The sequence below is a fragment of the Lycium barbarum genome, chromosome 12 (assembly GCF_019175385.1).
Source record: "Lycium barbarum isolate Lr01 chromosome 12, ASM1917538v2, whole genome shotgun sequence".
NCBI lineage: Eukaryota > Viridiplantae > Streptophyta > Magnoliopsida > Solanales > Solanaceae > Lycium > Lycium barbarum.
The window spans coordinates 13,833,280-13,888,805 of record NC_083348.1 but is presented as its reverse complement, the minus strand read 5'-3'; the positions used below and the strand labels follow the sequence as shown (position 1 = coordinate 13,888,805).

General features: G+C 38.4%; 1 protein-coding gene across 1 annotated transcript; it reads left to right on the top strand.

Annotated features, from left to right (window-relative positions):
* The first annotated feature begins 2,643 nt into the window (after nt 1-2,643).
* On the top strand, nt 2,644-49,184 carry LOC132624133 (uncharacterized). Its single transcript, XM_060338958.1, has 10 exons — nt 2,644-3,035; nt 3,488-3,537; nt 6,937-8,974; nt 9,116-9,357; nt 9,438-9,641; nt 9,829-9,915; nt 31,264-31,315; nt 31,424-31,480; nt 32,340-32,560; nt 49,074-49,184. Exons 4-10 carry the CDS (start codon nt 9,139-9,141, stop codon nt 49,182-49,184), a joined length of 951 nt encoding a protein of 316 aa, XP_060194941.1. The 5' UTR covers nt 2,644-3,035; nt 3,488-3,537; nt 6,937-8,974; nt 9,116-9,138.
* Nucleotides 49,185-55,526: the final 6,342 nt, after the last annotated feature.

Genomic DNA, 55,526 nt, shown 5'->3' with positions numbered 1-55,526 from the left:
TGTAGTTCAACTCAATCAGAGGGAAAGGATATCTCTTATGTAGGAATGCCTTTAATGTGTCCTGGTGTGTGTCCGACCGGTTGCGGATTAAGAAAGAAAATAAGCAATAAATAATCTTGTGTGGCTGAGCATGGTGAGGAGTAATCTTCCAAGTCCTGGCCGGAGAGCTTGACTCTCATGGGCACCTTATCTCGACTGGCTGTGTAAGATAAAGTTTCACGTTTGCTCCGTAATCTGTCTGGATTTGATTTGGTCAACCTGCTATGACTGGCGGCTATAAATCTACTTCCATCTGCTGAGTGACGTTGATTTTTGAATGACTACTATTGCAGGCTCATGACCAGATTTATATCGTCTTGTCTTTTGAGCGAATACAACGGTCTCTTGATCGGTTTTCCATCGCTTTTGTCTTTTGAGGGCAAAGAATATGGTCTCATGACCGGTTTACATCGGTTCGCTGTCTTATCACACCATAATTTATATGCATGGCCTTCCTGGCAATTGAAATAAATGCCCTCTCAGCAGTAGGAAAATAAATGTGCAATGGCCTTCTTGGCAGTTTGTATGAATGGCCCTCTCGACAGCAGGAAAATAAACGTGCAATGGCCCTCTTGGGAGTTTGTATGAATGGCCCTCTCGGCTGCAGGAAAATAAACGTGCAATGGCCCTCTTTGCAGTTTGTGTGAATGGCCCTCTCGGCAGCAGGAAAATAAACGTGCAATGACCCTCTTGGCAGTTTGTATGAATGAACCTCTCGACAGCAGGAAAATAAACACGCAATGGCCCTCTTGATAGTTTTTATGAATGACCTCTCGGCAGGAGGAAAATAAACATGCAATGGCCCTCTCGGCAGTTTGTATGAATGATATAAATGACAGATATGGCCCCTTTAGCTAAATCGTCTTTCTTTCGTCCATTGTTCTGGCTGTGACCCTCTTGCTCGGATATGCCGTATTGTTTTACTATACCTTTCGGCAAATCATTTTATCATTATGGTCTTTTTGTTCTTTGTGGGCCCTCATGGCCAGGTATTTGGCCTCATGGCGTTTTCGTCTTTCTGTAGCCCTTGTGGCTAGATATTTGTCCTTTTGGCATTTAAATCCTCTTGTAGCCCTTGTGGCTGGGTATTCGCCCTTACGACGTTTAAATCCTTTTGTAGCCCTTTTGACTAGATATTCGTTCTTATGGCATTTTCGCTCATTTTGTAGCCTTCATGGCCAGATATTCGCCCTTATGGTGGTTTGATCTTTTTATAGCCCTTTTACCTTTTTCCCTTGGTGGGAGTTAAAATCTTTCATAACCCTTGTAGCTGGGTTATATATATTTCGGAAGCCGGATCTCAGCAGCGGTCTGGACCCTTCTCTAACGAAGTGTTTCCTGCACATGGAGCGAAGTTAGAAAAAAGGATCATCTTCCGATGTCCTGGGGACCTGCATTAGAAATGGGTTAGTTTTTCCTATCTTTAGTTGATCTGTGTTGCCGGCATTGTCACATCTTCTGCTTTCTGGACGCGAAACCCCTTTAGCTCCGATATTCGAAAGATAAACCTATTTTCATTATGCAGAGAAATGATTTTTTGCAATGTTACTACAAAGATATCTATATATTTATATTATTTTGTTTTTTGAAAAATGACAATATTTTAATTGTCATGACATGTGTTTTGAACGAGGGAGCCCTCTTCTTCCGTGACTGGGGTTTTTATTTTCTTATGCGGAATTGTTAGACCTTCTCTCAAAAATTCTGCCCTAGTTTAAATCTTGATCCATCCATTCTTATGCTGAATCTTTCGGGAAATTTTGAGGTCTTCTCAAAATTTTTGCCCCATTCAGAGTTCTGGGTTAGCTGAATATCCTGTAGTGGCTTGTCGGCACGGATTTTTGAGATCCTTTCAAAAATTCTGTCCCAGTTGGGCATACAGCAGTCTCTGCTCCTTTGTGAAGTCCTATCTCTGAGGCTCGCTGGGGGTTTTTCTTGGTTTTTTCTTTGATGCGACCGAAGCTCGAAGAGCGCCTACATATCCCGTCGCAATAGGAATTCAGGTCAAACGTAGTTCAACAAAAAAATGGATTTTTGTTTTTTTTACTAATAAAGCGACCGGGTCCCAAATGGACTGCCTATGTATCCCACTGTGGGGAAATCAGGTCATTGCGTAGTTCATGTTACAAAGGTGTTTTGTTTTAGCCTATCTATTACAAAACGATTACAAGCAAAGGAAACGACTAATACAAGCAAATAGAATAACAATTACAAGCAAATAGTACTATTACGAACTGAGAAGCTCCTTCTTCATGCATAGTAGAGCTTGATTGCATTTGAGTTGATCGGTTTCGGCTACTCTTAGCCATCCATTTCTGCTAGTACTACCGCTCCTCCAGAGAGTACTTTGCGGATTACGTAAGGCCCTTGCCAGTTGGGAGCAAACTTCCCTTTATATTCCTCTTGATGTGGAAAAATCCTTTTGAGCACCAACTGCCGATCTAGAAGAGTCTGGTTCTGAATCGTTTGTTAAAGGCTCTTGCCACACTACTGGAAACTGGGGCTAGGCAACTCCTTCCTCTACAATGATTATACAACCGTTGCTATAACCGAGGTACTGCAACGGTTATACCCGTTGCACAAGGACCAGAATGCTATTGTTACACTTTAGCGTCTAAACCGTTCCAATTGTATTGAAACTGTTGCCATACATTTACCTAATGGGATGGTTTTCTTTAACTATTGCAATAGTTTTTATATGGCAACGGTTTTGTTTCTATTGCAACGGTTTTAAATTCCCTCCCAAATTTTTCTTATTTTCACTGTAGACCTGCCAAAAACAGAGACCACATTATTTTTCTTTTTACCCAAAAATCGTAAAATCTGTATTGAGGCCAATTTAGTTTTCCTTTAACCCTCCAAATTAAACACTGAACTCTCTCTCTCCTAAATTCATCACCCACTTCACTCTATCTCTCTCTACTAAATTCTACTTCACTTTGCACCCTAATTATCAATACTCTACTGAATCTCGTCGTCGCTGTACTCAATTCCAGGTTATCTTCTCTATTCTCTCATCTCTTTTTTTGGATTTATTTTGCATGTTCTTCCAATTCTACAATAAAATCGTTGGGGGTATGGGTTCTGATTTTTTTTTTTTTTTGAATAAGTATGGACTCTGATTTCCTGATGTTCCTTTTTTTTTTTTTGGTCTCAATCTTTTTACAATATCTGGTTGCTTTTTTTATTGTTGTAAGAATTGGGTGGAATTACTTCGATTTAGTAAATATCTAGCGGAAAGGTGTAAGCTTTACTGTTTTCAAAGTTAGTGTTATGTCTAATGTTGGATTGTTCGGATTTTGTTGTATAAAATGAGCTTGTGAGACACGATTTTTTCTCTCAAGAATCTAACAGAAATTAGCTTTTCTTTGCTCTTGGAGTTTCCTTTCTTTTGCTTCTCATTTGTGTTTGTTTATTCTTGTTCTAAACTCATTGTCAACTGTGAAAGCTCCAAGCATTCTCAACTCTCAAACGCCTCAATTCGTTGCTCGTCGAAAGGTAATTTCAATAATATTTTGTAGCTCTTACAATTCTGTTTGATATTGAATTTTATATTGGTTTCGTTGGTCAGGTGATTTTATTTCTATACGTGCAAAATTGTGAGTTGAATGCTTACATTTAGTATCCCCCTCCCCATATTAAATTATGTTATGTGCTTGTCGTGTAGTTTAGGCAGTAGATAAACTAAGTTATTAGCTTAATAGTTTATCTTCAAATTGTTTCCATCTTTGTTTCAAAACAGTTCAAATTTATTGATGTGTGTCGAGGTTTTAGCTTTCCTTTCCAGTTCATATAATTTAGCTTAAGTTTAATGCGGTTTGAGTTAGATAGTTATCCTTTTTTGTGTGAAAGCATGAGGTTGTCTCTAAGGAGTCAAAATTTATTTACCTGCTCTCGTTAATCTGAAATAGGACTAAGTATGGTCCACACTTCGCTGTCAATGTTCTGAATATAGTCATTATTTTGAAATAGCTGTTGTTGATAACAACCTTTTTGAGTCGAAGGTTGATCGCATTTAAGTTCTTTTATATCAAGTATGGTTCCTCTGTTTGATGCAAAAAGTCTTGAAAAAAATGCAAAGTCTCGCTGTTAAAAATTCTTTAAGCTAAGTTGAAAATAAGTTTTTGATATGTAGTCACTGGAGACTTAACGCTGCTCATACTGGAACAAGTATTAAGTACTTCAATGCTCATTGTATCTGCATCTTTAATTGGTTTCAAGTATGTTGCTACTGTTCTGTGCGTAGAAGATAAAATTGAAGGCCAGTTCATGATAGAGGATTGGTTCCTTTCACTTTGTCAAGATTTTTCAGTTTTTGGCAATTAGGTGATTCTAGGATATAGGAATACTAAGTTTTAAGTGAGAAAGCTACAATACATCTTTTGCGCCATGAAATATTTATTAAATAGTTCATCTTTACAATACCTGGATATTTTTTTTTTTTTTTGAAACTGGTAACTTTAATACTAGGTTGCTTATTTTGCTGTTATAACATTTAAAGAAGATAAGAAATGGGTGGAATTACTTCAATTTAGTAAATATCTCGTGGAAAGATGTGAGCTTTACTGTTTCCCGAAGTTAATGCTATGTTTAATGTTGGATTATTCTGATTTTCCTGTATAAAATGAGCTCTGGGTAACCATTTGAGACTCGATTTTTGTTATCAAGAATCTATCAGAAATCAGGTTTTCTTTGCTCTTAGAATTTCTTTTTCTTTTGCTTCTCATTTGTGTTTGTTTATTCTTGTCATAAACTCATTATCAACGGTGAAAGCTCGAAGAATTCTCAACTCTCAAACGCCTCAATTCGTTGCTGTCAAAAGGCAATTTCTTTAACATTTTGTTGCTCTTCCAATTCTGTTCGACATCTATTTTTATACTGTTTTCGTTAGTCAAATGGTTTTATTACTATATGTGAAAGATTGTGAGTTGAATGCTGACTTTTAGCACCCCCTCCCTCCCCATATTAGATTTCATTATGTGTTTTCGTGTGACTTAGGCAGTAGATAAACTAAGTTATTAGCTTAATCATGTTTCAAAACAGTTCATGTTTAATGATGTGTGTCGAGGTGTTAGCTTTCCTTTCCAGTTCATACAATTTAGCTTAAGTTTAATCCGGTTTGGGTTAGATAGTCAACCTTTTTCTGTGTGAAAGAATGAGGTTGTCTCCAGGGAGTCCAAATTTATTTACCTTCTCTCGTTAGTATGAAATAGGACTAAGTATGGTCCATATTTCGCCTTCCATGTTTTGAATCTACTCATTATTTTGAAATAGCTGTTGTTGATAACAACTTTTTGAGTCGAAGGTTGATCGCATTTAAGTTCTTTTATACCATCGCATTTAAGTTCTTTTATATCAAGTATGTTTCCTCTGTGTGATGCAAAAAGTGTTCAAAAAATGCAAAGTCTCCCAGTTAAAAATTCTTTAAGCTAAGTTGAAAATAAGTTTTTGATATGTAGTCTCTGGAAACTGAATGCTACTGATATTGGCCCAAGTATTAAATACTTCAATGATCATTGTATCTTCATCTTTAATTGGTTTCAACTAGTGTTGCGACTGTTCTGTGCTTAGAAGATAAAGTTGAAGTCCAGTTCATGATAGAGGATTGGCTTCTTTCACTTTGTTAAGATTTTTCAATTTTTGGCGATTAGGTGATTCCAGGATATAGGAATACTAAGTTTTAAGTGAGAAAGCTGCAGTACATCTTTTTCCCCTGAAATTTTTATTAAATAGTGAATCTTTATATATATATATATTTCATTTCTTTCTCATCGACACTAATGACATGAGTTTTCAAATATACTATTCAATAAAAATTTGATAGTCTTTTAATAACAGAACTTTTTTTTTTTTGGTAAAACAAATTTTATTTATCAAAGTAGATATATGTACAAAGTTCAAACTGGAAAAACTGGCACATGGACAAAGTCCCATGTGTCTAGCAACAAACCAACACCTAATAGCTAAAGGAACAAACTAGGCAAAACTCTCAAGAACACCCTAGCTAAGCTATGCTAGTCCCTCAAGGGTAGAAATTAAGATCCTGAATTCTGCTAGCTAAATTGGGCTTCAAACTTGCTCTTTGAACTACTTCTTGTATGATCAATCCGGTAAGCAGCTCCGGGTTCCTCTTTTTCCCATGGAAGACTCTTGTATTCCTCTCCTATCATAACAAGTACACACATCCAGCCAACACAGTCCTAAATATCTCTGCTATAGTATTTCAACCATTCATATGAGTTATCATCCATAGCAGCTCATCTTGGCAGTTTAGTGCATTCCTGTGATAATTCTGCCAGGTTAGTATTTTAGCTTCCATATAGTTGTTGAAAAGAAGCATTGCAAGTAAAGGTGGTATATTGATTCTTCTTGCTCATCACATAGGGGGCAGATATTTTCATCAATGAGCCCCCACTTAAGAAGTTTAGCTTTGGTGTAAAGTATTTTTTGAATTGCCAAGTATAGAATGAATATCCACTTTGGTGCTGCAGCATTGTTACAAATTAAACTCTTCCAAGCTACCTTCTGAAAACTACCTCTCAAGCCATTACATACTTGCTTTATTGAGAAAGTGGTAGATTTCTACACTTGTATGGAGTCCATTCCTGCATCAGTCAGTGTCTTGGTGGCCTTAAAGATCTTCTTCAATACCCAGGAAGCTTGTTGAGGCATACAATTCCATATAGAAAGCACAACTAGACTGACTAATTGAACACTATGAAATTAATTACCTCATGAACTTTATTGTAACCTATTTTCTACAACTCATGACAACGAACTGATCCCATTTTTCAGCCTAATTCTTTTCTTTTTATTTTCATGGTATAAACTTACCTAAATCTTGACGTCAGTTCTTAGCATAAATCTTAATTTTTGTGATTTGCTTTTGTTATACAGGATTGTAATGGATAATGGAGATAAAAGTTGGATGAATAACCTAAGATGGATGGCTGAGTATATGCGCAGAGTGAATAATTTTCTTGATAAGGCATTTGAACGAGCTTCTCAAGGAAATGAGATATTATTCCCTTGCAAAAAATACACGAATCACTATTGGCATTATAGAAATGTGGTGGAGGATCACTTGGTTGTTCATAGATTTGTTGATAGTTACACTAAATGGGTTTTCCATGGAGAAGGGGTTTCCTCAAGAAATACACCTCATCCAACCAATGATGATGAAAGTTCTGACCTGCGTGACGTTATTGATGGACTACTTCATGATACATTTAGAAATGTAGAGGGTGAGTCAAGGCATGAAGAAGGAGTCCGAGAGGGTTTATCTGAAGATGCAAAGACATTCTTTAAATTATTGGAGGAAGGGAAATAAGAGTTATACCCGGCGTGTGAAAAATTCACTAAATTGAGTTTCACCATTCGGCTGTATTTGTTTAAATCCTTGCATGGGTTGAGTAATGTAGCATTTTAAGACCTGTTAGTGTTGATAAAAGAGGCTTTTCCCTTTGCTCATCTACTAGAGTCTTTCAATAATGCTCGAAAGATGATAAAAGATTTGGGACTTCATTATGAAAAAATACATGCATGCCCTAATGATTGCATGTTATTCTGGAAGGACAATGAGAAAGCAGATAATTGCTCTGTCTGTGGGTCTTCTAGATGGAAGAGTGTTTGTGTTGCCTCAACTAATGCAAGCTCTAAAATTCCTGCAAAGGTCTTCAGGTACTTTCCTGTGTTCAGAAATAGCTGTTGCAATGAGATGGCATGCTAATGAACGACCCAATGATGGGAATTTAAGGCATCCTGCTGATAGGGAATCATGGAAGGATTTTGATCATTTGCACACAGACTTCTCCAGAGATCCTCGTAATGTTAGGTTGGGTCTCTCCAGTGATGGTTTCAACCCATTCCGAACCATGAGTATTTCTCATAGCATGTGGCCTGTTATGTTGATGAACTATAATTTATCATCGTGGATTTGCATGAAGCTGGAGTATATTATGTTGTCAATGATCATTCCAGGTCCATCATCTCCAGGAAATGATATAGATGTGTACCTATAACCACTAATTGCAGAATTGAAGGAACTACGGGAACCTGGAAAAGAAACATATGATGCTGAAACCAAACAAACGTTCCAAATGCGTGCAGCCTTATTGTGGACAATTAGCGATTTTCTAGCATTAACAATGCTTTCAAGATGGAGCACCAAGGGGAAATTGGCATGCCCCACTTGTAATTATGACACATGCTCTCAATATCTCAAACATAGTCGTAAGATGTGTTACTTGGGTCATAGGAGATTTTTGCCTGCTGATCATCCATTGCAAAAAGATAAGAGGTCATTTGATGGTAAGGAGGAGCATAGACCTACACCTACTCCTTTGTCGGGTACAGAAGTTCTTGAACAGCTTCGTAAGTTCAACAATGACTTTGGAAAGGGGAAAAGGAAAAGGACTCGGAATAATAAGGGTCCGTGGAAAAAAATATCTTTTTTTTTTTTTTGAATTGTCACATTGGGCACATAACAAATTGAGACACAATCTTGATGTGATTCATATAGAAAAGAATATATGTAACAGTTTGCTTGGGACTTTATTGGAGATAGATGGAAAGTCAAAGGATCATGTATATTCTCGCTATGTCTTTCAAGAAATGGGGATACGAAAGGAGCTACAACCAATAGAAGATAATGATGGAAGTGTAAGTTTGGCTCAATCTTGTTTCTACATGAAACCAGAACAAAAAAGGTTGTTTTGTACTGTCTTGAAAAATGCCAGATTACCAAAAGGGTTTGCTTCAAATATATCACATCGTGTGCAAGTGAAGGAGATGAAAATATTAGGGGTACAAGTGTCATGATGCTTATTTTATAATGCATTACCTGCTCCAGGTTGCCGTTAGAAAAGTGCTGCCCAAGAATGTTTCGTTGGCCTTGATTACGTTGGGAAATTTCTTTAGAGCCATATGTAGTAAGGTTATTGGTCAATCTGTTGCTTTCCCCTCTCTAATTTATTTTCTTTTCCTAGAAAAGTTATTCCTTCTCCTACTTCTTACTGGAAGTATTCATAATATCCCTTTTGCATAATTACAAACGGTTTGGTTCGTATTATTGCAGGCACTTCCACTCACGAAAAGAAAATGAGAGGTGGAACACAAATGCTAAGTGTACATGGACGGAATGAGCGCAAAATGATCTTGCTAAATGAGTTAGACCAACCCATTGGTCCTACAAAAGCAATTGTAAAAGAGTTGGGTAGCTTCCTCGGACCATTGGCGAGGAATGGGACCTTTTGTCCTCTAAATGTACTTAATTGGAAGAAATTGAAGACACATGATGATATGTGGAAATATACCAAGGTCTGAAGTTCTTAATATTCCGATTTTTAGTTGAAAATACATCACTTTTTTTGCGCTAACCCAATTGCTCCAAATTGTAGGAGAAATATGACATTCCTGAAGCTGCAAAAGAATGGGCTTTGGATGCAATTGAATCAGCTTGGAGAACTTATGAGAGCCGGTTGAAGAAGAAACACTACTATGCCTACGCCAATGACGAACTTCGAATGGCAAAAAGGCCTAAAAATGTTTCAGAATGTCAATTTAAGGATCTTCTTGAATATTGGAACTCCGAGACAGCTCAGGTAAGTTAAAAAAAAAAGGACAGTTTTTTTTTTCTTTTTGTAAATTAGTGTATTATTCTCATCTGAAAGAAACACGAAGGATTTTAAAGACTCAACCAGTGCTAACTAAAAGCAACAGATATCTGATATTTTCCCTTCATCTTTATATTTTTGGTTCATATTGTTTGACTAACTCATTTATTTGCAGGAAATATCCAGAAAAAATACAGAGAATCGGAAAAAGTTGAAGTACCCGCACACTGTTGGCAAAACAAGTTTTGCTATAATCCGCGAGGTTTGATGTTTTCTCTTATTGTTTACTTACTATGAACTTGATGCGTGCAGGCCATCAGTTTGATAATTTTTCTAAATATCTATGTTCAAGATTTTTACTTTGTTACCTAAACTTGAAGAAATCTTATGCCTGCTGGTTTTCTTATTTTCTTATGCCGACTGATCTTTGCTTGTTCGTTCATCGGATTGCTGGCAATTTTCTAGTTAGTTTGTAAAGTTTTAAAGGGACCATCAGTTCTCTAGTTCTTTTTCATTTATCTGATCCATCAATTCTAAAGGTCTATAACTTACAGAGAAGTGCATATAGTAGGAGTAGCATTTGGTGTAGTTTTAAATCTGTTGATCAACAACCTCAGGGTTCTTTTTTCTCTTTTTGGTTCTTGGGTTATGAGTTGTTGCCTTTGATCTGTATGTTAAGTTTTTTTTTTTTTTTTGGTAATGTTGTATCCCTCAGCATTAAGGACATGCTAGAGACCTCCAAAAATATCGGCCCAAAAGAACAAGAGTAAACAAAAATAACTATAGAGAACCTAAAAAATCTACTAACTGTTCAGATTCTTCTAAACCTTGCTCTTTACACCAAAAGAAAAAAATATTGACATAATTCTCTTTGATTTTCTGGATTGAACTAGAAGTATTCTAAAAAAATCTATTGTTTCTTTCTCTCCAAATTGCCCACCATATGCAAGGTGGTATTATCTTCCACTATTTCTTTTGGCTTTTGCTTCCTCCTCTCCTTATCCAGCAACTGATTAGGTCTGCAGTGTGTTCCGACATTATCTACTTAGTTTGACCATAGCTGTGTTGTAACTTTGCAATGAAGAAACAGGTGGCTGTAGGTTTCCTTAGTCTCCTTGCAAAACAAACATCTAGAAGCAATCTCAAATCATCTTCTTTTTAATTTTTCATGAGTGAGGAGGGGGAGAAGTCCTTGTGGAAAGATGTCGGAGGGATATAAATTTTCATTATGGTGGATTATTGGAGTGAAATACAATTTGACACCACATTTCAGCAAATGAAATACAATGCACAAGTTGGTGCAAGTGCAGCAGGTCTACCAAAAATATGATTTGCATTTATTAAGAATTTCACAATCCAATGAACTATGACTTATATTTTAGCCTAGTAGTAATTACGAAAGAGTGGTGATGTCACACCCCACCCTTGGTAAGGCGTGATTGACACCGGCACCTTACAGGAACCGAGCGAACCAACTTATAACTTACATCCTTCGTGTCTCAAATGGAAACAATAAGATCAAGAGGCTAAATATGAACATAATATCATGCATAAGTAAATGTACTATAGACCCATGATGCTGACATTGCTATTGTCACACTATGACTAAGCTGTACACAGGAACTGTCTGCAAAGCCACTATGAACATGACTGAAGTATATAAGTCGGGACAGGGCCCCCGACATACCCTCTTGTCATAGAAAAAAACATATGCAACTCAGACTCGGCAATGCTCCAGGAAGAAGTGGAGCTCACCAATCAAAATTGGTACCAGAAGGCAGCCTATTGTTAAACCTCGAAAAAATCTCCCGTTAACGTACAGTGAATAGGATAGTGAAGGGCATGACGTATACGATGATCCGATAAGCAAGAAATAGCATTTGATGATCCTAATCGAGATTTCGAAGACATTTGAGGTAAGGAAAGAAAGTTAAAGAGAGCGAGGTATAGGTGGTGTATCGGAAGAAATTTACGAGCATCGAATTAATAATGACTTAATAGGCCTTGGAGAAGAGTTATAACATCCCTTAGATTGATTAATGAAGTGTTAAACAAGTGCTAAGAAGGTTCCATAATAATAGGAGATCAAACAAAACGACGCGGACAACTTCGGAAAAGCTGTGAGTTCCACGACCACATCCACGGACCGTGAAACTTTCCACGAACCGTATAATGGTCCGTATAATATCCAGCAGAGATGATGGTTCCCTGGTGGGGAACCACGACTACTTGTATGAGCCGTACAATATTCCACGGACCGTACAAGTGTCCATGGAAGTCCCGACGAGCTGAATAAGTTCAATTATATATATGTGATTCCACTTCATTAATTTCATTTCCCACATACTTCTTCATCTCTCTCAAGACCTATAGAAGGTTCCACAAGTTTCATCCACAAGAAACCAAGAGAAATCTTTGATCAAATACATCAAACCCACAAAATCAAGTGTAGAACACATAGCAAAGTTCATCTACACCAAGAAATCTCAAAGGAAGTGGACTAGGGTTTTTGTGCAAGAAGAGGATTCCCACTCAAGGCTTATTCATCTATTACCTAAGGTGAGTTTTATGATCATTCTTGGTTGTTTAAGGTGTTGAAAGTTAAAAACACATGGATTGTAGAAAAATATAGGAAGTGGGTCATAAATGTGGGAATAGTGACATTGTTGGGTGAAGGTTTGGATTGAATTGGGAATATTGATGTGTTGTGATTTTAAGTATGTTATGAATGACATTTAGAACATGGAATAAGTATTATATATGAGAAAACGCGATACTGAACTATAACCACAATTATGGAGAAATTGAAGAGGAATTGTGAATTGCGGATAATGTAGATGAATGATGATTGTTGTTTGCGATATTATGAATATTGTTATGAATGTTTGGGAGCTGATATAGAATATGGGAAAAGTTGTATAAACAAAGGAAATCCTGCCCAATTTTCCCTAGAAATAGTAAGCACATTTAAGTAAACGATTAGCTAATGTTCATGCGACTTCTCTTGAAGGTAGAAACGTGGGCATCAAAGGAAAACAAGCAAGCGATAGAATAGTTAAACGGAAAAGGTATGTGAGGCTAGTCCTTTCTTTCTATGGCATGAATCCGATGGCATGATTTCTCCTTCCTCTTCATGAATTCTCTATATCCCGGAAAGCCAATAGTCTATGATCATGAATAGCCATATGAGATGAGCGATATATTACGAGTTCACTAATGAGGATGACAGTTAAGTATAAAGATTCTACAGTTCATGATACCATGTTCTTATAACGCTAATGATGTCGTATATTGTATACACTCACCTTATACATTGTTTCCTTCAAGGTGAGGCAGAATACTTATAAATGTTCCATAATGGAATCGGGGGTTCACGACCTTATGTCACCTCGATAAAGTATAGCTATCTTTGAGTTATTATGCATGCATTATGATGAGTACATCTTGATGATATTACACCGCGCCTATATGTCCGGGCAGACACCGCTAAGGCGGGCAGCTATATGTATACACCATTTCTAGGTGACATGGGCAGACACCACTAGTGGGCAGCTTATACCCCGGCTGCGGGAGGCCTGGACGCAGGTTGATTATTATCATACCGTACCTATATGGACGGGCAGCTTATACTTATACATTTATGCATACGTGAGGTGATGATGATTATGAGTAAGCCAGCATGTGTTATTTCTTTTATAAGTGACAGTCATGTACAGTTGCTCCTTATTGATGCTTCATTTATCTCATTGATGTATCATTATTGTTATGCCTCTCATACTTAGTACAATGTTTGTACTGACGTCCATTTTCTTTGGACGCTGTGTTCATGCCCACAGGTAGACAGGGAGGTGATTTTGACCCAGGCTCGTAGGAGCTAGTAGCTGATTTGAGAGCACTCCATTGTTCTGGAGTTGCCTTGATTATTCTTTTGTGTACATATGCATATTTTGGGCACGACGGGGTCCTGTCCCGTCCCTATGTCTGGCACTCTAGTAGAGGCTCGTAGATACGCAGTTTTAGGTTGTATGGTCTCACGAGGTTACTACTGTATATATATGTGTATTATCATTTTGATTGCCGAAAGGTTTATGTCTATAAAAGTATCGATGTTCTCAAATGAAAAATGATTTTCTTATGATTTGAGTATGAATATGATAAAAGAACGTTTAATGAGTATGATGAGTAGTAGAACGAGTGGTGCTCGGTGGTTATCCCCGGGTACCCGTCACGGCCCCTAGTCGGGTCGTGAAAAAAGTGGTATCAGAGCGGTTCAGTCCTAGGAAGTGTCTACGAGCGGTGTCTAGTAGAGTCTTGTTTATGGTGCGTTGCGCACCGCACTAATAAACAGGAGGCTACAGGGCATTTAAGAAAAATGACCATCTTTCATCTTAAGAAATCGTGCGATAGAGCTGTGTTATAAGATTTTCCCCTCTTAATAGCGTGTTATGATTTCAGAAATGCCGCCAAAGGGAAAAGCTACAGCCGCCTAGAAGGGCAAGACTACGGTGCAATGGCGGGTAGAAAGAGAGCGGCCAATGAATGTAGAAGAGGAGGAGTCACATAATGAGGCCCTATCTAATACTTCCTCCACCCCGCCCAATGTCGAAGAACAAGGAGGAGCTACAACTCCAATTCCTCCACCGGTTGCTTCGGGTCAACAAGTGACCGAGGCTATTCATCTATTGACACAGTTGGTTGCCGCCTAGGCACAGTGGAAGAATTTGAGTTCAAGTGATCGGGCAGCTAGTACCAGAGCCCGTGACTTTATGAGTTTGAATCCTCCGGAGTTTTTCGAGTCAAAGCCAGATGAAGACCCGCAAGGTTTTATTGATGAGATGCTGAGAACATTGAGAATTGTTCATGCCTCCGAAACTGAATCTGTGGATTTGGTCTCTTATAGACTCCGAGATGTGGCGGTATTGTGGTATAATAATTGGCTAGCATCAAGACAAGAAAATGCGCCTCCTCCCGCGTGGCAAGAATTTGTAGATGCTTTCATCTGTCACTATTTTCCACCCGAGGTCCGCCGAGCTAGAGCGGATAGGTTCTTAAATTTAAAGCAAGGAAATATGAGTGCCCGGGAGTATAGCCTTCAATTCAATTCATTGGCTAGATATACTCCAACTATGGTGGCCGACATGGGAGATAGAGTGCATCGCTTTGTGAGTGGCTTGGGGCCACATTTGTTCAAGGATTGTTTGATGGCCTCGTTGCAAGATGGGATGGATATTTCTCGAATACAAGCCCATGCCCAGAACTTAGAGGGATGACAACAACCACAAAGAGGTGATCGTGACATTGATAGAAGGCAAAGCAAGAGGGCCAGATCTATGGGGGCAGGTAGCGATTATAGAGGAGGATCGAGGCAGGCTTATTCCCGATATTCAGGTCAATCGGTGACTACTGCGCCTCCACGATTTGTAGGTACGAGATTTGATCGCTCCTTTCGTTCAGGACATGGTCATAGTTCGAGGGCCTTAGATTCTCAGTTCAGGAAAGATTATAGTCAGAGGAGACCTCCAGTACCGCGGTGCTGCCAGTGCGATAGACTACATTTCAGACAGTGCCACCAGGGTTCGGATGCTTGCTATGCCTGCGGACAGGTTGGGCATATGATGCGAGATGGCCCATCGATGAGTGGTAGAGGGGTTCAACCCACAGGATCAGTGGCTGGTTCATCATCAGTGCACCCAGTAGGGCAGACTCCCTAGATGTCAGCAGGTCGAGGTAGAGGCAGAGGGGGAGCATCTACTTCAGGTGCCACTCAACCCCGTGTGTATGCTTTAGCCGGACGACAGGATCTCGAGTCCTCCCCGGATGTGGTTACAGGTATATTATCCATATTTTCCCATGATGTATATGCATTGATAGATCCGGGTTCTACACTCTCTTATATTACTCCGTATGTTGCTAGTTGTATTGGGGTGAAACCTGAGTCGATCAAACCTTTTGAGGTATCTACTCCGGTTGGTGATCCCGTGATAGCTAGACAAGTGTATAAAAATTGTGTACTTGTGGTATGCGATAGCCAGACCAAGGCTGATTTAATCGAGGTGGAAATGTTAGATTTCGATGTGATTATGGGTATGGATTGGTTGGCCTCATGTTATGCTAGTGTTGATTGTCGAATGAAAATAGTTCGATTTCAATTCCGGGAGAGCCCGTGCTTGAATGGAAGGGTAATACAACATCTCCGAAAGGTAGGTTTATTTCCTACCTTAAGGCAAGAAAGATGATAGCTAAAGGCTATATTTATAATCTAGTCCGAGTACATGAACCGAAGCAACGTCGCCAACTTTCCAATCTGTTCTGGTAATGAATGAATTTCTGGATGTATTTCCAGATGAACTTCCAGGCCTTCCTCCAGAAAGAGAGATTGATTTCTCCATTGATATGTTACCGGACACCAAGCCTATTTCTATTCCTCCTTATCGAATGGCTCCGGCAGAATTGAAAGAGCTAAAGGTACAGTTGAAAGACTTTCTTGAGAAGGGATTTATTAGGCCTAGTTCATCACCGTGGGGAGCACCAGTCTTGTTTGTGAGAAAGAAAGACGGTTCCCTACGAATGTGCATCGATTATAGGCAGTTGAACAAGGTGACGATAAAGAATAAATATCCTTTCCCAAGGATTGATGATTTATTTGATCAACTACAGGGTGCCAAGTGGTTTTCTAAAATAGACTTGAGGTCGGGTTATCATCAAGTGAGAGTTAGAGAAGAAGATATTCCCAAAACAGCCTTCAGAACGAGATATGGCCATTATGAATTTCGAGTGATGTCGTTTGGGTTGACTAATGCCCCGGCAGTGTTCATGAATTTGATGAATAACATATTCAGGCCACTCTTGGATTTATTCGTGATAGTATTCATTGACGATATTCTAGTCTACTCTCGCACAGAATCAGAACATGCAGATCATTTACGTATCGTTCTTGCAATTCTTCGAACTCGAGAACTATATGCAAAAGTTTCAAAGTGCGTGTTTTGGTTGAATTCTGTAACATTTCTGGGCCATGTTATTTCAGACGATGGTATTCAAGTCGACACTCAGAAAATTGAAGCTGTGAAGACTTGGTCAAGGCCTACGATGCCCACAGAAGTTCGTAGTTTTCTGGGATTGGCAGGGTACTATAGAAGATTCGTAGAGGTATTCTCCTCCATTTCAGTCCCATTGACGAAGCTAACCCAAATATCAGTTAAATTTCAGTGGAATGATGCTTGTGAACGCAGCTTCCAAGAGTTGAAGGATAGATTAACCTGAGCTCCAGTCTTAACACTTCCAGAAGGGCCAGATGGCTATGTTGTATATTGTGATGCTTCCGGCGTTGGGTTAGGATGTGTGTTAATGCAGCACGGTAGAGTCATTGCTTATGCTTCGAGATAGCTACGGAAACATGAAAAGAACTATCCAACTCATGACCTCGAATTGGCTGCAGTCATTCATTCATTAAAGATGTGGAGACATTACTTGTATGGTGTGCATGTTGATATCTATACAGATCACAAGAGTCTTCAATACATTTTCAAGCAGAAGGAGTTAAATTTGCGGCAGAGGCGGTGGTTAGAATTATTGAAAGATTACGATGTGAATATTTTGTACCACCCCGGAAAGGCAAATGTAGTAGCCGATGCGCTTAGCCGCCAATCAATGGGCAATTTATGCGAAGTTCCTCCGGAAAAGAAAGAACTGATTCATGAGCTCCATCAACTAGCTAATCTTAGAGTACATGTAATTGATTCGGGTAGGGCAGGGATTGGTATAAATGATCTCACAGTTTCGTCCCTGAATGTAGAAGTGAAAGAGCGTCAGTATGAAGATCCTCATTTTTTCCATTACAGAGACACATCTCATGGAAAAGAGAAGTCCCCATTTGAAGTTTCTATGGATGGAATTCTTAGATACCGAGGCAGGCTGTGTGTGCCGAATATTGCAGAGTTGCATCGTAGAATTCTAGAAGAAGCCCATTATTCTCGGTATTCTATTCACCCAGGTGCAACAAAGATGTATCACGATCGTAAATTGATATATTGGTGGGATGGCATGAAGAGAGACATCGCAGAATCGTAGCCCAATGTCCAAATTGCCAACAAGTAACAATCGAGCATCAGAAGCCAGGAGGATTATTGCAAGCAATGGAAATTCCTACTTGGAAATGGGAAGTAACCAACATGGAGTTTATTGTGGGGTTACCTCGTTCTCGAGGAAAGCATGATTCTATATGGGTGATTGTGGACAGACTCACGAAATCAGCCGATTTTCTTCCGGTTAGAACTACCTACTCAGCAAAATATTATGCGAGGCTGTATCTCAAGGAAATGGTGTGACTTCATGGTATTCCACTATCCATTATCATAGATAGAGGAGCACAATTTACAGACAAGTTTTGGAAATCCTTCCAAGAAGGTCTAGGTACTCAAGTGAAACTTAGCACGGCATTTCATCCACAGACGGATGGGCAAGCCGAACGTACTATTCAGACTTTGAAAGATATGCTACAGGCTTGTGTAATAGACTTTAGTGGTAGTTGGGATGACCATTTACCTTTGATTGAGTTCGCATATAACAATAGCTACCATTCCAGTATTCCAATGGCTCCGTATGAAGCTTTATTTGAAAGGAAATGCAGATCCCCAATTGGGTGGTTTGAAATAGGAGAAGTACAGCTAATAGGCCCTGAATTGATTTAGCAAGCGGTAGAAAAAGTCAAGGTGATCCGAGATCGATTGTTGGCAGCCCAAAGTCGTCAAATATCTTATGCGGACAACCGCCGGCGAGACTTGGAATTTCAGGTCAATGATTGGGTATTTTTGAAGGTGTCGCCAATGAAAGGGGTGATGAGATTTGGAAAGAAAGGGAAGTTAAGTCCTCGATATATTGGACCCTATAAAATTATCCGCAAGGTGGGTCATGTAGCCTACGAATTGGACTTTCCTTTAGAGCTTGAATCAGTTCACCCAGTTTTTCATGTCTCGATACTCTGCAAGTGTGTTGGATATCCTATGAGGATTGTTCCAATTGATGATGTTCAAGTGACAGAAAGGCTAGCATATGAAGAAGTGCCCATTACCATCTTGGATAGGCAAGTACGAAGACTTCGAAATAAGAAAGTAGCGTCAGTCAAAGTCTTGTGGCGAAACAACAATAGGGAAGAAATGACTTGGGAAGCAGAATAGAGTATGAAGTTCAAGTATTCGCTCTTATTCCAACCCCAGGAGAGATTCAAGATGCAACACTAACAATATGAGGTATGTATGCTTACTTTTCATGCTTTATGTCGTGTGTGGCCAATTTATATTACTATTGTGTTGTAGGCCTGTGAGGCAATATTATTATGGGTTGTTGTGACAGGATGGTAGAGCCATATTACAGGGGAAACTCTGGCAAATTTTTTGTAGAATTCCCGAGTGTTTAACATTCGAGGACGAATGTTCCAAAAGGGGGGAAGAATGTTCCACCTCAAAAAAATCTCCCGTTGATGTACAGTGAATAGGATAGTGAAGGGAATGACGTATACGATGATCCGATAAGCAAGAAATAGTATTTGATGATCCTAATCGAGATTTCAAAGACATTTGAGGTAAGGAAAGAAAGTTAAAGAGACCGAGGTATAGGTGGTGTATCGAAAGAGATTTACGAGCATCGAATTAATAATGACTTAATAGTGCCTTGGAGAAGAGTTATAACGTCCATTAGATTGATTAATGAAGTGTTAAACAAGTGCTAAGAAGGTTCCATAAGAATTGGAGATCAAACGAAATGGCGCGGACAACTTCAGAAAAGCTGTGAGTTCCACGACCACATCCACAGACCGTGAAACTTTCCACGGACCGTATAATGGTCCGTGTAATACCCAGCAGAGATGATGGTTCCCTGGTGGTGAACCACGACTACTTGTATGAGCCGTACAATATTCCACGGACCGTACAAGTGTCCGTGGAAGTCCCAACGAGCTGAATAAGTTCAATTATATATATGTGATTCCACTTCATTAATTTCATTTCCCACATACTTCTTCATCTCTCTCAAGACCTCTAGAAGGTTCCACAAGTTTCATCCACAAGAAACCAAGAGAAATCTTTGATCAAATACATCAAACCCACAAAATCAAGTGTAGAACACATAGCAAAGTTCATCTACACCAAGAAATCTCAAAGGAAGTGGACTAGGGTTTTTGTGCAAGAAGAGGATTCCCACTCAAGGATTATTCATCCATTACCTAAGGTGAGTTTTATGATCATTCTTGGTTTTTTAAGGTGTTGAAAGTTAAAAACACATGGATTGTAGAAAAATATAGGAAGTGGGTCATAAATGTGGGAATAGTGACATTGTTGGGTGAAGGTTTGGATTGAATTGTGAATATTGATGTGTTGTGATTTTAAGTATGTTATGAATTAAATTTAGAACATGGATTAAGTATTATATATGAGAAAACGCGATACTGAACTATAACCACAATTATGGAGAAATTGAAGAGGAATTGTGAATTGCGGATAATGTAGATGAATGATGATTGTTGTTTGCGATATTATGAATATTGTTATGAATGTTTGGGAGCTGATATAGAATATGGGAAAAGTTGTATAAACAAAGGAAATCCTGCCCAATTTTCCCTAGAAATAGTAAGCACATTTAAGTAAACGATTAGCTAATGTTCATGCGACTTCTCTTGAAGGTAGAAACGTGGGCATCAAAGGAAAACAAGCAAGCGATAGAATAGTTAAACGGAAAAGGTATGTGAGGCTAGTCCTTTCTTTCTATGGCATGAATCCGATGGCATGATTTCTCCTTCCTCTTCATGAATTCTCTATATCCCGGAAAGCCAATAGTCTATGATCATGAATAGCCATATGAGATGAGCGATATATTACGAGTTCAATAATGATGATGATGAGTTAAGTATAAAGATTCTAGAGTTCATTATATGATGTTCTTATAACGCTAATGATGTTGTATATTGTATACACTCACCTTATACATTGTTTCCTTCAAGATGAGGCAGAATACTTATAAATGTTCCATAATGGAATTGGGGGTTCATGACCTTATGTCACCTCGATAAAGCATAGCAATCTTTGAGTTATTATGCATGCATTATGATGAGTACATCTTGATGATATTACACCGCGCCTATATGGCCGGGCAGACACTGCAAAGGCGGGCAGCTATATGTATACACCATTTCTAGATGATATGGGCAGACACCACTAGTGGGCAGCTTATACCCCGAACGCGGGTGGCCTGGACGCAGGTTGATTATTATCACACCGTACCTATATGGACGGGCAGCTTATACTTATACATTTATGCATACATGAGGTGATGATGGTTATGAGTAAGCCAACATGTGTTATTTCTTTTATAAGTGACAGTCATGTACAGTTGCTCCTTATTGATGCTTCCTTTATCTCATTGATGTATCATTATTGTTATGCCTCTCATACTCAGTACAATGTTCGTACTGATGTCCGTTTTATTTGGACGCTGTGTTCATACCCACAGGTAGACAGAGAGGTGATCTTGACCCAGACTCGTAGGAGCTAGTAGCTGATTTGAGAGCACTCCATTGTTCCGGAGGTGCCTTGATTATTCTTTTGTGTACATATGCATATTTTGTGCACGACGGGGTCCTGTCCCGTCCCTATATCTGGCACTCTAGTAGAGACTCGTAGATACGCAGTTGTGGGTTGTATGGTCTCACGAGGTTACTACTGTATATATATGTGTATTATCATTTTGATAGCCGAAAGGCTTATGTCTATAAAAGTATCTATGTTCTCAAATGAAAAATGATTTTCTTATGATTTGAGTATGAATTTGATAAAAGAACGTTTAATGAGTATGATGAGTAGTAGAACGAGTGGTGCTCGGCAGTTAGCCCCGGGTACCCGTCACGACCCCTAGTCGGGTCGTGATACCTACGATGAAAGATCATCATCTCGTCTATCTACACCTGCAGGCATGAACGCAGTGTCCACAAGAAGGGACGTCAGTACGAGCAATGTACTGAGTATGTAAGGCATGAATAGTAGTACGATATCAGAATGAAGATAACATAAGATAAGTAAGTAATTATACCTCGTACTCTTCTTAAGATCTCTATCATGTAAACTACTCGTCTACAGGAAAAACATTTCATACATATCCATACACAACATACATACATATGCATTCACATATACTTACTATACATACATCTGTCATATCTGTACCCGGCCCTTTCGGGACTCGGTGTCATCCATACCCGGCCCTTTCGGGACTCGGTGTCATCCATACCCGGACCTTTCGGGACTCGGTGTCATCCATACCCGGCCCTTTGGGGGCTCGGTGTTATCTGTACTTGGCCCTTGCGGGAATCGATGGTATCCGTACTCGGCCCTTGCAGGACTCGATGTTAGCCGTACTCGGCCCTTGCGGGACTCGATGTTATCCGTACTCGGCCCTTGCGGGACTCGATGTTATCCCAAACTGATCAGTGGGAGTGAAATGCATACATACATACATACATACATATACATAAAAATACATAAATGAAATCAACATCATAATTAGCATTATCATTATCACTATATCCTTCCTTGAAGGATCAACCATCGTAAGGTGTATTCGACGATGTCATGGGAGTCTCGAGAATCATGAACTTATATAGCATTAGAAATAGAATCGCCATTGCTATATCTCACCTCGAAAAAATAAGTATTATGAGGCGAGATCAATCACAAGAAATAGTCTCAAAATCATGAATAAGCTCAATAATATCGTAAGGATCATGAGATTCATAGACTTCTAGCATTTGTGAAAGCAAGGATATTATGGATATGGCACAAAGTTTTATAACAAAAGAATCATTCCTTTAGAAAGAAAGGGTTTAGCCTTAACATACCTTTTTGGTCGCCTTAACTTTAACTACTCAACACTTGTCCTCCCAGGCTTGTAAATATATATTCAAGAAAATTTGTACTATTGTTAGACTCACCTTTATACGTTTGTCTTAATCCTTCAAATAAATCTTTCTATAATTTGCCGAAATTTCGGCAGCATCTCCCCTATATTCTTTACCTCCTTCAAATACCAAAACAACTCCCAAACAATACCAATAACATCAACAACCATATAAATACCAATATATTCCATAAAAAATCCCACATGATGTTTCTCCAGTATTCAAACCAACCATAACAACATCTATAATACCATAATCAAAGAATTATAATCAACTCTTTATGATTTTTCTCCTATGATTCTTTCCTTTCCAAGAATTGCTAAACCTTTATATCATCTTAATCATGTAAGTAATAGCAAGAACATACCTTATAGTAGAAGAACTTCACTTTATTCACCCTTTCCAAGATCAAGTTCAACACCGCCTTAAGATGAAACAAGAACAATTATCTTCCATAAATTTGCCTTGAGGTTTTGATGTTAATATTCTCTCTTGATGATTTGGAAAGGTTATGAAAGATTATGGAGTATTAGGGAAGATTAGGGAAAATTATAGAAAGTTAAGGAAACTTATAGAACTCTAAAGAGTTCTCTAGAAGAGTGGAGAGTGAGAAAATGGTGAAATATCATGAAAATTAACGGGTTAGAGGGGTATTTATAGGTGTGGTCGGTACTGTAGCAGCATTGTAGCAGGTCGGTTACTGTAGCACGCGTTTCTGCTCGGTCAGCTGAACTTGTAACGTCCATAATTCTCTACTCCGATACCATATCGACGAGCGTTTTATTGCGTTGGAAACTAGACGCGACGAAATTAATTTTAGGCTTTTGAAACACCTTAAAACTCTTAATATACTAGGAGATATACCCCTCCAAAGTTGACCCAAAATTCTGTCAGCTTTTTTCCAAATTTTTGACAAATTTATTTTCTTCGATTTGCTTGGTCCCGGAGTTTCCCATAGCTTATTATATGAAAGTAAACCGTCATGACCATAGGATTAGTTTGTATAATATCATATATCCTTGAAGGGAACTCCAGTATCCATACTTAGAATGTCCAACACTTATAAACTTCCACGTACGAAACTACGGAGTGTAACAGGTGAGAGCCATTGCCTGCTGCTTGCAAGTGGCTTGGCAGCCGTTCTTCTCTATAAAAACAGATAACGTTTCCCAGCTAGGTGTCAGTACTCTTTCTTAGTGTTCCCTCTCTATCTTCCTCTCAATCTGCTTCTTCCTCGAAGTGTATCATATGTATATCTGCACTTTCGAGCTATAAAATGAGAAATTTTGACACAAAGCAGTCTCATCACCTCCTTCATGAGTTAGGAAGAAATGGATGTGCTTAGATTGCAGCTCTCACTCAAGCCTTCTCCCCCTCTCCTCACTTCCTGTGGACCTCCTTTAATTTTTCATCAGAGGCTCATGTCCAATCCAGTTCTCTTTACAAAAAAGGAACTTGGTACCATTCCCCCACCAACCCCCGGTAGACAAAACTTCCAACTAGCTTAGTGTATAGATTTCTAATTGTCCTCCATACTGAGACACCATAGGTGCTAGACACTTCCAACCAGCTTTGAAATGATGTTTAAGGTATACATGAACATGAAATGTGTAGCTGAAAAAAGAAAAATGATGAAAAATATATATGATTTCTTAAAGAATTAGTATATGAACATGTAACAGGTAACTGAAACTAAAAAACAAAATGATGAACACTAGTATATATCATGTCTAAGGAATTTGTCTATGAAGTGAATCCAGTAGCTGAAAAAAGAAAGGAAGTGTTCAATGCTAAACTGATGTCATTTTGTTTGTTGCTTTTGCACACCATCTGTATTAGGTTTTCTTTTGATTTTTAGTTATGCAGCTTCACTACATGATGTGGATGAGTTAACTGCCTTTTTTTTAAGATCAAGAATAAATAGATGGACATTGAATATTTGTATAGTTGACTTACTCTTATTGGTTTGGAATTAAGTTGTTAAGTTGATGTGGAGAAATATAGTTGATTGACTCTTATTGGTTTGGAATTAAGTTGTTGAATAGTATTTTGTATTCTACTTTGAAGATTGATTAATTCATGGCTCCAAGTTTGTGGAGAAAAATGAATTTTATATACATTTGTGGTTACTATTGATAATAATACTACTCCCTAAATACTAACTTCTTGTGGGAACATGGGTAGTTACTTTACTTCTAGCTGTCTTGGTGTTGTTTATTTGCTTTGCATTTTGGTATGACTATTTTGCTGAAAGCTTCAAATTATTGGTACTGTTATACCATTACTATTTACTTATTGGTACTGTTCGTCAAACAGTACTCATCTGCCCAAAAAATTACAAGGCATCAATTAGCAATTATACAACTAGCCAAACTTCAAACACAAATCTGACGACCATCTATAGGCACGGGGATACAAGTTAGATTATTTTGCTCTTTCTTTGGACTCTTCTGGTATTCCTCTCTGCCCAGATATGATACACCGCTGCAGCACTGAGGAAGCCCAGAATGCTAGATCTTGGCCTGTTGTCTTGACCCTATTGAGAAAGCCAAGTGATCTCTGTGTTCCAAGTGCCAATTTGTTTGTGAATTCCCAGCCAAGCTAATATTGATAGTCATATGAATTTGGAACACCTGCAGTAAAAAAAACAAATGGGGCATTGTTTCCACAGACCTGAATGCAAACCATTTGAGAAACCTGAATGGAAAAACATTTGTCCTTGCAGAATGTTGTATTGAAGATCTTCGAATAATTTTTTAATTCTTCCCAAAGCTGATTGTGTGGTTTTAAGCATATTGTACGATGTGTCTCTTTTTCTCCATTTTGGTGGAATTTAGTTGACATTTATCCGTTCTTTGTTTAAATTATAGTTATGAATTGGTCTTCATCTCTTTATAATAAGTTGTAGCTTTGTAGTTTTTATAATAAGTTTTAAATGACATGATTTATTCTCTTTTGTAGGTGTTGAAAATGAAGAAAGGGAAGAAGAAAGCAATGAAGAACATAGCCTGTGAACAACTTGACCTTAGATGTTCTAGGAATCTTTTGCTATCGTACATTTTGAAACTTATCCTAACTCTTGAAGTGTAAAACTTAGCTAAGCATTTTGGTTTGAACATTTTGCTTTTATGGGTAATTTGGATTATGAATATTGGATATTTTAGATTATGAATGTTGATGAAAAATTTCAGTGATTTATATAATTTTTAGTGTATTATTATTTATTATACATGTAACTATTAATTTATAACCAGGGCTGCTATTTCAATTAAGCTGTTGCAATAGGTCAAAATAGACATCAGAACCGTTGCAATAGGTCTTGAAAAGCATCACAATAGGTAACACAAACCATGGGATAGCTGTTCAAAACCGTTGCAATGAACTTTTGATGATAGTTTCTAATCCAAAAACAACCATTGCAATAGATAAAAACCGTCGCAGTAAGGATAATTCCCGTTGTGATAACATTCAAGAATCGTTGCTATAGCACGAATAAGCGTCGCATAAAGATCTATAGGGACGGTTCGAAACCGTTACAATTGACATAGAATAATTGTTGCATTAGAAAGGTTGAATAATTTTTGCTATAGGGGTATTTATAGCAACGGTTATGGCCAACCGTCACTTTATATCTATGGCCACGCGAGCGGATGAGACGCCCATTAAACCGTTGCAGTAGATATATGGCAAAGGTTTACAGATTTATGGCAACGGTTTTTCCTTTGTTGCCATATCCCCAATTTCCAGTAGTGCCATTCTTTGCCGGTACAGTTGACCGTGACAGATAACAACCATCCTTTTCTCATCAATAGACGCCAATTGCTCATAACCAGCTCGGACCCATTCTGTTTAAAGCAGATGGCAAGAATGTCGCGCAGGTATGCCATTTATGATAAAGATAAAAAAAATTCAAATCACTAACACAGGAGTCAGCACTTGGAGATGGCTAAAACCTACCGAGATAGGAGCAAAAGAGTCAGACTCAAGACATGCGGAGCAAACGTGGAACTTTTCTTGGGCAACCGGTCAAAAATCAAGTCAAGCTTTCTACACCAGGAATTAAAAAATCACTTCAAGCATCAACACTCATAAACCTCTTCAAAAATCGCTTCTGGTCGGATTTTTCACCGGAAATAGTCAAAGGGATTCCCACATAAATGGATATACCTTTTCGGGCTATCGAGTTGTACTGCAATTGGCCTGATTCCCAAAGCTAGGGATATGTAGGCTACTCAAGTTTCGAGGATTGGCAAAATTCCTATAATTATCCCGGGACAACCCGAGATAATTTAAAGATTCTTTATTTATAGTCCTCATAGAGTGAGAACTACAAACGACCTGAATTCTCATGTAACCTGAGGTATGTAAGAAGCCTAGAAACTGGGGTCCGGCCATACTTTTGAAATTTTGCACAAAAGAAAGCTGTAATTTCCTCTAGTCGGTAAAAAATAAGATTTTCAAATTCGTAGCTCAAGGATGGCCTTGCCATCCTCGAACTCCGAAGGGGCAATTGTTGTGTTACGCCTCTCGTTTGCGTCGTAGTAGAACCCATGATTTTCTAGTCAGGTATGCCCTTGGAATAGAGACCCGAGCCTGAGTTTTGGAGATAGAAAGTGTCTTACCCCATGTATAAAGGTACCAGCAGGTATTCTTGGCAATTTACAGGATTAGAAGTTGAGTGAATCAAATCGACGCGACCTGAGCTGAATCTGAGAAAATCTGCATACACCAGTCATCATCGACGGGTCTTCGACATGGTCGACGGACCATCGTTGTGCGGCGTCGACAGGGTTCTGCAGCCTTACATCTGCAGGCGCAGGTCGACAGGCTGTCGACACATCGACGGGTTGTCGACCCGCTCGTCGAACCGCACCGCTGTAGCTTTTCATTTCCAGGTATAAATTTATGACCCATGACTTTATTTTTCATTTTCCTCCATTCCAAATCAGAAAACCCTAGTATTTTCTCTCCTAACATTTTCCATCATCATAAGTGGAGATTTGGTAAGATTCGAGCCCCATAAACCCGTGCTTGTGAAGAAGAAGGTTGTTTCTAGGGTTTCTTCAAGGTTGTAAAGCTTAGGAAGTTGGAGTTGAAGTGATTCGTGGAATATTACACCCCTCAAGGTACGTAAATGATTTCCACCCTTGTATTTGACTTTATTATTAAGAGTTTTAGTGATTTTAAGTAGAGAGAGGATACTTATGGAAGTGGTTAGTTGATGAAGGGTAATATAGTGATTTGGGGTTATTTAAGAGATGATTAGAAATGGATTTACGTATATTTTGATATATTCATGTGTTGTCATTGTGTTGTGGGTATTGTGGTTGATGTTAGATTGAATGTGAAGTCGAAGGGTTGTTGAGCTTACAAGGGAAATGTTGTCTATAATTCGTTAAGCACTATATGTATTTAAAGATGGTTAGTTAGCGAGGCAAATGGTCTAATTAAGGCCTATGTTATCTTAATTGTAGACTTACAAGTTCGAGAGGTAGAAGTTTGATGATTGGATATACTTCAAGGTATGTTAAGGCTATCATTTCTTTCCTTTGGCATGATCCTTTGATACGAGCCAACAAGCGAGTAAGAGAGGTTCCATATTACTCTACTCTTAGAAGCATTAGAAGTACTTAGTCCTTGATATTCATGTACCTCGTTTATGAGTGTTCCTTCTACTCATGGGTCTAGTCTTATGTAGCCAGTTCTATGTATACAGTTTACTCATTCATTATATATTTATGTACATTGGCCCGTGACCAGAAGGCGTTATATACGCGAATATTAGACATATGTGGAGTATGAGAAGAAAGATAGGCATTATACACACGTTCCCACCATGATGATGATATGTGAATCAGGCTGCACGTACCGCAGTGATGTATATGATGATGGCCGTAGAGAGGCCGATATGATATGAGAAGAGAGACAGGTGTTATACACGCACATATATCAACGTGACATACACACACACACACACACACACAGATATATATATATATATATATATATATATATATATATATATATATATATATATATATATATATGTGTGTGTGTGTGTGTGTATGTATGACCTTCATCGATAGGCACGAGCATGCACATTATGCACCCACAGAGGCTTTGTTAGTTACACAGATTTATACAGATACTAGTTCATACACGTATATGCAGATAGTTATTTCAGCTTATGAGTTCAGATCCTATTCAAGATTCTTATATATATATATATATATATATATATATATATATATATATATATATATATATATGTGTGTGTGTGTGTTATTTTTATGCCTTTCATACCCAGTACATTATCCGTACTAACTCCCCATTGCTCGGGGGCCTGCGTTCATGCCCGCAGGCACAGGTAGACAGATAGGTAGTCCAGCTTAGTAGGACTTTTATCCAGCAACGATCAGTGCACTCCATTTGATCCGGAGTTGCAGTCTATTTTGGTATGCCATTCTTTTGAGATGTGTAAAGATGGGTATGACGGGGCCCTGTCCCGTTCTTTCTACAGCTTTTATTCCAGTAGAGGTCTGTAGACAGTTGTATGTAATAGTCAGATGATGTAGCCTTATCGGCTTCTATTCTTTTGTGTACAGTATATGTAGCAGCCTAGCTGGCTTGCATTGTTCTTTCAACATGTTTATGTATATACAGATTGTTCAGTGTTCATGATGTCGCCTATTTATAAGATCAGTTAAGTCATGTATGGGCCCTAGATGTCTAGTAAGTTTCAGATATAAGTATAGAGGTGTTTGGTCACTAGAGGTCAGACACTCGTCACCACTCATCGGTTTGGGTCATGACAGAAGTGGTATCAGAGCAGTTTTGTCCTAGGGTTGTTTACAGACCGTGTCTAGTAGAGTCTTGTTTATGGGTGTGTTGTGCACGAACTTATAAACAAAAGGCTACTGGATAGTTAGGAAATTTTCATTCTTTCTCCTTTTTAGATTTTGCGATAGAGCCTTGTGTTAAGCGTTCGCTTTTTGATGAATTGTTCTTATTTCAGCGATGCCCCGCAAGAAAGCTACAGCTGCCCAGAAGGGCAAGAGAGCGGCCGGTGAGGCCACTAGCCATACTCAGCAGGCCATAAGGGCCCTGGATGAGATTCAGATTGAGAAGCCGTCTGAGATATCGCGTACCCCGCCTCCAGCACCTATCCTAGTTTCTCAGCCGGATGTACTGGGCCACGACGTGCGGGATGCTGTACAGTTATTGACCAGATTAGTATCCACCCAGGATCGGCGGCAGGGGGTTGGTGTTGATCAGGCAGACAGGGCCTGTAGTTCGAGGGTTAAGACCTTCCTTGGGTTAGGTCCTCCAGATTTCTCGGTGATAAAGCAAAATATGGACCCCTAGGATTTCATTGATGGTATGCAGAGGATCTTGAAGGTTATGCACGCGGATGAGGTCGAGTCCGTGAAGCTAGCTTCACATAGGCTTCGTGATATTGCAGTACAGTGGTATCAGACTTGGGAGCTATCTAGGGGAGAGAATGCCCCTCCAGCGGTTTGGCGAGAGTTTTCAGATGCTTTTATTCGCCATTATTTGCTAGAGGTCCGACGAGCCCGAGCAAACAGGTTTTTACGTATTGAGCAGGGCAGTATCAGCGTCCAGGAGTACTGTGTGTATTTTGATTCTATAACTAGATATGCCTTAGCCATGGTGGCTGAGATGGAGGATAGAGTTCATCGCTTTGTGACTGGTCTAGGGCCACATTTGATAGATGCTTGTACGACTGCCGCATTACAGCCAGTCATGGATATCTCCCGTATACAGGCATATGCACAGAATTTGAAGGACCGTAAGCGTCAGCGAAGTATAGACCGTGACCGGGGCCGTGGCAAGAGGGCCAGACTTTAGATATTAGAGTTGAGTCTAGGGGAAGACAGAGGCAGCAGTATCCCCGATATCCATTCCATTCAGCAGGGAGTGCATCTCCGCGGTTTTCAGGTCCGAGGTTTGATCGGTCTTCTTATTCCAGAGCGGGCCAGAGTTCCAGGGTATCAGGCTCTCTATACCAACCAGAGTCAAGCCAGGCGAGGCCACCCTTGTCGCGGTGTGCTCAGTGTGGTAGGCTACATGCTGGACAGTGTCGATTGGGGTTGGATGGTTACTATGCTTGTGGTCAGTCAGGCCACAGGATGAGAGAGTGCCCAATGAGCGTTGGTACAGGTATGGTTTAGCCTACAGGGTCTGTGGCTAGCTCTTCTTCTCCAGTGCGCCCTTCAGGGAAAGTTTTTGAGACGCCAGCAGGGTGAGGTAGAGGGAGGAGTGGAGCATCCAGCTCGAGCGGTCCTCAGTACCGTGTGTATGCATTGGCTGGTAGACAGGACCACGAGACCTCTCCTAATGTTGTTACAGGTAGATTATCAGTTTCCTCCCACGATGTTTATGCACTGATTGATCCTGGTTCCACCTTATCATATATTACACTATTTATTGTTGGCAAATTTGGGATAGAGCCTGAGTCAATTAGACCGTTTGAGGTATCTACCCAGTTGGGGATCCGGTTATAGCTAGGCGAGTATACCGGGGCTGTGTCGTTATAGTTTGTAATCGTCATACCCTAGTGGAGTTGATTGAGTTAGATATGATTGATTTTGATGTTATTATGGGGATGGATTGGCTGGCTTCCTGTTATGCTAATGTTGATTGCAGAACAAAGATACTTCGATTCAGTTTCTCGATGAGCCAGTTCTTAAGTGGAAGGGTAATGTCGTTTCGCCGAAGGGTAGGTTTATTTCCTACCTTAAAGCAGAGAAGATGATCAGAAAAGGGTATATTTTTCACCTAGTTCGAGTTCAGGATGTGCAAGCAGAGTCACCGACTCTTCAGTTTGTTCCTCTGGTTAATGAGTTTCCAGAAGTGTTTCTAGGTGAGTTTCCAGGCATTCCCCCAGCGAGAGATTGATTTTACTATCGATCTATTGCCAGACACTGAGCTAATATCTATTCCTCTATATAGGATGGCACCTGCGGAGTTGAAATAATTGAAGGGGCAGTTGAAAGATTTGCTCGAGAAGGGCTTTATTAGGCCTAGTACATCGTCGTGGGGAGCACCAGTGTTATTTGTAAGAAAGAAGGATGGCTCTTTGCGAATGTGTATTGATTATAGGAAATTAAATAAAGTGACTGTAAAGAATAAGTATCCGCTCCCGAAGATCGATGATTTATTTGATCAGTTGCAAGGCGCCAATACTTCTCGAAGATAGACTTGAGGTTAGGATACCACCAGGTTAGGGTGAAGGAAGAGGACATTCCGAAGACGGCATTCCGTACTAGATATGGCCACTATGAGTTCCGTGTTATGTCGTTCGAGCTAACTAATGCCCCAGCTGTATTCATGGATTTGATGAATTGTGTATTCAGACCCTTCCTAGATTTGTTCATGATTGTGTTTATAGATGATATTTTGGTTTATTCACCGTCAGAGGCTAATCATGTAGAGTATCTACGAGCTGTGCTTGGGATTCTTCGGAAAAGAGAACTATATGTCAAGTTTTTCAAGTGTGAGTTTTGGTTGAACTCTATGGCTTTTCTGGGTCACATTATTTTAGAGGAAGGCATTAGAGTAGATGCCCAAATGATTGAGGCTGTGAAGAATTGGCCAAGGCCCACGACACCAATGGAGATACGTAGTTTCTTGGGCTTGGCAGGTTATTATAGAAGGATTTTCCTCTCTTTCAGCCCCATTGACTAAGTTGACTCATAAATCAGCTAAGTTCCAATGGACAGATACTTATGAGCAGAGTTTCCAGACGTTGAAGGATAAGCTGACTTCAGCACCTGTTTTGACTCTCCCAGAGGGAGCAGATGGCAATGTGGTATATTGTGATACTTCGGGCATTGGATTGGGTTTTGTGTTAATGCAGCACGATAAGGTTATCGCTTATGCTTCTAGACAACTGAAGAAGCACGAGAAGAATTACCTAACCCATGATCTTAAGCTAGCGGCAGTGATTCACGCTTTGAAAATATGGAGGCACAACTTATACGGTGTTCATGTTGACATCTATACTGATCATAAGAGTCTCCAGTATATCTTTAAGCAGAAGGACTTGAACTCGCGTCAAAGGAAATGGTTAGAGTGGTTGAAAGACTATGATGTGGATATTTTGTACCATCTCGGGAAAGATAACGTAGTAGCCGATGCCCTCAGTCGTAAATCTATGTGCCGCCAGAGAGAAGAGAAATGGTTCGTGAAGTTCATCGATTAGCTAGCCTCGGAGTTCGATTGATAGATTCAAGTGATGTAGGAGTTACTGTTCAAGACATAGCAGTGTCCTCATTGGTAGCAGAAATAAAGGAACAATAGTACGAAGACCCTGTCCTAGTTCATTACCGAGATACAGAACCTCAGAAAGAAATGACACACTTTGTGATTACAGGTGATGGAGTACTCAGGTATCGAGGTAGGTTATGTGTTCCTAATGTTCCAGGACTCCGTCAGCAGGTTATGGGGGAGGCACATTACTCTCATTATTATATTCATCTAGGCTCAACAAAGATGTACCGTGATCTCAGGGAAGTTTATTGGTAGGATGGCATGAAAAGAGATATAACTGAATTTGTTGCCCAGTGTCTAAATTGTCAACAGGTCAAGATAGAGCACCAGAAGCCCAGAGGTCTATTGCAGGCTATGGAGATTCTGTCATGGAAGTAGGAGGTAGTTAATATGGATTTTATTACAGGTTTGCCCCGTACTCTGCAGAAGTATGATTCCATATGAGTTGTAGTTGATAGGCTCACAAAGTCAGCTCGCTTTCTGTCTGTCAGAACTACTTATGCAGCCGAGGATTATGCGAAGCTTTATCTCAAGGAAATTATACGAATTCATGGTGTTCCTCCAACCATTATTTCAGATAGGGGAGCACAATTCACAGCTAAATTCTGGAAGTCTTTTCAGCAGGGATTGGGGACTCAGGTGAGTCTTAGCACTGCATTTCACCCGCAGACAGATGGACAGGCGGAGCGTACTACACAGACCCTTGAGGATATTCTTAGAGCTTGTGTACTTGACTTTCAAGGCAGTTGGGATGATCATTTGCTTCTTATCGAGTTTGCATATAACAACAGTTACCATTTCAGTATTCAGATGGCTCCGTATGAGGCCTTATATGGGTGGAGATGTAGGTCGCCCGTAGGATGGTTTGATGTTGGGGAGAATCAGTTAGTAGGCCCAGACCTAATTTAGCAGGCAGTTGATAAAGTGAAAATGATCCGAGAAAGATTGCTAACAGCTCAGAGTCGACAGAAATCCTATGCGGATAATCGGCGATGCAAGCTAGAGTTTGAGATAGGCGATTGGGTTTTCCTGGAGGTCTCACCTAAAAAGGGAGTGATGAGGCTTGGCAAGAAGGGTAAGTTGACCCTCGATATATTGGGCCATATCAGATCATTCGTGCTGTGGGTAAGGTGGCCTATGAACTAGCATTGCCTTCTGAATTGGAGTCTGTACATCCAGTATTTCATGTATCTATGCTACGTAAATGCATCGGAGATCCTTCAAGAGTTGTACCAGTAGATGATATCCAGGTTACCGAGCGGTTATCATACGAAGAAGTTCCAGTGGCTATATTGGACTGACAGGTCCGTCGGCTGCGGACCAAGGATGTAGCCTTCGTTAAAGTCTTGTGGAGGAATAAGAATGTTGAGGAAGTGACTTGGGAAGCGGAAGAAGCGATGAAGATTAAGTACCCACATTTGTTCCCAACAGTACAAGAGGTGCAGTCGGAGGCATCATCTCCTCGTGTGAGGCCCTAGTATTGTATATTATAGTATGTGGCCCTGTATGGCATTATTTTGGGTTACTGTGTGCAGGACGGATTGGTATAAGTACAGGGAAACTCTGCCAAAATTTTTATACCCCATGATTGTTTGAACATTCGAGGACGAATTCCTTGGAATAGAGACCCGAGCCCGAGTTTTGGAGCTAGAAAGTGTCTTACCCCATGTATAAAGGTACCAGTAGGTATTCCTGGTAATTTGTAGGATCATAAGTTGAGCGAATCGAATCGAATCGACGCGACCTAAGCTGAATCTGAGAAAATCTGTAGACACCAGTCATTGTTGACGGGTCATCAACATGTCGATGGACCGTCATTATACGGCATCGATAGGGTTTCGCAGCCTTGCATCTGTAGGCGCAGGACGGAGCAAGTCGACGGACCGTCGATACATCGATGGGTCATCAACCCGCTCGTCAAACTGCACTGCTGTAGCTTTTTATTTCCAGGTATAAATATATAACCCACAACTTTATTTCTCATTTTCCTCCATTCCAAATCAGAAAACCCTAGTATTTTCTCTCCCAACATTTTCCATCATCATTAATGGATATTTGGTAAGATCCGAGCTCCGTAAACACGTGCTTGTGAAGAAGAAGGTTGTTTCTAGGGTTTCTTCAAGGTTGTGAAGCTTAGGAAGTTGGAGTTGAAGTGATTCTTGGAATCTTAGACCCCTCAAGGTACGTAAATGATTTCCACCCTTGTATTTGAGTTTATTATTAAGATTTTTAGTGATTTTAAGTAGAAAGAGGATACTTATGGAAATGGTAAGTTGATAAAGGGTAATATAGTGATTTGGAGTTATTTTAAGTGATGATTGGAAATGGATGGAAGTACATTTTAATATATTCATGTGTTGTCATTGTGTTGTGGGTATTGTGGTTGATGTTAGATTAAATGGGAAGTCGAAGGGTTGTTGAGCTTACAAGGGAAATGTTGTCCATAATTCGTTAAGCTCTATATGTATTTAAAGAGGGTTAGTAAGTGAGACAAATGGTCTAATTAAAGCCTATGTTATCTTATATGTAGACTTGCAAGTTCGAGAGGTAGAAGTTGGATGATTAGATATACTTCAAGGTATGTTAAGGCTATCCTTTCTTTCCTTTGGCATGATCCTTTGATACGAGCCAACAAGCAAGTAAGTGAGCTTCCATATTACTCTACTCTTAGAAGCATTAGAAGTACTTCAGTCTTTGATGTTCATGTACCTCGTTTATGAGTGTTCTTTCTGTTCATAGGTCCAGTATTATGTAGTCAGTTCTATGTATACAGTTTACTCATGCATTACATTCATTATATATTTATGTACATTGGCCCATGACCAGAAGGTGTTATATACGCTAATATTAGGTCTATGTGGAGAATGAGAAGAGTGATAGGCGTTATACACACGTTACCACCATGATGATGATATGTGAATCAGGCTGCACGTACCGCAGCGATGTATATGATGATAGCCGCAGAGAGGCCGATATGATATTAGAAGAGAGACAGGCGTTATACCCACACATATATCGGGCGTTATACACGCACGCACGCACACACACACACACAGATATATATATATATATATATATATATATAGATGTATGACCTTTATTGATAGGCATGAGCATGCACATTATGCGCCCACAGAGGCATTGTCAGTTACACATATTTATACATATACATGCAGATACTAGTTCATACAAGTCCATGCAGATAGTTATTTCAGCTTATGAGTTCAGATCCAATTCATGATTCTTATGTATATATATATATATATATATATATTATTCGTACATTATTCGTACTGACTCCCCGTTGCTCGGGGGGCTGCGTTCATGCCCACAGGTATAGGTAGACAGACAGGTGGTCCAGCTTAGTAGGACTTTTATCCAGCAATGATCAGTGCACTCCATTTGATCCAGAGTTGCGGTCTATTTTGGTATGCCATTCTTTTGAGATGTGTATAGATGGGTATGACGGGGCCCTGTCCCGTCGTTTCTACAGCTTTTATTCCAGTAGAGGTTTGTAGACAGTTGTATGTATTAGTCAGATGATGTAGCCTTGTCTGTTTCTATTCGTTTGTGTACAGTATATGTAGCAGCCTAACTGGCTTGCACCGTTCTTTCAGCATGTTTATGTATATACATATTGTTCAGTGTTCATGATGTTGCCTATTTATGAGATCAATTTAAGTCATGTATGGGCCCTAGATGTCCAGTAAGATTCAGATATGAGTATAAGGGTGTTTGGTCACTAGAGGTCAGACACTCGTCATGACTCATCGGTTTGGGTCGTGACATGTTGACACTAATTTTCACCTCATAAAATGCGTATTTTAATTTTCAAAGTTCCCGAGTCCAAGACGGAGTAAGGATGCTCTTAAAAAAATCAAAAATCCCGAGAAAATTGTAGAAATTGGTATCTTAATTATTATTTCATAAAAATTGAAGATTGCAAGAAAATTACGAGTTATTTACTTTAATAAATATAATTTGAAATGAAGATACGTATCCCGCTCCGTCTAGCTGGGAAAAATTGTTAATTGAAACAACGTAAGAATTACGGCTCATTTTGACCGCATTTTTCACATTTCTGAATATTATCCTGAACCATGTCAATATTGGGCTCATATTAATGCTCATATTTTAAACGACGTATTATAAATTTTGTTTCCGTCAAAAATCGTTTTACAAAAAGGGTTTTAGACGAATACGTTTTAAAAAAACGTATTTATTTTTGAAAGTGAGGTACAAGGTTTGAAAAAGGTCTTTTATTTAAACTGAGGGTTCATTTTAAATACTTTAAAAACTTCAGGGGTGGGGGGGTTATATTAAAAGGGGGAGTGAAAAGTTTAATAAAATAACTTTTCACTCCCCCTCCCCCCCCCCCCAACCAATTTCGTCATTTCCACCATGACCTCTTCTCTTTTCCTCTCAGGTGAAAAGGCGAATTTTCTAGGGTTTGATTACTGATCAAATTTGCGGCATTTCATGGTTGTTTTACGCCAGATTTTTGAGGGCTTTTGTCCTCTATCACATTTCCTCATGATTGTCGGGTTTATTTTTGTGTAATTCTTATTTTTTGATCTCGAATTTGACTCGTATATTGGGATGTTGCTGGGTTCCTTCATGTGTGTCGTTGCCATGGGCAGAGCCTCGAGCTCTTGGCCATCTTTTGCACCACACACAACAAAGTGAAGGACCCAGGGATAATTTCCCATGAGTCCGTTCAATTCGAGTACTATTTTGGGGATTCTATCCTATTTTGGTACTATTGTACCGTTGGAACGTACTGGTTTTTGTTTTATTGGTGACTAAGCGTACTATCCTAGGATATTCGATTTTATTTGAATTTTTAGGGTACAATTAGTTGGATTCTTAGTTGTATTATGTGATTTATCTGAAATTGTGATTGGAAATAGTACGAATTGGTACAATTTTGAGAAAATTCCTTTTGTCCTATCTGATTTTGAGAATTATTTGGGGATATTTTGGAATTGGGGGAAAAATCTGTTTTGGGGGAACACCTAGAACTTTCCATTTTGGTCTTTAGGGTTCTCATATGTGTCCTATAAATATCTAGTGTTCATGACTAGTAAAAGAGGCCCAACTTTTCATTCTCCACGGCTAAGGTTGAAATTTTTTAAGTTTCTATACTAGCTTTACACATATTAATATACTACCCCCCTAAACCTATACAAATATAATACTACTTAATATACACTATAATCATACCAATATACTACAAGACCATATAAAAACACTACTATTTTTTTGGAAAAATCTTAGAGTTAAGGGCTGTTTAAAGGTTTTTGGTTGTTGGTGTTTGAAGTTTGAAGATTCAATCCCCATTTTGATCCTTAAGTTTTCCTACAAAAAGGTAATACTACTATTCTAGCCTACTTTACTATATTTCTAGCCTATATTGTTATTTGTATTGTTTGAATCATGTTGTGCTATTTTAGCTTTTGAAACTGTTTAGGTGTGTAAAATGAGATAATGGAGTTGTTTGAATGTTTCTAGTGTTGTTTAATATAGTTTAGAACTAAAAATGGCTATTTGGTTATGGAAAAGTTATTTGAAACCTCTGCTTACTGTTCTATTGGTTTTTTTTAGATTATGGAAGCTTGGACCTGTCGATTCTGAGTTATAGTATGGTTATGAGTGATGGCATGATGTTGTTTGAAGGATTTTTTGCTGTGGAAATAGCTTTAGATAGGTGACAGGGTCTGTTTCGTGTTGAGTTTATAGTTTCATTTGTTTTTCCTCTTTGTTTTTGTATCTGGAATTGATTCTATGCCTTAAGGTAGTTGTTAGTTTGTTTTCTTGATGTGGTTTAAGGTGTTTGATGTCTTGACATGGTCATAAAATGAATGAGGAGTCTGTTTTAGTTTGATGATTATGTCCATCATTTTCTTGTTGTCAAGTTGCTAGATATCTAATACATGATAGGGTAAATGACCTATAACTTGACTTGTAGACTGTGTATCCTCATTTATGTGAAAAAATGATTTCAAAACCGTAAGTCACTAACTAGAAGTTAGCTTGTAAACCTGAAACTTTGGAAATCTATTACATGTTCATTTTTTTTATTTGAAACTGAACACTAATTAGCTTGTTGACCTTATCAACTTGACTGAGCAAGTTTAAGAAGATGGAAAACTGATTTGGAATGTAGTTTGTAAGGTTTTTTGAAATCACAAAGTTTCTAGTGTAAGGCTGGTTGTCAAATTAAAACCTATTTGGCTAAAATGAAGTACTAATCAACTTTTATAGGCTTATTCCTGTTTATTTGAAGTTTTGAGAGTTGAAGATATAAAACAGGTTGGAAAATTCCTTTATTTTGACATTTACTCTGTTTTGAAGACCCCTTAAGTCAAATACGTTTGAATAAATGAATCCAGTTTGAAGAAATAAGCAAAAAGGTCTAAGTTAGTGTTATATTTGTTGTGAAATTTCAGAATTTATAAAAGTTGATTTCATCTTCCTTTGTACATCTTAAGTGTGTAACCTGCTTCCCTTTTATAACCAAGTTCTTACCTTGATCATTTAGCTAACTATTTGCCTAAAAAAACAGCTTGCCTTACTTGAATTTGCATGACTAGGCATCTGAGAATAGAGAAATAGCTCTAAAATAGGAAGAACCTTATAAAGTCTTAGTTTAATCTCTCTTCACTTATGAATAGTCTAAAATGTGAACCTAATCATTTTGTCATTACATAACTTGCTACGTGTTCATCCAGTACGTTAAAATAGGATCATCTACCCTATGCAGTGTTCATTTAAGTGTTATGTAGGGTCATGATGGTCCATTTAGGATAAGAACTTGCCTCTGAGTGTTACTATTTACTCCAACTCATAGTGACACCTTCCTAGACTTATTATTTTAAAACTGAGACTGTCATTAACCAAATATGGTCTTTAAGGATTAAAAGTTGTATAGATGAACCTGTCTTTTATCTTGGAGTGATGAACTATGGTTATGTTCTTCCTTGTAACTTGAAATTTATTTGTCTTCTTGAATCTGGAATTTCAAAACTAAATAGAGCTTGCTTTCTGTGTCAAAACTGTTTATGTGTGGCCTTTTGCTAAAATGTTGCAATGCAACTTAGAATAAGCTATTGAATTTGAGATATTGGATCCTATCTTACTTGTCTATGTGTTCTAGGCTAGCTAAGTTACTCAAAAATGTGAAAACTGATCTTTCTTGAATTGGTTTAGTGAATTTTGAGCCTATTTGGGTTGGGTGCTTGTTTAAACTAAGGACTCAAAGAGTTGTAGGTTGCCTTGCTAATCTCTGAAAATTTTAATTGTTTTGAACCCATTGTGTATTTGTTGATCTTGTTTCTGGTGACAGTTAGAAGGGATAGGAGGTAGGAAATGTAAAGGACTTGTTTTCTTATTTTAAAACTTGGATAAGAGGAACTGGGAATTGGCTAATGAATTGATGGTTTGGTCTTGCTTATGAGTTCTAAATCACTATCTTGTGTCATGTTGGTCATTTGGTTGTACCATCTATGTGGTTTGCCTTTTGGGACCTATGTATCCATATTGGTTTTTTATCATAGTCTGCCGGATTTCTGATTTGTTGTGGTCATCTAAAGCTAAGTAAATAGAGTCTAAAATAAGATTAAAACTGTGTAAAAAGACTAAGTGTGGTACTTGTTATGTGATTCCCCACCCTTTGTTGTCCATATGAGAAATTTGAGATTGTCTCTTATGCTATGTTGCCCCTATCTGCTTGATTCAAATTGAACTATGCATAATGTATTGCACCTAGGAATAGTATCATGCTCCTTTTTAGTCTCACTTTGGATTCCCTGAACTGCTAGTGCCTCTGTTTAAAATTTCCTTTTGGTTATAACTAGTTCTAATTACTATATGTACCTACTTGATCTTTATTTTGTACCTTTGGCTCATCTGTGAGATTCTGGGAGTAAAACTGAATTAGACTATCATTTGAAGATTTTACCAATGTCCCTATAAGACCTGATGTTGTTACAGACACTTTGTGATTTGCAGTTGAACCTTTGCCTGGAAAAATTCTGAACTTGAACTTCTTTTGACCTTCACCGATGAAACTGGGGAATCTGGAGTTACCAAAACCTACTGCTTGTATCATTTGAGAATTTTAATCATGTGATAGGCTAAAAAAACTAGGTTGACATGGATTTCTACACTTATGATTGCTCTGTGATATCTTGTTTTGGTAGTGAAAGATTAAAAAATGAACTTGACATTAGTTTAGTCTAGGAATAGCTCTAAAAACACACTCCTGTCAACTTGATCCTCTTACCTTACCTTATTTACTTGGATTTCTTGAAACTGGAAAATAGTTTGGTATTCATACCCTTTCCTTGCTTATTTCTTTGGATTAACTAACACTCCCTTATCTTATCTCTTCTCTTTGCTATTGTTTTCCCCCTATCATTTGGACACTTATCTTGTTTTATGTATATGAAACTGTTGCTTGTGAGATTTCTTGACAGTAGCATTGCTTTGTTTGTTTGATAGATCTGAAACCTTGTCCAGATCATTGCCCATTTTAACATACTTGAGCTTGTGTGCTAATTATTTAGACTTAGTTATACTTTGGATTTGACTCTTGACTTAGGATAAGAACTCATAAGACATTTTGATCCTAGTTAGACCCAGATTGAACTTGCTATGTGGCTGTTTGATATCACCTAGTTATTAAGGTTTTGAATACCTCACAGAATTGGCATTGTTGATTCTCTTGGGATTTGCCTTAGCTTATGTTTGGGAAACCCATATGTGCATCATTTTAAGACCTGCCAACCTCTTTACATTCCTATAAAAAATGCAACTTGGGATTTTGGCTTTGGGATTCAGTTTGGACCTGTGGCTGCATAAATGTCTTTTAAAAGCCTGTTGAGTGCTCATTTTGGAAAGTCTAAAAACTGAAAATCACATTGAGAGTAAACTAGTGTTGTTTCACTTCTTATTTAAATTTGCAAACATAGTTAATGTGATAATGCATCTCTATGCTACTCCTCTGCATTAACACCTCTGAAAAATGCTTTTGAACTTGGTTCATGTGTAGCTTGTTTGCTTGAGACTACTTGGTTTTCCCTTTTGTGCTTAGATGAATTACTCCATGAAACTCTTGTTTTGAACATGTTGGAGATTGGCCTTGAACTGTGAATTGTAGTAAACTTTGTGATTGTTTGTTAGTCCTAATTAGCAGCTAAAACCTTTAAGTTTGGAGTCATGGTATACTTGAGCTTTTTCTGTGTGATATAAGTAGGGTGCTTGAAGGTTGATAGCTGTAACACCTCGTGCATTCGAGTTAAGATTTGACTCATAAGACGGGGGTATAATGAACCCAATTTTAGTAGTGTATAAATGGTGTTTGAAACCCAATCAAGACATGAAAAGAGTCTTTGGGCAAAGCAAAGTTGAAAACCACTCTACGGGGCATGTTTGCAAGTGAGTTTATAGAAGGTCTTACTTCCAACGATCATAACCCCATTATTAATTTAGAATTTGGGAAAACTTCCTTGATGCAAGTTGTATCCCTTTGAAATAGTTTTCCAACGGTATATTATGGGGGTCCAACGGACATCTGTGCAAAGAGTTATGCCCATTTTACTGAATCCTGTTCGCTGGAAATTTTGCCTGCGTTATGGTGACGTTACGGGCCGTAACACGTGTTACGGGACCGTAACAGTGAACCGTAACGTCCCAAAAATTTCCAGAACCTCACTGGAAATTTTCACTAAGGTACGGTCCCAAGTTACGGTCCGTTTTTCGTGTTACGGGACCGTAACATGGGGCGTCTTTTGGTCCGTAAGTACGTTTCGGGTCACCTGACTTCGAGAGGCCATAACCCTATCATAAATTGGGAATTTGGGAAACCCAAAGAATGAAAGTTGTAGATAATTGAAATACCTTTCCAACCATAGGTCGTGGGCCCACAGGTGACATCGGGATAGGGAGATATGGACGTTTTAAGACAGAAAGGTCTCAACCCGCTTTCAAGTTGGGTCAAACCCATTTCCCCTTGGTATTTAAGGGAAATGCTCAACCCTAGCAGCCCCATTTCCTCATATTTTCAGATTTTAGAGACACAGAGAGAGGGAGAGAGAGGGGAGGGTTAGAGAGAGAAAGTAGAGAATCAACCAAGTTGAAGGCCCCGAATCTCGAGGCTCATGAAGGATAAAGTGTAGTACAAGTTGTTGACGTCATTCTAAGCTAAACATCGACCTTGGGGATGTTGATTTCGTGGTGACTACTCATAAAAGGTAATGTTTCTACTCCCTAATCATTTATAGTTGTGAATTGATGAATTCTTGGGAGAATAATGAATGGGTTTGATAAAGAGAATTATATGAACTATGCTAGAGTTTTTGGATTGTTGACTTGGGATAGTTGTATTCATGTGGGTGATGAAGAATGATGTTAATTACATCTAATTGAGATCGTAGAATAAGATAGAAGTAATAGAATGGGTATTAGGTGAAGAAAACACCATTAATGAGGGTTATGGAGCTTCATGCCCACCAAGTGTTTGATAAAATGCTTAGATGAACAAAGCATGGATATTGTTGCTAATATAGAATCCCTATGACCTGTATTGCTATAGATTGAAGTTGAAGGGATTGAAGGACATTGTGATACGCTCAAAAGCGGGAAGTTAAGGTATGTAGAACTTCCATCCATATGTGGGAATCTCTACGTTCTTCCCCATGATCCGTTTCGTAAAATCCATGAAGTTCAAATCCTAGGGCATTAAACCCAACATATTGGTAGCCCGTAATTATGTATTTATGTACATGAATTTTGTATCTATATTCGTTATTGTATTCCTAATCTTCCATTACGGTTGTTAGGAAATCCTAGCTTAATCCATGAATCGTGAATTCTTCCTCATGTGTTCTCATTATGTTTATATGAAACTTTATGATTTCATCGTGCAAGTTACAAGCATGTTTTCAAGACAAGTTTATACATATGATTTTGAACTATTGTTATTACTCATGAACCAAAAACATATTTTGCAAGACTATGACAAGTTATCTTATGAAACTATACAAGCAAGTTATGATTCATGAAAACCATGTACAAGAAAGTTATGATTCATGAACACTATGTACAAGCAAGTTATGATTCATGATATACCATGGGCAGCAAGTGCCACTATTTTACATGTTCATGTTTTGGGAGTTGCATTAATTACCGAGAAGGGCTTCAGATAGCCTGAAACTACGTAGCCACCGTAGGATGAGGATCGCTCCACCCATGTCCCAGAAGATCTCTCATAGTGACTGGATCTTTTCATATTTTATCAAATCTCATGTTCCCTGGCAAGGACTGAGTGTTCTGCTGGCGGGACGCAAGCACCAGACCATGGATCGGTTATAAGTTATTGCTATCCCTACTTATCATGTTTTTACTTATGATATATATATGTGTGTGTGTGTGTGTGTGTGTGTGTGTGTGTGTGTGTGTGCTCATGCTCACGTTCATGTCCAGGTTTTCAGTTTCAGTTCTTATCATGTTATTCCATGTCCCATGTTCTTTCTTTCAGTTGTTTTACATACCAGTACATTCAATGTGCTGACATCCCCTTTTATTGCCCGGGGCCTGCATTTCACGATGCAGGTACGAACTTACAGGACGACGCCTCTGCTCATTAGGATTTGCACGTACCAGCTTATTGGTGAGCCCCATCTCATTCGGGGTTTAGACATTGTATTTCTTTATTTAGTTTTGCATCTAAAGGTATGCTGAGGGCCTTGTTCCAGTAAGTATGTTTCCAGTCAGACTCATGATAGAGGTTTCATAGACTAGACAAGTCAGTTATGTCATGTCAGACATTCGGAGTCGTATAGCCATTTTGGCTCATTCATGTTATTTCCGCACTCATGTTTAAACAAGTATTTTTATTAAGTATTATGACTTACTACGTTCTATAAAGGCTCATCATGCATTCACGTTATATTTCGCTTATGTTATGTATCATGATGATTCAGCAAGCCATGTGGTTCGCTCGGTCACATGCAGTCAGGCACCGAGTGTCGTGTTACGTCTAGGCCATGGTTCGGGGCGTGACAATAGCTGTCGAATACCTAGTATATATTAGTCTATATGGAAGGCATGCCCTTTAAAGGGTTTTGCTCTCCATATGAGGTATATTAAGGGTATATCGTGTATATCATAGTTTGGTACTTAGAGAAGATTTTGAGAAAAGAGAATGGCTTGGGCCTGTTGCTTGTGATTGGGCCAGTTATACGTGTCTTTAAAACTTGAGTCCTCTTTATTTGTCTAAATTATGCATATGCGATTCATTATTATAAGGGCTTGGCACAATGATGTTGTAATTCAAATTTTGGCTTTGTAATAATTTAATTCTTGTACTTAGTTTAATTCATGGATGTATTCTAATGTCATTCATACCCTTTTTGCACACTTTATCCATCCAACCCGTTGGTGGGTCTCAATGAGGCCCACTAACACTTTAGATCGAGTCTACCAACCTTGGAGCAAAAAAATGGAGCATACGCTTGGATCGCGAGGACATTGCATTTATATTCTTCTGTTGGGCTTGGTCGGCCCAATTACTCATCCTTATTTTATGCAATTTCAATTTTACTTGTGTATTTATTTATAAATTGGAACCTTTAGAATTTTCCCTATTTAAAGACGTAAAAATTCAATTTTCTATATTGTACGAAATTTATTTTGAAAAAAATTAAAAATAACTCACGATTTTAAAATAAAGGACGGACTGATTATGTCACGACCCAACCCACGGGTCGTTTGGGAACCTACCATATTACTAACCTAGTAGGCGAACCCTTACCAATAAACCTAGCATTTAAAAATATTACGACAACCATCTTTAAAAATTACAGAATTAAAGTAAAAACTTCGTACAGACTGTTTCAAATACAATAAATCGGAAAAGAAATTTCCCGGGATCTAGTCTAGACAAGTACAAGAGCTCCTATAGTACAGGAAGACAAAATAAATGACACAGCCTCCGTCGGGAGTGAGATAAGCGAGGTTGTAGGAGAATGTCAGGAAAATCCCCACGGTGAAACTTCAATTAAGACCTGCAACACATCCACACCCAGAAAGGGCATAGCAAAAGTAGTATCAGTACACCACACGTACTGGTAAGCATCATAGGTCGACTAAGATTAGTTCACGCAATACAATATAAAGTCAATAAGATAAGAAGATAAGTCAATGAAACTCAAAATTCTAAATAAAGGTTATTACATCCTCATAACTTGCCTTGCCACTCTCGCTGTTCACTTCTTTTATTTCCAAGAATTACGGGCATTCTACTTACTCACAATCGTTCCTTTCCTTCCATCCAACCTATCCACTCCTGTCTCCACGTTCATCGTATACTCTAGCTTCTACCCTTTATGTTCGTAAAGTTCACCTACACAAATTACTTACTACAACACGATGCACCTAGGGAAATGGGTCATTATCTGACAATCCGCTACTATACTTATCTTATATTAGTCCCCTCTCCACCCAGACTCTCAACGAAAACATAGAGATGAATATGCAATATCAACGACAGTAGTACACACATGTATATCATAGAAATATGAGAGGTAGTAAATGCAAAATGCGATGCAAGGGCCCAACACACACTGTACATACATGCTATCTTATGTCATTGCTTAGTAGTCATGACCTGCAGCGGGACCCATGGTGTCCATGTACCACTCGTTCCGGAATACTCCTCGGACCCGAGCACAAACCCCAGCTCTGGAACGAACCTCGGATGCAGATCCAAATCCTATACATATTCCACGTATTCAACTCAACGGCCACAAGACTAGGTAACACAATGCCCACACTCAGCCTTGCCTGCTACATGTATTTCCTCATAAAACCATGCAATACAATGCAACGATGCAATATATATATATATATATATATACATCAAACCAATCATAAATCCTGCCCTTGATGGTGTAGTTCCAATCCAACTCAATATAGTTCTTTCAATACAAATCTCTTGTTTCCAAGGAAAACAACCATGTGAATATTTAACACAATCGGGTATAAAGACGGAAATCACCCACTTCTAGGGTTGCATAAATTAAATACGAAGTACCCCTCAGTGAGAACAACACTTTCTATTAATAATAACACATTATTACCCTAGCTATCATTTACACAATATTTTAGTCACATTAAAGAGTATGTCCATCCAAACTCCATGTCCGAAGACCTAATCATGCAGTCTTCCATCAACTCTACAAGTATGTACGATTCGCTAATCAAAATCTAACTCAAGTAAACCATAACCTACCTTGTTGACGAACAACTAATTGAATCTCCACGAATTGCTCGTCTTCTTAGCCTTCATCCGAATCCGTGAGCGCTAATATTCGTAGGGAAAGGTGGGGAGGAAATTAGAAAGGTTTTTTTCTTGGTGTCAAGGGTTTTTCTTTCATATGGAACCCTAGGAGCAGCCCTTGGGAGTTTCCTATAGGAAAAGGAGAGAAAATAAACTAAGTAACAGAAAAGGGGCAACTGCCCCGCGTGGACCGCTGCAGCGGTCTGTATGCTGCTATAGCGGCACCGCTATGGCGGTCCACTTACCGCTATAGCGGTGCGCTTCCTTTCCCTAGCCCTCAATTTCTAATTCTTTCCGAAATTGATTTTTCCCACTCTTAACCCTTAAAACACAACATGGACCTTATTCTTTACGACCCTCGACCTAGATTGGGCATGGGTTCGCGAAATATTAATTAACGATCGGACGGGTCATTACAGATTAAGTATAAATTAGACTGAAAAAGATCAATTTTAAAAATTTTGGGACAAATTGGAACATTTTTGAAACCTGTGGACTATTGACCTGCACTGGATTGATTTATATTCTCTTAGACTATTTTGGATTGTTTAAAGACTTGGACTATAAAATAGAAAAGGACTAAAATTGGACTAAAAAAAATGCTAAATTAACACGCCTAAAAAATAATTTTTCTACACCTTAAAATCTTTTAAAACCTAAAATCTTAAAACGGGTGGGTTTACGTGGTGTTCTACTTAGGTTAAAGGCCTTCAGGAGTTAACCTTGGTGTTCTAGTCCAAAACCCAATGCCCAATTTTGGGCAAAACTCTACTATTTTCATTTCTTGAAAAATGTGATATTTTGCATGAATGACTAACTTTTATTTGCGAAATGTAGATAAAAAATAGTTTTACCACAAACAGTTTATACTTGCAAAACATACACTATTAGAACCCGAAAGTCAACCGTATTTTACGGATCCTTAATACCGGGGTGCCTAACACCTTCCCCGGCGATCACCAGAACCCTTACCCGAACTTTGGCTACATTAGGATTCTTTTAAAATTTGACCGTTTTATATGAATCCTTTTCGAACTGGTTTTCCTAATTTCCTAAAAATTAGGTGGCGACTCTAAAATAATATCCATTTAGAGTATCATCCATGTAGGGGTATATTTTTTCCTTTTTTCCGGTACGACTTACAACCGTACTTCCCCGGGATACTTTACTTTTCAAATGAGGCAAGTGCAAATACGAATAAAAAAAAATAGAACCACTACAGATTTATTATCCTCGATTCGTTCATTTCTTTCTCTATCTATTGGTTGATTTTGTGTGCTTTTCCAAATCTTTCATTGTTTTCCTCTTGTTGTGCTTGTGTAAAGCTCTGGATGGTGGATCTCTTGATATATCCAGATGAAACATGCTCCATCGCTCCTCCATTGAAACTTTGTTGAGCTTCTCCATCCAAATCTGGTAAGTACAACTTCTTCAACCCCGATCTGCTCTTGTATCTATTCCCGTTGTTACATCTTGGCAAGATGGCCCATTCGATGATGTAGATCTTGTTGTCCTATGCTCTTGCGAAGTTGTTAACTTTGTGTTTGATTCTTCCAAAAATCATATATATTTTCATGTTGTTGATTTCCCAAGTTATGTGTTGCAACCTGATGTGTATTTCTATTTTGGCATTCAGACCTATGTTGTTTTGGTGTTTTTCATTTCTTTTTGCATCTATTCATCCTTATCATCAATTCCTAGTTTTGATCCTCAAATAAGGAAATTTTGTTTTGTCATTATTAGTTATACGCCATGGTGGTTTGCAACCCTTAGATAGAATTTCCTGCACCATCTCTGAGTCTGTCTGAATAATGATAATGTTAATCCTATTATTTCTAATTAGGATAACAGTGAGCTTACAGAATTCCCCACTCATGAGGAGATCAAAAATTGTTTATTCACCATGGATCCTGATAGCTCACCAAGACCTGATGGTTTCACTGCTAAATTTTGATAGAGTTCGTGGCCCTATCTGTGCATTCTGATGAGAAATATGGGCTTTAATGAGGTTTGGATTGACATGATTTTTAGACATATCTCTAGCAATTGGTACTCTCTCTTAGTCAATGGCACTAGACAAGCTTTTTTCAAATCAAAGAAAGGCCTGAGACAAAGAGATCCTATATCTCCTTCTCTTTTTGCTATATCTATTGAATATCTTTCTTTGAAACGTAACAGTTTAAATAATAAGTCCGCTTTTAATAATTTCTATATGAACAAGAATGGACCTTTAATTAACCATCTAGCTTTGGCTAATGACATTATTCTGTTTCAGGAGGAGATAGTGACACTTTAGAACTTCTTATGGAGACTCTGAGAAGATCTCTGGACAACAAATCAACAAACAAAAATCTTGCATCATCCTTGCCCCCAAAACCCAAGAGGAGGAAATTGCAAGAATTCAAGGCATAACAGGAATGAAGCACAAGGAATTGCCTATCAAATACTTAGGATGTCCACTATATTTAGGAAGGAAGAACATTGCCATTTTTTCATATCTGATTAGTAATATTCTGAGCAAGATTTCTGGTTGGCAATCTAAACTCTTGTCTATGGGTGGTAGAGCTATTCTAATAAGGTATGTGCTCCTAGCCATGCCAGTGCATCTTTTAGCTGCCATACATCCTCCCAAAGGAATCATTGAACAAAGTGAGAAGATGGCCATATTCTTTTAGGGACTGAAAGAAGGAACTATCACTGGGCTTCATAGGAAAGATTAACTAATCCATATGAAGAAGGTGGTGGGACTGAAAGAAGGAACTATCACTGGGCTTCATAGGAAAGATTAACTAATCCATATGAAGAAGGTGGTGTTAAATTCAGAAAATTAGGTGACATTTGTAATTCTTTTATGGCAAAGCAATGGTGGAAGCTAAGAAAAGGGAATTGGCTTTGGAAGAACTTCATCATGATCAAGTATTGTTCTAGATTCCATCCCTTAGTTAAAAAGTGGTACTCTGGATAGTCTTAATCCTGGAATGCAATGTGTAAAATCAGGAACCAGGTTGACAATCATATAGTTTGGAAAATTGGCAAAGGTGAAGTAGATTTGTGGTATAACAACTGGTCTACATTAGGAGCTTTATGTAATCACTTGCCAACTAAATGTGTTCCTAGGAGGTTGAAACTCAATGAAGTTCTTATAGATGGTCAATGGAAATGGTGGCGATAGGACTTAAAGTATCCCTCTCATGTTTTAACTGCTATTTATAACTTGAACATTGTGCTGGATTCTGAGGAACCTGATAATCCCATCTTGACGGCTGACACTAAAGGCAAATTCTCTATTGCCTCTGCTTGGCAGTTACTCAGGCAAAAACAGAACAAATCCTAGATAGACTCCAAAACTTGGCATAAGAAAGTGCCATTTAAAATAAGTTTTATCCTTTGGATAACATTGAAGGATAAGATCCCTACTGATACTAGAATTGCCAGACTAGGTATTTCTTTACCTTCTATATGCACCTGTTGTACATTACCCAAGATTGAAACTGTTGATCATATCTTCTATGAAGGAGAATTTGCACAGAAGATTTGGTGTAGAATAGGAGGTATTGTGGGAATTCCTATAGCTTCCAGCAACTTCAGACAAATGTTGATTAATTGGTGGAGATTTAAAGCTCATAATCCTATGACTAATATGATGAAAGACTGCTTACCAATCATAGTTATTTGGGAGATCTGGAAAGCAAGGTGTGGCATCAAATATGGTAATGAGAGGAGCAATTTGAATAGAACTTTTAGCAGTATATCATCTACAACTATTGTTCTACTTCAGCAACAGTTTGGTAATATAAATGCTCAACACAACATGGAAGGCATTATGAAGCTTTGGGATAATAACATCACTTTCTAGAAGAATATATTGGTGAAATGGTTGAAACTTTCCATTAGCTTCGTCAAACTTATTTCATATGGAAGTTGTAAAGAAGGGAACTGTTCTGGAGGAGGTGTTATTAGAGACTACAAAGGTCACTTAGTGATGGCATTTACTATGAATTTAAAGGAAGGCACTAGCAATTAGGCTGAGGCAGTCTCCCTTCTATATGGTATCAGATGGTGCTTGGAAAATAACTACCAGTACATTGAAGCTGAAAGCGACTCCAAGCTTTTGGTTGAATGTGTCAATGGAGCTAATCTCATTCCCTGGAACATTCATAATGAAGTTATGGAACTCAAAAAAGGCATGGAGTCAAAGGGTTTTATCCTTAAACATGTATACAGAGAAGAGAATAAAGTTACTGATAAACTGGCATGCCTAGGACACCAATGCTCTCAAACACAAATCTTCTACAACTTCAATGAACTGCCAAAGGAGGTTAGTGGATTGATGAACACCGATAGATGGGGAATGCCATCCACAAGAGTATGCAAGCTGAAGAAGTCTCTGCTTCACTTTTATCCTACATAAATTCTCGGTAAATATCCTCGTACAGGATTTTTTTGGTGCTCTCCAAGTAGATTTATGCATAGTAACCTGTGTGCCTTAACATTTTCTTCATCTTACTAGGTTGGACTAGTTCAAATCATATGTAATAGGGTTGGTTGTAACGAGTACAACTTCCTCAAACCATCGTGTAACTTTATGCTGGAAGATGAATAAAAAAAATATTTCCAAAAAAAAAAAAGTATCTTCCTATTGTTCACCTCTAGCTTTTGGAAGCCTTGGCATTGAAAAGAGCCCTTATCAAGGGCTTGATTTGTCAAAGCATCCGCTAATTAATATGGCTGAAAGTAACACTCATGTTGTTGCGGATGTCCATTATCTCATCCATCCATATAGTTATACGCCGCGGTGGTTTCTAACCCTTAGATATAATTTCCTGCACCATCTCTGAGTCTGTCTGAATGATGATATTGTTTCAGACCCTTTCCTCTGCAAAACTTCATAGCCTTTATCATCAATTCCTGGTTCTGATCCTCAAATAAGGAATTTTTGTTTTGTTACTATTAAGTATCTTCCTATTTTCCACCTCTAACTTTTGGAAGCTTTGGCACTAAAAGGATCCCTTATCAAGGGCTTGATTTGCCAAAGCATCCGCTAATTAATATGGCTGAAAGTAACACTCATGTTGTTACTTGATGAGCCGTGAAATTACGGGATATTCGATGCTAATTTCTTACGCTTTTGTGACTCTTCAAGCACTTTTGTTGTTACTTTTTGTGTATTTATGTTGTTTTGTAGGATAAGATGCCTGGAGAGCATAACGGAGCAAAATGGACCAAAATGGAGCAAAATAGAGCAAAACATACGAACATAGAAGAAGTGTGTCCTGCGAGTCTGATAAGTTGATTTTATATGATTTAGAAGTGATCAGAAGAAACCAAGTGAAAATAAAGTCAAAAAGAGGCTAAATTCGACAGATTCGCAAAAAACGGGCAGAATTGCAAATCTAAAATCTGGGGCATAAAAGAGAGGCTTAGGGCAAAAACATTTTCATCTTTTGCCATTTTCAAGCTTGGAGGCTAGGGTTTCATCTACACCACACTTTGGGGTTGAAGATTTGAAGATTTGGTTGAGCATTTCTTAAACCTTTAATTCATTTCTTCAATCTCTTGCTTTGTATTGTATATCTAAGTGTGTAGTGTTTATTTTCTTCACTTGAATCTTGTTTATGGAAATATTCTAGGATTAAAGTGTTGGATGAAACTCTTGTTATGCTTATGTATTGAATGATATTTATTCCTAATGAAGTGGGTTATTATTTCTTTGATTAATCTCGTTCTTGAATGTTTCCAAAGGGATTAGCTAACCCTAGGACTCACCCATTTACTTTGATTGAGCTCGGAAGAGGAAATCTAGGTTGGGAAAGATTAATTAACAAGAATTTGGGTCATTAAACCCATCTAATAACTTGAGCTCGGAAGAGGATAATTATGTTACATCCCGTATTTTTGAACGTCGGATTAATTGTAAGTTGAGGTGGGGCCCACACGTCAAGATTTTTTTTGGGACATGTGACAAATTATATGAAACACATATGTGAAGTTAAACACAACTCAAGAAGGACCCTTGAGCCAAATCAAAGTGGAAGTCCTCCAAACGAATATTTTTAAGAAAACGTTTTCGGGTGACCTGACTTTGGGGGGCAAAAACGGTATTATAAGTTTGGAATTTGGAAAAATACCAAGAAATAGAAGTTGTAGATAATTGAATTAGCTTTCCATCCATAGGTCGTGGGTTCCCAGGTGACGTCGGTACAAGGGGATATAAACGTTTTAAGGTCGAAAGGTCAGTGGGCTAGGCCCAACTCGGGACCAACCGAGTTGGCCCAAAAAAATGAAAAGAAAAATTTAGGCCCAAGGTGAGAGGGTGGCCGGCTATGCCTGGTCCAAGCCCATCAAATTAGTTAACTTCCATGTGGAAAATTAATATAAAGGACCATATATGAGTCATTAACTCATAGAAGATTCAAGAGAAAATTGGAAACCAAGAACAAAACACAAACAAGAGCAAAAGAGGTAGGGGGTTCGGCCATGACCATGGAATTCTATCCCCTTAAAATCTTGCCTCTAAAATTATTTTCTTGTTGAATTCCTACTAATTCAAGGTCCCTTTACAACTTGGTGTAGTTGTTTTGGAAGAAGGAGCACTTATTTCTTCAAGTTGACAACTTGTTCAAGTGAAGAAATTTGTAGAAAAAGGTAAGAATCAATTCCTTTTTCTTATGTTATGAAGGTTTGTTTATGTTGTAGTATGTAGAAATGAGTGGAAATTATGAAAATATGGAAGTTTGCAAAGTGGGTATGTATGTGTGTAGAAGGATGAACCAATTTTATTTGTTATGTTAATTGTGTTGTTGAAGCCTTGTAATGGAAATGGAAGGAAATGGTTCAAGTTGGTATGGAAAATTGTTGAAAATGGTTATAGGAAATTATGTGATTTTAATGTATTTTTTATGAAATTATGGAAGTGAAGTTCTAAATGTGAATTATTATGTTAGTTGGTGGATTTGGAGGGATGTAAGTCCATAATAGCATGAAAGATTGGTTGTTAAGTTGTTATGGGAAGTTTTGTGATTTTATGGTAGATTTATGTAATTGTGAAAATGAAGTTGTTAAGATGTAAATTATGATTATGGTTGATGACATTGGAAGATGGAAATATGTTATGAATATGTAGATTGAAGATTAGAAGTTTTGGATGGATTATGGTTTTGGTGGAAAGTTTGTATATTTTGTATATCTTGTGAATATTTTGAAAAAATGATATGAAATGCTTCCGAATTATATTGTAATGATCTTGATTAGTAATGAATGTGAAAACATTGAGATTGGTTTGGAAATGTGAAGTTGGAATGAAAGTTATTGCACTATGTTGGAAAGAGGACTAGTTATACTATATTGTGTTTTGTAGTGATTGTTGTTGTTGTTGGTGTTGTTGTTGGGTTGTTGTTGATTGTTTTGGCCGAGTTAATTTCTCGGGGATGCTATATGTATAGGGGAGATGCTGCCCAAATTTTTGTAGAAAAGTATAAGTTAAGATTCAAGTTCTAAAAGATTGGAAATTGAGAATTGGTAAATGTGACCAATTGCAGATTTTGGGCGAAACGGGAATTGAATTTGGAAAAGCGTAAAGAGCATACAAGGTATGTAAGGCTATCCCGATTCTTCTTTTGGCATGTCCTAGGTGTACTAGGATCGGATTTGAGCCTCGGAAAGTATTCTGCTCATCGGAATCCGCATTTGAAAATACCCCTTTTTCATTCAATGGAATTGAACCCTATAAGTATGCTTTATTGAAAGAATTGTGCAAACTTCCGCAAATTGTCTAGAAAATTATGGAATGTCCCCAGAACCTCCGTAGGTGACTTTATAAGCTTAAAATACGTAATTTGAGCCCACCGTTTCGTTTGTCCCGAGGTGGGCCCACTATTTCCGATTTTACCCTTTTAGTGGTTATGACTTGTCTTCGAGCGTTTTTTTAAAGAAATGTTTTTAACTACTCTTGTAATTACTAAATAAAACTTGTTTTAAATATTCCATTAAGTCTTGTAAAACTGTTTCAGAACTTGGAAACGAACTTAGAAAGATTATGCTTCTGTAATCCATTATGACATTCGAAATTCACTTATTGTGCTTCCGTCCGATTTTATTGGTTTGATTCGTCATTTGATATGCCTCATTGAGTCTCTGGAAATATATAAGGTATTCTTATTGCATTTAGTTTCTCACTACTCCATTCGTGGATGCCTCAATGTTTCCCACACTGAGCCCGGGCCAGGATATGTTGTCAAGCGTATTCCACTGCATTGTTCGCCGTGCCTCGATGTGAGGGGGCAGGTATATATGTACA

What these genes read in the sequence shown, in the direction of transcription:
- LOC132624133 (XM_060338958.1), top strand. Translation starts at nt 9,139, where the DNA reads ATGAGAGGTGGAACACAAATGCTAAGTGTACATGGACGGAATGAGCGC. An exon ending in GTTTTGCTATAATCCGCGAG is followed by an intron (nt 9,916 to 31,263) that starts GTTTGATGTTTT and finishes TGTTGATTGCAG; the next exon opens with AACAAAGATACTTCGATTCA. An exon ending in GCCAGTTCTTAAGTGGAAGG is followed by an intron (nt 31,316 to 31,423) that starts GTAATGTCGTTT and finishes ATGTGCAAGCAG; the next exon opens with AGTCACCGACTCTTCAGTTT.